Here is a 67646-nt window from a genome sequence, read left to right as displayed (position 1 = left end):
AAGTATAAAAAAAAAAAAAAAAGAGAACCAGCCTTTTGTTTCATATATCTTCGGTATTTTTTGTTTTGTTTTGTTTTAATTTCATTCAGTTCTGCTCTGATCTTTGTTATCTATTTTCTTCTGCTGGGTTTGGGTTTGGTTTGTTCTTATTTCTCTAGTTACTCGGGGTGTGACATTATATTGTCTATTTGTGCTTTTTTTGATGTAGGCATTTAAGGCTATAAGCTTTACTCTTAACACCTTTTAGAACTCCTTTTAGAACTCCTTTTAGTAGCTCTTGTTGTGTTGGCTTGGTAGTGGTGAATTCTCTCAGCATTTTTTTGTCTGAAAAAGACTGTATCTTTCCTTCATTTATGAAGTTTAGTTTTCCTGGATACAAAATTCTTGGCTGATAATTGTTTTGTTTGAGGAGGCTGAAGATAGGGCCCAATCCCCTTCTAACCTGTAAGGTTACTGCTGATAAATCCACTGTTAATCTGATAGGTTTTCCTTTATAAGTTACCTGGTGCTTTTGTCTCACAGCTCTTAAGATTCTTTTCTTCATCTTGACTTTAGATAACCTGACAACTATGTACCTAGGCAGTGATCTTTTTGCAATAATTTACCAGGTATTCTTTGAGCTTATTGTATTTGGATGTCTAGATCTCTATCCAAGCTGACAAACTTTTCCTTGATTATTCAAGGAAAATATGTTTTTCGAACTTTTTCATTTCTCTTCTTCCTCAGGAACACCAATTATTCTTAGGTCTGGTTGTTTTTTGGAGGCTTTGTTCATGTTTTAAAATTCTTTTTTATTTTGTCTTTGTTGGATTGGGTTAATTTGGAAACCTTGTCTTCGAGCTCTGCGTTCTTTATTCTGTTTGTTTGATTCTATTGCTGAGTGCTTCCAGTGCATTTTGCATTTCTCTAAGCATGCCCTTTATTTCCAGAAGTTGTGATTCCTTTTATTTATGCTCTCAATTTCACCGAAGATTTTTCCCTTCACATCTTGTATCCTTTCTTTGATTTCATTAGGTTGGACTTCACCTTTCTCTGGTGCCTTTTTGATTAGCTTAATACTCGCTCTTCTGAATTCTTTTTCTGACAATTCAGCGATTTCTTCTTGGTTTGGATCCAATGCTGATGAGCTAGTGTGATCTTTTGGGGGTGTTAAAGAACTTGTTTCATCATATTCCCAGAATTGTTTCTCTGGTTTCATCTCATTTGGGTAGACTACGTCAGAGGGCAGATCTGTAGCTCAAGAGCTACTGTTCAGATTTCTTTGTCCAACAGCGTGCTCCCTTTGTCTCTTTTTTTTTTTTTTTTTTTTTTTTGAGACAGAGTCTCGCTCCATTGCCCAGGCTGGAGTGCAGTGGTGTGATCTTGCTCACTGCAAGCTCCACCTCCCAGGTTCACACTATTCTCCTGCCTCAGCCTCCTGAGTAGCTGGGACTACAGGTGCCCCCCACCACACCTGGCTAATTTTTTGTATTTTTTTTTTTTTTTTTTTTTAGTAGAGACGGGGTTTCACTGTGTTAGCCAGGATGGTCTTGATCTCCTGACTTCATGATCCACCCAGCTCAGCCTCCCAAAGTGCTAGGATTACAGGCGTGAGCCGTCACGCCCGGCCAGGGTGCTCCCTTGATGTAGTGCTCTCCCCCTTTCTTAGGGATGTGGCTTCCTGCGTGTTGAACTGTAGTAATTTATATGACTCTTTTTGGTCTAACCACCCAGAGGAGCCACCGGGCTCTAGGCTGGCACTAGGGGGTGTCTGCACAGAGTCCTGTAATGTGAACTGTCTTCATGTCTCTCAGCTGGGAATAGCAGTGCCTGCTCTGGTGGAGGTGGCAGGGGAATGAAATGGACACTGTGAGTTGTAGTTTTGTTTACTGCACTATTTTTGTGCTGGTTGGCTTCCTGCCAGTAGGTGTTGCCTTCAAGAGAGCATCAGCTGTGATACTATAGGGAGGATCAGGCAATGGGTGGGGCCCTAGAGCTCCCAAGAGAATAAGTCTTTTGTCTTTGGTTACCAGGGCAGGTGGAGAAAGGCCAACAGGTGGGAGCAGGGTTAGGCCTGCCTGAGCTCAGACTGTCCTTGACCGGGGCTTGCTGTGGCTGCTGTGGTGGATGGGGGCGTGGTTCCTCAGGCCAATGGAGTTATGCTCCCTGGGGGATTCCGCCCGCCTCTTCTATGTCATGCAGGTTGTTGGGGAAGTGGGGAAAGTTGGCAATTACAGCCCTCACCCAGCTCCCCATGCAGCTCAAAAGGCTGGTCTCATTCCTACTGTGCTCCCCTCAGCAGCACGGAGTTTGTTTCCAGACAGCGGGTGAGCAGGGCTGAGAACTTGCCTCAGGCTACCAGCCTCCTGGCTGTGAAAGCAAGCAGGGCTTTCAGCTTCTGTGTCTCCCCACCTACCGCAGCTTCTGTGCTTTGTCTGCACTCCTGATTCACCCCCTTCCCTGAGTTCTGTCCAGGAAACTTTGCATTCCATCGAAATTGTTACAAAGTTCAGCTGGAAGTTTCCTTCTCCCTGTGGTCTTTTCCAGTTCTTCTTGCAGCCCTCCCCAAAGACCCCTGTGAGACAAAGTCAGAGATGGCTTCCCTGGGGACCGAGAGAGCCCACAGGGTGCTCTCTGCTGATTCTTCTACTTTTGTATTTCACTCAGCTCTCAAAATTGTCTCAGCTTTAGGAAAGGTCAAATCCTTCTTCCGTGATCTGGACCCTCAGGTTCCCCAGTGAGGGTGCGTGTTTGGGGATGGGCGGGCCCCCTTCTATACTTTCACACTTTGGGTACTCACAGTTTGGGGGCTGCCTCCTGGAGCCTGCAGGAGCAATCTGCTGCCTTCAAAGGGTCTGTGGATTCTCTCGGCTTTCTTGGTATTTTCCTGTGGTAGTTATTGGGGCAAAAGTTAGCGATGTGAGTCTCCACATGCTGCTTTTTCCATGTGACTGGGAGATGCAATTTAGTCCTGCCTCCTAGCCACCATTTTCCTCTAGAAAAAAACATGTCAAACTTATTACCCAAGAGAAAACACTAGCTGACAGTATAAAGAGCTTCAAAGAATTTAAGAATTAATGGATAGTAGATCCATAATAGATCACTAAATAAAACCATAGTGGTGGCTGCAAACTCCTGATATTCAAGGTTGACATTGGAAGCCAGGAAATAAATCCCTGGAGGTTGTAAGCAGAAGCAGAACTCCGGAGTGTATGCAGCAGGAACCCACACGGATGGATATATTGTTATGGGGCGATTTGTGCCCCCATCCGTATTTGAAGCTGTAAACCTCAATATGATAATATTAAAGAGGTAATTTAGGTTAAAGGTGATAAGATTGGGCACTAATCTAATAGGATTAATGTCGAGAAAGAGAGAGCAGAGACGCAGCACAGAGAAAAAGCCTTTTGTGGACACAGCAGGAGGACAGCAATCTGCAAGCCAAGGAGAGAGGTCTCAGAAAAAAACAAACCCTGGTGACTCCTTGCGTTCAGATATCTGGTTTCCAGAACCATGACAAAATAAGCCTCTGGCTGAGCATGGTGGCTCATACCTGTAATCCCAGTACTGTGGGAGGCTGAGGCAGGTATCACTTGAGGCTAAGAGTTTGAGACCAGGCTGGCCAACATGGTGAAACGCCGTCTCTACTAAAAATACGAAAATCAGCCAGGCGTGGTGGCAGGTGCCTATAATCCCAGCTACTCAGGAGGCTGAGGCATGAGAATTGCTTGAACCTGGGAGGTGGAGGTTGCCCTGAATCAAGATCTTGCCACTGCACTCCAGCCTGGGAAACAGAGACTCTGTTTCATGAAAAAGAAAAAAAAAGAAAAAGAAACTAGGTCTCTTTTAGTTAAGCCATCCAGTTTGTGGTATTTTGTTATGGCAGTATTAGCAGATGAATACATATACCATACAATACAGTATAAACACAACACACTCATTAGCTGATTTTACAAAGCAACTCACGACAATAAGGGCAATCAAGAAAACAAGGAGTGGCATTAAAGCAAGCATTTTTTCTTCCTATTTGAATTATTACGAATGTTATCATTGATGTAAAACATAGGTAATTCCCTATAATAGAGCTCACAAAGCCAGTTCACCAGCAAGCTGCCAATGAATGAATGTTTCTGCAGTTAAATGATCATCAGTTTCTGGCCCTAAATTTCTCCTAATTGGTGTGAATAATAATAGGAGGATAAAGACAGCAGGGTATGGCCTGCATTTCCAAAGAGGTGAGAGGAGAGGTGATGGACTTGAAGTGAGAAAGACTCAGTTCAAATTGCCTGGAAGTGGGGACCTCGTCTTCACCATCTTTGTATCCCCAACTCAAAAGCTTTACTGAACATGGCTATTCTAAAATTAATTTGATGAGTGGCTAAGGAATTAGATTAACTGGTACTAAGTGTTAAGCTTCAGAACACACTATGAAACTTGGCAGATCCAGTCAGGAGGCTCACCAAAGGCCGACACGCAGAGGCTGCCAATGCAGTGTCTTTGCTTTGTCTTCTTAGGTAAATACATCTTTGCTTCTCACCCTCCACCCCCTTGCTATAGCCCTATGTGGAAAATACTTCCTGTTTTAAATAACTCACAGCCACAGCAGAACAAAAATGATTAACAATCTCTGAGTGCCTAGAAGGGTTTCTTATAGTATAATATGTGAAAATGAAAAATTTAAAAGCACTTTTAGAATTGGGAGCTGTTTTCTTCCTTTGAGTATGTTATATAATCATTATTTCATATATTTAATTCATTTGTGAGAACAAATGTAAGAATTTATGTTTGCTTAGCATTTGACAGTTTTAAAACACTCTGCAGACACTGTTTTTGGATCTCTATGTAGTTCTGTAAGGAACAAAGATAGGAATTTCATTCAGATTTATGGATAAGAAAGCTCAGGGGGAAAAGAATAAGGGAAGAGCAGCCCAAGGCCACTTAGTGAGCTTTGCACCCAGAGCTTCAGCACAGACTCCTGGGCAAGACCAGGAAACTATTTAAGGAAAGCAAAGCTTATTTAGATGTCAATTTACATATTTGCTGTTTTTCTTCCTGTAAGAGAAATAATAGCTCTCAGGATGTAAATGTGCCACTTCAAGGCAAAATAGGGTAGCCATAAGTGATGAACTGTCTAATATATCAAATTCATGGTGATATGGAAGTGTCAACAATGATATTTGCTTACTGGAGTGTGTGTGTGTGTGTGTGTGTGTGTGTATTTGTGTAAGTATGAATATTTTCCTCCCAGAACCACTGCCAGAAACACAAAAATATTTTGGTGGGAAAAAAATGTAAGTAAATGTTGGCTGGTGAGACTCTGAGAGGGCAGGATATGGTGAAAAGCATATCCTGCAAAGCAAAAGGCCAGTGATTGCCTTGATACCCTGGAGACTATGGAGGCAATGGGAAAAGAAGAGAGATAAAGTGAGGAAAGAAGCCAGGGAGATGAGGGTCACAAGTCTGTAGAGGTGATTGTCATCTGGGAATGTCACGAACCCTCATGATCCTCTGAATTTTCAAAAAAAACAAAAAAACAAAAAAACAAGACATCACAAAATGCTTAAGAATGGTGGATTTGAAATATAACTTGATGAGTGAGATCAAGCCCTGCATCCAGGCTACAATAGGAGAAGGAGAGAGTGTTACGACAAGGAAAAATAGAAGCAAAAGGAAGCATGATGAGGAAGAGCACTGGGATGTTAGGGACCATGGAATTAGATTCTGGAAAAGCTATGCAATTTCTGAAAGGCAGGGAGGCTCCAGATGGCATACAGATGGATGGATTGGTTGGCGGACAGATGGAAAGATGAGTTGATGAGAGGCAGACAGATCAATAGTTAAATGGCTATCACTATATCAGACCTAGATGTATTGGAAATTAATATATACCTAAGAATAGTAAGAAGATTCTGAACATCATGAAAAGTTTCAGAATTTAAGCTAGGGAAGGCCTGAAAGAAGTCATTCAGTTTGATAGTTTGATATTAGAAGGTGTTGGTGATCTCAGCACATTTTGAGAAAGACTGGCTCCGTTGGTAAGGCACCCACATTGTCACCCATACAACTTTCCTTCTGTGGGTGTCCTTTGATTAAGCATACTACAGAACACTATTTCTCTCTCTGTGGAACATATCTAGGCCAAAGTGATTAAAATGAGGATAGTTGCACACTAGATCTCACTCCTGAAGTTTCATTTTCTCTTCCACAAAAGAAAAAGCTAAAATTCTTTTCTATGTGAAAGTTACAGCAGATTTTAAAATGTGATTCTTTGAGAAACCATCTCATTATTCACTGACAGTAAAAAATCATCTCCTATTGGTCTCAATCAAACATTTTTAAGGCTGTATCTGATTTTACAGTATTTAAAATCTGTTCTTAAGCATTTACTATGGCTAGCCCATGTCACTTCTTTTTCCTTGCATTTCTAAGTTAAGTATTAGTGTCCAGAGTAACACAAATGGAAAATAGACCAATATCAGGGGCTCATGATCATAATTGGTCCCAGCTGAGTATGAGAGGCCTGCGATGCAAAGCTAATGAGTGCTTAGGACAAGGGTGATGAAGCAGTAAGCTTAACAAACTGCACTCAGATTGCCTGGCTCTGCATTCTAGATACACTTCACACTAGTTTTTGAGACTTTGGGCAAGATATATAACTTCTCTATGGCACTATTTCCTCATCTGTAAAATACAGTTAATAATAGCATCTGCCCCAATGAATTGTTACAAAAATAAAATTAGATTTAAACAATAAAAAGTCATGGATGAGGAGAAAATGTCTGCAAAACTCGTATCTGACAAAGAACTTGCCTCCAAAATATACAAAGAATTATTAAAATGTAACAATAAGAAAACAACTCAATGAAAAAGTGGGTAAAAGATCTAAACTGGTATCTCACCAAAGAAGATATACCGATGGCAGAAAAGCATATGAAAGATGCTAACATCATATGTCATTAGAGAATTGCAAATTAAAACAACAATGAAACACTTCTCTTCACCTGTTAGAATGTCTTAAATCTGAAACACCAACATTAAAGGCCGGTGAACATGTGGAGCAATGGGAACTCTCATTCCTCGCTTGTGGGAATGCAAAATGATACAGCTACTTTAGAAGGCAAGTTGGCAGTTTATTGCAAAGCTAACCATAGTCTGGCCATCTGACCCAGCAGTCGTGCTACACAGTATGAGGTATTTGTCCAAATAAGTCAAAAACTTACATCCACACAAAATCCTACCTTTACAGCAGCTTTATTCATAATTGCTGAAAATTAGAAGCAACCAAGATGTCCTTCAACGGTGAATGGATAAACAAATTGTGGATTATCCACACAATGGAATACTACTTGGCAATAAAAAGAAATGAGATATCAAACCGTGAAAAGACATGGAGGAACACGAAGTGAAGATTGCTAAGTGAAAGAAGACAATCTGAAAAGGCTACATACGATTATTGCAACTGTATGACATCCTGAAAAAAGCAAAATGATGGAGGCGGTAACGTATCAGCGATTGCCATGGGTTTGAATGCGAGGAGAGAGGATGATGAGGTGGAACTCAGGGGCTATCTAGAACAGCGATAATATGCTGTATTACTGTAATGGTGGATGCAGAACTTTATGCACTTGTCAAATCTCATAGAACTGTACAACACAAAGTGATTCTTAATGCAAACTATGGACTTGAGTTAACACATCAATGTTTTTCAATGAACATAAAAATGTTCATCAATTACAGCAAATGTACCAAACTAATGCAAGAGTTCATCAATAGGGGAAATGGTGGGGTTAGGAAACAGGGAGTATGTGGGAACACTGTGCTTTCTGCTCAATTTTTCTATAAACCCCAAACTTCTCTAAAAAACTAAAGTTGACTAGTTTGAAGAAATTAAGTTTAAAAAATTAAATTAGATAATAGATGAAACTGTGTTAGAGCGGTGACTGACACATAAATAGCCTAAAAACATAAACAGAAGGAGACAAGTATGTGCTGTGTGTAGGTGTCAGGATATAGCAGTAAAAACAATAGTCAAAGGGCAGGTATGTATCTCATTGTACATCAGTCAAGGATGTACATATTTTGGGCTGAAGATAAAAAAGAGTTCACAATCTAGAAAAGGATTAGGAAGTCAAGACATTGAAGAACCAGAAAAAATTATGTCAGACCGAGGAAAAATCTCAGTAACCATTTCCTGGGAAATCCAGGCTAATGTGAGGAGGAGCTGTTTAAAGTCAAAAACGGTAAGAAATTCTTAGAAAGACTGAACCCATTTAGGGTAGACCTTGTCCTCTAACCTCCCTCTCTGCAGCCGCTATCTGCCATCATCCCTTCTCTTTGCCCCCAAGGTCTGGAGATTGTAACTGTGTCCAAGTCCTCAGGTACACAACTGATTTGGAACTGAACTGGAACCATGGATTCCAACAAATAGGAAAAAAGTAGAAGCTGCCAAGTCGTAAACTTTCATTAGGCACGGAATATGGTTTGAAGAAACACTAAAGGTATCTGTTTGGTCTCTTAATACTCCTTCAGTTTACGGTTTTATAAATTTTGGTGTTTGCCTATCATTGATTTAATTGCGTTTAAGAATAACCCACACTGTACACTTTAGTTGTTCAGGTGCTTCCCTCTAGTGGTGATACACATGTACATCAATGTGAAGGAAGGAATAGGCTACATTGTCTAACCAGAATATTTTGTGGGTTTGTTTCCAAATTAATGTAGCATGTACAGTTAAATAGTTCATGACTAAAGAAAAAAATCTGAATTTCAAAGTGATCTCTTGGGAATTTGGCAAATACTATCTGGCCAGGTGATGATGTATCCTGATTTGATGAAATATGTAAGTTATGATTTTCCAAAAGACATATAACCCCCTTCTAACCATAAGAAAAATATCAGATAAACCCAAACTGAGAGTGACTCAATAAAACACCCGGTACTCCTTAAGACTGTCAAGGTATGAAAAACAAGGAAAGACTAGAAACTGTCAGAGACCAGGGGATGTTAAGGAGATATGTCAGCTAATGCAATGAGGTACAGGTGACTAGACTCAGGACCAGAAAGAGAGCATAAGTGGAAAGGCTATTAAAATCCAAACAGAGTATGGGGTTTAGTTAATAAGAATGTATCATTGTTGGTTGCTTAGCTGTGACAAATATTTTGTGAGTAATGTATTAAAAATAGGAGAAACTGGGTGAGGAATTATAGGTACTGTCTGTACAGTTTTGTAAGTTTTTGTAAATCTAAATCTATTCTAAGATTGAAAAGATATTAAAATTGACATGTTCTCTCAAAGGGTGCGTCAAGACTTTTCTCAACCTTTCTTTCTTTCTTTTTCTTTCTTTCTTTTTCTTTCTTTCTTTTTCTTTCTTTCTTTCTTTTTTTCTTTCTTTCTCTTTCCTTTCTTTTCTTTCTCCCTCTCTCCCTCTCTTTCTCTTTCTTTTCTTTTTTCTTTCTCCCTCTCTCCCTCTCTTTCTTTCTTTCTCCCATTCTTCCTTTCTTTCTTTTGCATATTCCTTTAAGTCCTCTCTTCCCAGGATTCTAATATCAAGTTCCTAACATTTTTAACTAAATTCTGTAACTTCTTGCACGTCTTTGTAAACATATTAAAATCATTTAATTTTACATTTAAAATAGGAAAATTTTACAGTATGTGTATTGTATCTCAAGAAAGTCTTAAAATCTGTAAGTTCTATCAATTGATTCTAATTTCATCCTCTCATGTTGCTGCTCTTTAAATATCACAACTATTCCCCTCCATCTTTTTTCTCTTTTTTTGCATTCTTTGTTTGAGGGGGGATGTCCTTCTTTTTGTAGAGAAATTTTTAAGTCTTTTCATTTTATTATTTGAACAGTTTCTGTATTTTTCACTGTCAGGTCATTATCTCTTAGACACGTCCAAAAACATCTACATCTGTGACCCATTCTGAATGCAATATATCAATTGGTTCTAAAGTGATAGTCTTATTTTCAGTTTCAAATGTTATTTCTAACATAAGAGAAAAACATTGTCCCTCTTGATAATACAGTGCTAGAAATTGAAGGAGAAACATAATACAATAGGTTGAGCCTAACCTTTAGGCTCAAAGTCACAACATTTACTTGCTATATTATTTCAGAAAAAGTAAGAGTCTTGAAATGGTTTGGATCTGTGTCCTCACCAAATCTTAAGTCAAATTTGAACCTCTGATATTGGAAGTGGGGCATGGTAGGAGGTGACTGGATCAGGAGATGTTTCTCATAAATGTTTTAGCACCGTCCCCTTGATGCCGTGCTCATGATAGTAAGTGAGTTTTCAGAGGAGATCTGGTTGTTTAAAAGTGTGTAGCACCACCGCCCCTTCCCACCCCTTGCTTCTGCCGTGGAAGATGCCTGCTCCTTATTTACCTTCTGCTATGAATAAAAGTGCCCTGTGCCCCCACCCCCCACCCAGAAGCAGATGCCACCATGCTTCCTGTACAGCATGCAGAGCCATGAGCCAATTAAACCTCTTTTCTTTACGAATTACCCAGTATCACATATTTCTTTTTTTTTCTTTTTTTTTCCAAAGATGGAGTCACGCTCTGTCACCCAGGCTGGAGTTACAGTGGTACAATCCCGGCTCACTGCAAGCCCCGCCTCCCAGGTTCACACCATTCTCCTGCCTCAGCCTCCCCAGTAGCTAGGACTATAGGCGCCCGCCACCACGCCTAGCTAAGTTTTTGTATTTTTAGTAGAGATGGGGTTTCACCATGTTAGCCAGGATGGTCTCGATCTCCTGATCTCATGATCCACCCGCCTTGGCCTCCCAAAGTGCTGGCATTACAGGCATGAGCCACCGCGCCAAGCCTCATGTATTTCTCCACAGCGATGCAAGAATGGACTAACACAAGTTTAGATCAAGCTTACCTTTAAAAATAACTTAGAAAAAAAAAAAAAAAGCTGGGTTCTAGGTTTTGAAATCATGTGGTTTTTTTTTAATCAGGGTTTTATATACTACTATCTACTATTGGTCATGTCTTCTATTCATCTACCTTAAATGATTATTTACCTTTTCAGACAAATAAATGCTAAGGGAATTCATTACCACCAGATCTGCCTTACAAGTGGCCCTTGCAGGAGTGCTAACCATGGAAATAAAGACCAATAGGAGCCATCACAAAAACACACTTAAGTACATCGACACTATAAAGCAACTACACAATCAATTCTACATACCAACCAGCTGACAACACAATGACAGGATCAAATGCACACACACCAATATTAACTGTGAATGTAAACATGCTAAACACCTCATTTAAAAGGCACAGAGTGGCAATTGGATAAAGAAGCAAGACCTAACTGTATGCTGTCTTCCAGATGCCCATTCCACATGCAATGACACCCATAGGCTCAAAGTATGGGATGGGGAAAGATCTATCAAGCAAATGGAAAACAACAACAAAAAGAAGAGCAGGGGTTGCTATTCTTATTTCAGACCAAAAAGGCTTCAAACCAACAACTATCAAAAAGGACAAAGAGGGGCATTACATAATGATAAAGAGTTCAATTCAAGAAGACTTAACTATCCTAAACATATATGCATCCAACACTGGAGCACCTAGACTCACAAAACAATTCGTAGAGACCTATGAAGAAACTTAGATAACCACACAATAATCGTGGGAAACTTCAACACCCCACTGATAGTATTAGGTGGATATTCTAGGCAGAAAAGTAATAGAAATATTCAGGATCTAAACATTTGAGCAAATTGTCCTAGTAGACATCTACAGAACACTACACCCAACAAAACAGAATAACATTCTTCTTATCTGCACATGGCACATACTCTAAAATTGACCTCATGCTCTACCATAAAGCAATCCTCAACAAATTAAAAAAAAAAAACTCAAATCATACCGGCCACACTTTCAGACCGCAGTGCAGCATAAATAGATACTTCTCAAAAGAAGACTTATATGTGGCCAAAAGGCATATGAAAAAAAGCTGAACATCACTGATAGAGAAATACAAATCAAAACAACAATGGGATACCATCTCACACCAGTCAGAATGGCTAACATTAAAAAGTCAAGAAATAACAGATGCTGGTGAGGTTGTGGAGAAAAAAAGAAACACTTTTACACTGTTGGGGGTGTAAATTAGTTCAACTACTGTGGAAGACATGTGACAATTCCTCAAAGGCATAAAGACAGAGTTATCATTTGACCCAGCATATAGGGTATAACTAAAGGAATATAAATCATTCTCTTATAAAGACACATGCATGCATATGTTCCTTGCAGCACTATTCATAATAGCAAAGACATGGAATCAACCTAAATGCCCATCAATGATAGACTGGATAAAAAAAAAATGTGGTACATATACACCATGGAATACTATGCAGCCGTAAAAAGAATGAAACCATGTCCTTTGCAGAGAAATGAATGGGGCTAGAGGCCATTATCCTTAGCAAACTAACACAGGACCAGAACACCAAATACCACATGTTCTCCCGTATAAGTAGGAGCCAAATGATGAGAACACATGGACACATAGAGGGGAACAAGACACACCAGGACCTATTGAAAGGTAGAGGATGGGAGGAGGGAGAGGATCAAGAAAAATAACTAATGGATACTAGGCTTAATACCTGGGTGATGAAATAATCTGTACAACAAACCCCCAAGACATACATTCATTTATGTAACAAACATGCACATCCTGTATAGGTACCCCTAAACTTAAAAGTTAAATAAAGAAATTAATACCAAGAAGATAACTAAAAACCATGAAACTACATAGAAATTTAAACAATCTGCTTCTGAATGACTTTTGGGGAAACAATGAAATTAAGGTAGGAATCAAGAAATTCTTCAAAACTAGTGAAATCAAAGATACAATACACCAGAATCTCTGGGACACAGCTAAAGCCATGTTAAGAGGGAAGTTTGTAATGCTAAATGCCCACATCAGAAAGTTAGAAAGATTTCAAATTAACAATCTAACATCACACTTAGAGGAGCCAGAAAAACAAGAGTAAACCAACCCCAAACCTAGTAGAAGAGAAAAAAACAAAATCAGAGCTAAATTGAATGAAATGGGAACAAGAAAAACCATACAAAAGATCAACAAAATCAAAAGTTGGTTTCTTGAAAGAATAAAGAAGATTGATAGATGGCTAGCTAGACTACTAAAGAAAAAGAAGATCCAAATGAATATAATCAGAAATGACAAAAGAGACATTACCACCAACCTCCCAGAAATAAGAAAACTTTCACAGACTATTATGAACACCTCTATGCACACAAACTAGGAAACATATAAGACATGGATAAATTTCTGGAAACATGCGACCTCCCAAGATTCAACCAGGAAAAAATGGAAACCATAAACAGACCAACATGGGGCTCCAAAATTGAATAAGTTACAAAGAGCCCACCAACCGGAAAAAGCCCAGGACCACAGAGGGTCATACTCAAATTCCACCAGATGTATAAATAAAAACTGGTACCAATCTTACTGAAATTCTTCTAGAAAATCTAGGATGAGGGACCCCTCTCTAACTCATTCTTTTTTTTTTTTTTTTTACAAAGTCTCACTCTGTTGCCCAGGCTGGAGTGTGCAGTGGCACGATCTCGGCTCAATGCTTGCAGATTCTACAAAAAGAGTGTTTCAAAACAACCTTCGCCTCCCAGATTCAAGCAATTCTCTGCCTCAGCCTCCCAATTACTGGGACTACAGGTGGCCGCCACCACGCCCAGCTAATTTTTTTATTTTTAGTAGGGATGGAGTTTCACCATCTTGGCCAGGCTGATCTTGAACTCCTGACCTCATGATCCACCCGCCTCAGCCCCACAAAGTGCTGGGATTACAAGCGTGAACCACCGCGCCCAGCCTCTCTAACTCATACTTTGAGGCTAGCATTATGTTGATACCAAAACCTGGCAGAGATACAAAAAAAAAAAAAACTTCAGGCCAATATCCCTGATGCACATAGATGCAAAAATCCTCAACAAAATACTAGCAATCCATATCCAGCAGCACGTCGAAAAGCTAATCTACCACGATCAATTAGGCTTTATCCCTGGGATGCAAGGTTGGTTCAACACATGCAAATCAATAAATGTGATTCATCACATAGACAGAACTAAAAACAAAATCACATCATTATCTCAATAGAGGCAGAAAAGGCCTTTGATAGAATTCAACATCTCTTCACATTAAAAACCTTCAGCAAACTAGGCTTCAAAGGAACATACTGCAAAATTACAAGAGCCATCTATGATAAATCCACAGCCTATCTACAGGCAAAAGCTGGAAAGATTTTCCTTGTGAATTGGAACAAGAAAAGGATTCCCAGTCTCACCATTACTGTTCAATACAGTACTGCAAATTCTAGCCTGGGCAATCAGGCAAGAGGAAGAAATGAAAGGAATCCAAATAGGAAGAGAGGAAGTCACCTATTTCTCTTTGCAGATTTTACAGTTCTATACCTAGAAAACCCCATAGTCTCTGCCCAAAGGCTCCTAGATCTGATAAACAACCTCAGCAACGTTTCAGGATAAAAAATCAAAGTAAAAAATCAATAGCATTTCTATACACCAATAACATCCAAGCTAAGAGCCAAATCAAGAATGTCATTCTGCTCACAAGAGCCAGAGATAAACAAAACACTTAAGAGTACAGCTAACCAGGTAGGTGAAAGATCTCTATAATGAGAATTACAAAACACTGCTGAAAGAAATCAGAGATTACACAAACAAATTGAAAAACTTATGCTCACGGATAGGAATCATCAATACAGTTAAAATGCCATACTAACCAAAGAAATTTACAGATTCAATGCTATTCCTATCAAACTACCAACGACATTTTTCACAGAATTAGCAGGGACTATTATAGCATTCATGTGGAACCACAAAAAAAAGCCCAACTAGCCAAAGCAATCCTAGGCAAAAAGAAGAATTCTGGAGACATCACATTATCTGACTTCAAAATAAACTACAAGGCTACAATAACCAAAATAACATGATACTGGTACAAAAATGGACACATAGACCAAAGCAACAAATAAGAGAACCCAGAAATAAAGCCACACACCTTTAGCCATCTGATCTTCAACAAAGCTGACAATAACAAGCAATGGGAAAAGGAGTTCCTATTCAATAAATGGTGCTGTGAGCATGCGGAAGATTAAAACTGGGCTACTTTCTTTCACCATATACAAAAAGCAAATCCAGATGAATTAAAGACTTAAATATAAAGCCTAAAACTGTACAAATCCTAGAAGAAAAACTAAGGAATGTCATTCTGGACATGTCCCTGGCATAGATTTCCTGACAAATATTCCAAAAGCAATTGCACTGAAAACAAAAATTGGCAAGTAGGACCTAGTTAAACCATAGATCTTCTGCACAACAAAAGACGTCATCAACAGAGTAAACAGACAACCTACAGAATGCGAGAAAATATTTGCAAACTATGCATCTGACAGAGGTCTAATATCCAGAATCTACAAGGAACTTAAACAAGCCCACAATCAAAAAAACAAACAACCCCATTTAAAAGTGGGCAAAGACATAGACACTTCTCAAAAGAAGACATACGTGCACTCAACAAGCAAATGAAAAAATGTTCCTCATCACTAATTATTAGAGAAAAGCAAATCAAAACACAATGAGATACTAAGGCAGGAGACCACCCCTCATATTGTCTTATGCCCAATTTCTGCCTCCAAAGAAAGAAGTAAAAACTAAAAGGCAGAAATGAAATCCACAAGCAGACAGCCCGGCATCACACCCTGGGCCTGCTAGTTAAAGATCGACCCCTGACCTAATCGGTTATGTTATCTATAGATGACAGACATCGTATAGAAAAGCACTGTGAAAATCCCTGCCCCGTTCCATTCTGATCTGATTACTGGTGCATGCAGCTCACAGTCACGTACCCCCTGCTTTCTCAATTGATCAGGAGCCTCTCACGTGGATCCTGTTAGAGTTGTGAGCCCTTAAAAGAGACAGGAATTGCTCACTCGGGGAGCTCAGTTGTTGGAGTCTTGCCGACAGACGTGAGTTCTGGCTGAATAAAGCCCTTCCTTCTTTAACTAGGTGTCTGAGGGGTTTTGTCTGTGGCTTGTCCTGCTACAATACCATCTCACACCAGTCAGAATGGCTATTACTAAAAAGTCAAAAAACAATAGATGCTGGTGAGATTGAGGAGAAAAGGGATGCTTATACACTGCTAGTAAGAATGTAAATTAATTCAGCTACTGTGTAGAGCAGTTTGGAGATTTCTCAAAGAACTTAACACAGAACTACCATTCCACCCAGCAATTCCATCACTAGATATACACCCAAAGGAATATAAATCATTCTACCATAAAGACACATGCATACATATGGTCATTACAGCACCATTCACAATAGCAAAGAAATGAAATCAACCTAGACGACCATCCACAGCAGATTAAACAAAGAAAATATGGGGGCCGGGCATGGTAGCTCATGCATGTAATGCCAGCACTTTGGGAGGCTGAGACGGGTGCATCATGAGGTCAGGAGTTCGAGACCAGCCTGGCCAACATGGTGAAACCCCATCTCTATTAAAAATACAAAAAATTATCCAGGCATGGTGGCAGGCACCTGTAATCCCACCTACTCAGTAGGCTGAGGCAGGAGAATTGCTTGAACCCGGGAGGCAGAGGTTGTAGTGATCCAAGATCACACCACTGCACTGCAGCTCTGGCGACAGTGTGAGACTCCATTTCAAAAAAACAAAAAAATAGGAAAAGAAAAGAGAGAGAAAAAAAGAAAATATGGTATATATACACCATGGAATACTATACAGCCATAAAAAAATGAAATCATGTCCTTTGCAGCAACATAGATGAAGCTGGAGGCCATTGTCTTAAGGAAACTAATGCAAGAACAAAAAACTCTATATTACGTGTTCTCGCTTGTTTGTGGGAGCTAAACATTGAGTACACATGGACACAAAGAAGGGAACAATAGACATTAGGGTTTACTTGAGCGTGGAGGGAGGGAGGAGGGTAAGGATTGAAAAAATACCTATTGGGTACTATGCTCATTACTCAGGTGATGAAATAATCCATACCCCAAACCTGTGCGACATGAAATTTCCCCGTGCAATAAACCTGCATATGTAGCCACTGAACCTAAAAGTTGGAAAGAAAAAAACAGATAACTATTATCTGTAATATATTCAACAGAAGTGTCATAAATTTTTTAAAAGCTAATGATGTGAAAAAAAAACTTCTGAAAAATAGATTATTCTGTCATTCATTAAATTATTTAGATATTGCAGAATTTGTCATTGATTTGATGAAAATTTACAAATTTTTTTTAAAAAGACTATTTAACAGAAAGCCCGGGACCCTGATCTCAAACATGCAACCTGTTTTTCATTAATGTAATCAATAAACCACTCTGCTCATTGTCTTCTTATAAACTAAAATTTACTGCCTATCTATAAAGAATTATTTACAACATAGTGCCTTAATTTGTAGTTATAATTTGTGGACAAAATTAGCATGAACTATCAATATGTGAAGTCCTTTGCCTGCATTGTTTTTCTAATTCTTTAATTAGTAAAAATAACAAGAACAGTCTACTTTGGAAACACAAGTGGTGGCATTTGCTGAGGCACTTAGTAATGGGCATGAGATTATCTAGGATGGCTTGCAAACATGGCTTAACAAATGGGTGATGCAACTTTTTGAAGGCAAGAGCCTTCTTTTGTTTATCACTGCACCAACCGTGGTTATTGAAATAGAATGTGTTGGCAATGGAGCAGGTAATCAGCAGTGTTTGTTGACCCCTCTTCCTGCAGAAAAGTCATCAAGTGTAATTCATATTAAGAAGTGTAGGGTCCCTTTCACCACACTTCGCAGAGGTGAGCTATCAAGTACCTTCCTGGAGTTAACACTCAGGCAATCACTACAATTCCAATTAGACAGTGTCATAAATGAAAATGACTACAGCCTCTCAAACTCATGAGTGGTTGGAACTTATCTCTTTGTCTTGCATCCACTCAGATAATGTAGGTTAAATGGAACTTACTTTGAACTAGATTTCCTTTCCTAGAACGTGGTGAGATGGGGTTTTGAGTGTACAAACCACATTTTAGTTATGTACGTGAGACACAGATTTTAAACACGAAGATAGGTTGTCACCTCTGGCGATGTCCACTCTGAAACTGGGTGATGACATTCCAGAGGGGTAGAGGGGTTTCCTCATTAGGCGGTTTGTTGTTTGAGAAACGTCTTACTCACTTTCGCTGTGATTTTTGGACTCTTATCTAGAAGGATTGTCAATTCTGGGGCTTATGCTTGAGAAAAAATTAAAACAATTTATCTTAATTTCCAAGACAGTCAGATTGCCATGTATTATGCAATAGTCTTATCTAAAATGCAAATACAATCGTGGCAGTGTTTTTATTCTCACAAACTCTCTACACCATCCCTCCTTATGTGGTGCTTTCCATACAGCGTCTCCTGTTCCATGGGCAAGCGGGAGCCGCCACCATATACTCCCTCCCTTGGAAAAGCCCCTGTGAGGGTTCACCAGCTTCTTATCATTGTAAAGGGAGGCTGTGGGGTGGGGGTGTGAGTGGCCTGAGGGGTGAAGACCAAACAGCCCTGTCTTCCCTACTCATCCCCAGCTAACACCTCCAGGATGGTCCCATATGGACACGCCCAGACCCCAGAAATGATCTTCCTCCTGCAGATTTTCTTCCTCATCCATCTCCCTTTTATTCTGTTTTCTTGGTGCTCCCACCCAATTCCTGAATCCTGGCTCCCTTTCACTCCTGCAAGGTTAAATTTAGGGCAGCCTTCTGCTCTCATGCTGAAGTCTTTGCCCCAGTTGTCTACATCTTGGAAATATGTAGCCTGTGGGGTGGGATATAGTCAGAGCTGTTTTGTTTCTCATTCGCACTGCTGGGTGTCATTCTGGGAACTGATGGATGGAGCAGAGCGGTGTTCTAAATTCCAGGGTGCTGCTCTGGCTTCTCTCTCTTTCTCTTTCTCTCTCTCTCTCATTTTTTTTCCTGTCTACTCAAGATATCTTAAAACAAAACAATACAAGATAACAAAACCAGATATTCCTCAGTTTCCGGCCAATTTAGCTTTCAGATTGGTTTTCATTGCTTAAACGAAACCAGACAGTACACTTCTCTTTCCTTCTTTTGAATTCAAATTCAAAATCCTCTTGTTATGTCTGTGTATGTGGGTATACGCACGTGTATCTTTTAAGCAAAAGCATTTAGCACACAATATGCAAGGTACTATTCTGAGTGTTTTTACATGTGCTTTTTTTTCACAAATTCAGTGTTACTAATGTTATAAAATTAGGAAACAAATTAGGATTTGAATGCTAGGCCTTCGGCACAAGACATGAGGCTCTTAACTTATCCTCTACTCCTTCTCTCTACTATCTTCTAATAGAACTGCTACCTAATTTTCAGGGCCCAGCACTAAACGAAAGTGTAGGTGCCCGTATTAGTCTGTTTTCACACTTCTGATGAAGACATACCCGAGACTGGGCAATTTACAAAAGAAAGAAGTTTAATATACTCACAGTTCCGCGTGGCTGGGGAGGCCTCACAATCATGACAGAAGGTGAAAGGCATGTCTCACATGCGGCAGACAAGAGAAGAGAGCTCACGCGGGAAACTCCCCTTTTTAAAACCATCAGATCTCATGAGATTCATTCACTATCAGGAGAACAGCCCGGGAGATACCTGCAACCATAATTCAATCACCTCCCCCTGGGTTCCTCCCACAAAATGTGGGAATTGTGGAAGCTACATTTGAAGATGAAATTTGGGTGGGGACACAGCCAAGCCATGTCAGCACCCTTGCTCAAAAATGCTTAAGATTTCCAAGATGGCAACAGCGGAGCATTAAAGTAAGCACACAGCCTTTCTGAGTGTGGGTCCTTGGGCACAGGTGGCATGCCAAGAAACCAGCTGTGTCTTCAAACATTCCTTTCTAACTGTACATTTTGTTTGTATGTGTGTGGTGACAGTGGAAGTCAGGGAATTATTACACATAAGACAGGATGAGTTTTACTGTAATTTGGCTCATTCAGGCAGCAGGGCACGGGCAGATAAAGCTGTCCCTGAGGAGGAGGGGTATCGTCTGGCCAGGAGAACACAGTGCCCAAGGGCACTGAGAACAAAGCTCAGATCAGCAGTATCTGATATGGAAGATAACGTCAAGGTTGTCAAGGAAGAGCATGGCAATGGGCTATCTAAGGGGAAATTAATACATGGGCTCTATGCCCTGGCTGTGTTTGTTTTATGGGAGTCATAGGAGGTTGAATGAGTATGGCAGGATAAAATTAATTCTGGAAAGTATCGGTCAAGATGGGCTCAATTACACTGCAGAAGCAAACATGCCTGTAATGTCAGTGACTTTGGACAATAGAAATGTATTTGTTGTTCACATTGCCTTTCCATCATGAATCTCACAGAGCAAGTGGCAGGGGGAGAGAGTTCTCTGCTCAATATAGTTTCTGAGGGATCCAGGCTGAGGAAAAAACATACGCTGTTTTGAAATTTTTTGGTCATGGATCACAGAGAAAAAAGTATTCTATAGGGCTCAATTCACAACAGATTAGTCAGAAATAGTTACATGGCCACATTCAGTGACAAGGCTGTGCCATTCTACCATGTTCCCAGGAGTGATGAGAACTGGAATGAATTAAATATTCACACGAGGACACAAATACAAGAATGAATATAGGAGTATTCATTGTAAAAGGAAAAAAGAAACAATGCCTGTATCCCTGGCCAAATACTGTTTGCCCAACACTTCCATCAGATGGCTAACAGGCATCTCCAAATTAAACCTGCTAGAACAATCTATGTTTTTTTCTTCTCCAATTCTTACCCTCCCCATCTCAGTTAATAATGCCTTTTCGGTTGATGAGTCCAAAAACTTGAGAGTGAATCTCACATCTCATGTTAGAAGATAGCTTCCTTTACCTTCAAAATGCATACAGAACCTGACTACTTCTCACAACTTCTCTCTGTGGCCCTAGTGTAAGGCAGGTCTCCAGTGAGGTTGCACCCTCATCCTCAAGTGTATTAGTCTGTTCTCAAGCTGCCAATAAAGACACACATGAGACTGGGTAATTTATAAAGGAAAGAGGCTTAACGGATTCAGCATTCAGCATGGCTGAGAAGGCCTCAGGAAACTTATAATCATGGTGGAAGGGGAAGCAAATACGTCCTTCTTCACATGGCACCAGCAAGGAGAAGTGCCAAGCAAAAGGGGGAAAGCCCCTTTAAAAACCAACAGATCTCGTGAGAACTTACTCACTATCACGAGAACAGCACGAGGGTAACCAGCTCCATGATTCAATTACCTCCCACCAAGTCTTTCCCATGACACATGGGGATTGTGAGAACTACAGTTCAGGATGAGATTTGGGTGGGGACACAGCCAAATCATATAATCAAGTATTTGTATATAGGCCACTTTCCTATCTGGGTGTTTCCTGGTCTTATGCAAATTGCAGTCTGCTCCCCGACCATGCCCTCCCTGCCCTCTTTCATGCAATTTAACAGCACTAACAGGCTGAGTGAAACTTCCCTTATGATTTTTTCTTTTGACTTGGCTTCAGGACTCCTGGTTTTTACTTTCTTAATTGTAATTTCTTTTTAGTCTCCCTTGCTTGTTCCTCCTCATCTCATGGACTCCTGAATGTGGACATTCAGAATCCATTCTTTCACTGTCTTCTCTGCTCTTTGGACTTGCACCCCTGGTGATCTCATACAGGGTTTCTATTCCCAACTTCGTAGACAGCGCCTCGTTTCGATGTTCACCTTTCAACTAAAATTTAATATGTTCAAAATTGAACTCCCTTCCTGCCCACTCTGAAGCTGCTTCTTCTAGTCTTCCTCATTCTGTTAGAGGATATTCATCATTAATGTTACTTTGGCTAAAACATGGGAGTTATCCTTCATGCCTCTTTTTATCTTCCTGCTCCCATGTTTAGAGAATAAACAAATATTGTGGGCTACACTTTTAAAGATATACAGAATATGACCATTTTCAATATTCTCATTGTCAACACCTGTTTTAGATTATTAGACCTGCCATAACAAAGTGTCACAAACTGGGTGGTTGAAAACAATTACGTCTCACTGTTCTGGAAGCTGGAAGTCTGAGGTCAAGGTGTTGCGAGGTCTTTGCTTACTCAGAAAGATCTAGGTGAGAATCTTTCCTTGCCTCTTTTAGCATTTGGTGGTTGCTGGCAATCCTTGGTGTTTCTTGGCTGGTAAAAGCACCCCTCTCATCTCTGCCTTGATACTCACATGGCCTTCTCCCTGTGTCCATGTCTCTGTTTCTTCTCCTCCTGTTATGAAGACAACAGCCATTAGATTTAGGGGCCCACCCTACTCCAGTATGACTTCACTTAAGTTACATCTTAACTACGTCTGCAAAGGCCTTATTTCCAAATAAGGTCACCTTTACAGGTATCAGGAGTTGCGACTTGAGCAAATATTTGGGGGAAATGTAGAAGTGATAATAATCATCCAGTGATAAAATTATCTTTTCCTGGTTGCAAAGTTTATTAGATTTAAAAAGTTTTCTTTATTCCCGCTTTGTTGAAAGTGTTTACCATAAGTAAATATTGAATTGTACTTTTTGCCTCCTGGATCTACTGAAGTGATCATGTGATATTATCCTTGAATATTTTATTAAACACAGAACACAGAATTCAGCCACCCTAGTCAAAGCTACCATGATTCCTTGCCTGGATTATGGCTACAGACCCCTGTTAGTCTCCTGGTTTCACCCATTCTCCCATGCAGACTAAACAGTAGAGAATCCAAAGTGGTTCTTTTACAAGTAAGTCAGATCACATCACTTCTCTGCTCAGAACTTTCTAGGGTTTCTTTTCTCACTCAGACTAAAAGCAATTCCCTCCCAATGCACAGCAAGTTCTTGCAGGCTCAGTGCCCTCCCCTCCCTACCTCTCTAGCTTCATCTTCTACTTTCTCCATGGATCACTGTGGTCCAGGCATCCTGGGACCACTGTCCTAGACAAACACACTGAAGGGATTTTGCTTTCCATTTCCTCTCTCTCAAATACTCTTCCCCATAAGTCTTACTGTATTAGTCCGTTTTCACGCTGCTGATAAAGACATACCCAAGACTGGGCAATTTACAAAAGAAAGGGATTTAATTAGACTTACAGTTCCACATGGCTGAGGACGCCTCACAATCATGGCAGAAGGCAAAGAGGAGAAAGTTATGTCTTACATGGATGGCAGCAGGCAAAGAGAGAGAGAGCGTGTGCAGAGGAACTCCTGTTTTTAAAACAATCAAGTCTCGAGAGACTGATTCACTATCACAAGAACAGCATGGGAAAGACCCACCCCCATGATTCAATTATGTCTCATTCAATTATCTACCACAACACATGGGAATTCAAGATGAGATTTGGGTGGGGACACAGCAAAACCCTATCACTTACATTACCCTCTCCACGCCCTTCTTCAGTGAGGCCTTCCCTGAATGAAGGCTGTACGGCATAGTGCTGAGGTTGAAGGACTTACAAATAAGGAAGCTGAGTTCAGATCTTGCCTTGCCATTTACAGCAAACAGGCAGTCTATGTAGACTCTGAGTTTATGAAATGTTTATGAAATAACTCTCATCTATGAAATAAGGAAATTAATAGTGGCTTGATCTTTTGGAGTTGTTGGAAAATTGAAATAAATTAACACCCAGAAGAGTCTCTCACACAATATAAATACCTAATAAATATTCATGATTGTTATTAAAGTATGCACCACATCTTCTTCCAGTAATGCCTTATGTCTGCTACTTGATTGGACTCCATAGTATTTGTTACCATCTAGCAAACCATATGTCCTGCTTGTTTTTTTTTTTTTTTTGCCCCCTTCCCACTAAATAATTACCAGGAATATCACCTTGTAAATATTAGACATTCAATAAATATTATTTGAATAAATGCTATAATGTCTAGACCCTTCAGTATAATATACAAGTGGTAATAATAATCCAGGGATAATTATCTTGTTCTGGTTGCCAAGTTCACAAGATTTTTAAAGTTTTCTTTATTCTCACTTTGCTAAAAGTGTTTACCATAGATAAATATTGAATTGTTCTTTCTTTCTTGGATTTACTGAGGTGATCATATGACAGTCTCCTTTAATATTTTATTATAATCACTTACATCTGTTATTAATATAAATTTGCACATATGGATCAAATCCAACATGGTTATTATGCATGCTCTTTTAAAATATACTGCTGAGTTCAATTCGCTAATGTTTCAAGACATTTGCGTCTACATTCATGAGTAAGATTGGCTTGTAATTTTTACTTCTAATTCTGCCCTCAGAATGTTTTGGTATCAAAATTATAGAGGGAAATACAAGTTGAACTTGGGAGCATTCTCTTTTTCTTGTTCTCTAAAATAATTTACGTAATGTAGAAGTAGTCTGCCCCTTGAATATTTGAGAAAATTTTCCCATCTTGGCCTGACCATTTTTTGTGTGTGTAAATTGTAGACTACTTCAACATCTCTAATGGATTCATTTTTGTCTCTTTCATACTGATCAGTTTTGTCAGTTTATATCTATCTAGGAATTTGTCTCTCATCTAATTTGTTAAAGTTTATTGACAAAACGTTCCTAGTACTTTTTTTTCATTTTTCTGTTTGGCATCTATACTTTTGTCCCCATATTCAATTCTAATATTGCTTATGCTGGCTTGCTGTATTTTTGTTTGAAAATATTGATAATGAAATATTTCACAAGAAACTTTGAGGTTTAAATATGATAAAATAAAAATACTTTATTTTTATGATGAAAGTATCATTATATTTGTTTATCTCTATATTTATATTTACCTCTATATAAATTTTTTGGTCTTATTGACCTTTTTAATTACCTGCCTTTTCCAGTTTCTGAATTTCTGCTCTTATCTTTAATTGCTTTCTTCTATTCCTTTGGCTTAGGTTTTTTTGTTTATTTAGTTTTTACCTTGCTTTTGTTTTGTCTTGCTTTTGTTTTTTTCTTGCTGTTGGTGCTTAGTTCATAACTTTCAGTCATTTTTCTTATATAAGTATTTAAGTTTATAAACCCTATGTATGCACTGATTTTCCTACACCCCAGGGTTTCTTGTGAAGTATTTTGTCATCTAGTTGTAAACATTTTCTAATTTCCATATGCTTTCTGTTTAAGCCATAAGTTATTTAGAAGTAATTTCTCTCCACTTTAATTTCCACATGCATATTTTCCTTACTTTTTAATCACCGATTTCTTTTACTAATGACGCCGTAGAGGAACTGTAATTTTTATAAAGCCAACTATTTAAAATGTGCTGAATCTTGCTTTATAACTTAGCATGTGGTCAGTCTTCACAGGGTCTGTGCATTAGTTGCTGTCTTAATGTTAGTGTCTTGACTTTTACCCTCGTGCGGTAAGATGTTAACACTGGGAATATAAGTGAAGAATATAAGGGGTTTCATTGCACTTCTGTTTCCCACATTTTTAAAAGTCTGAAATTATTTCAAAACAAAAAGTCAGAAAGTTTTAAAAACATGTAAAGTGATTAACTCAATGGTAAAGAATTTCCTCCCTTCTATCTATAATCCCACCTGTTGTCTTCCTTTCATCACCATCATCAAACCTCAAATGGTGAGGATTATGAATTCTCTACTGCGCCTTTGATATGGTTTGGCTGTGGCCCCACCCAAATCTCATATTGAATTGTAGTTCCCATAATTCCCATGTGTTGTGGGAGGGACCTGGTGGGAAATAATTGAATCATGGGGGCGGTTCCCCCATATTGTCCTGTGGTAGTGATAAGTCTCACGAGATCTGATGGTTTTATAAGGGGTTTCCTCCTCCATTTAGCTCTCATTCACTCTTTGCCTGCCACCATGTAAGATGTGCCTTTTGCCTTCTACCATGATTGTGAGGCCTCCCCAGCTATGTGGATCTGTGAGTCCATTAAACCTTTTTTCTTTATAAATTACCCAATCTTGAGTAAGCCTTTATCAGCAGTGTGAAAACAGACTAATACAACCTTCTAATTACAGCAGAGTGGGGGTCGGGCCCAAGATGTAATAAGAGGTTGCTGCCAACGAGATTGCCCTCAATGATACCTTTCATGATCCCTACAAGATGCTTGTCCTGGTGGAATTTTACCACCCCATAGTCAGCTCCTTAGGAGAAGAATGCTTGGCCTGCTATTAGCTTTTCTCAGTTACACATCTACTTAATATTATAAGTAATATATAAATACTTGATATTATACTAATTATATATACTTAATATTGTACTAAAAATCTCACAAAATATACTGTACTGTTGGATAAATTCAACTCTAAAGGTAATAACATAACTGATGTCTGCTTCTAAATAGTTTAAAATTAGGTAGTTAGACAGATACAGATGTGAACAGATCCTTTTTCAGACATAGAAAATAGTCACATTTCCAAACTATCATATCCTAACACAAATTAATTTATCATGTTTCACCTGATTTTAAAAATAACATTTAATTACACAGCGAGAATTCAAAAGGTGGGTGTTGCTAGACAAACTCAGTCAGACAATGAGGCAAAAGGCAATGAATGTTTTTATTTGTTAATCCACATTAGCAGCAACAACAGAAAAATCATTAATCACCCCGCCTAGCGTTAAAACTCTGACTCCACTTATCGCTTCTTCTTTTAAAATGATAATGTAAAAACAAAATGAATTGCAAAATATATTTTATTTGAACTTACTGAAGTCGAAATCATAGGAACCAGATATTTAAATAAAGTTTAAATCTAAAGTTTAGATTTTAAACATAAAATTTAAATCGTTTGTTTTGAAAAGTATATCCTTGTAAAGTATTTTGATATAGATGGGAACATTTTCATAGACTGGCAACTATTTTTCCACCTACTGTTTAATGAAGTAAACTGTTGAATGATGTAAACTGTTAAATGAAGTAAACAGTTAAAACCAATGACATAAAAGACAAGCAAAGCAAAGGAAACATTTTATAAAAGATAAGTATTACAGCATTCTTAAGTATGGTACTTTATAAAATGAAAACTGGGATGATGTCTTCTGAGATATCAACATATTTATAAGGAGCACATGGTATGTGACATACTTCAGGATGCCAAGAATTTTAATTAAAACTCAACCTCTATAAAGTGAATATAAAGCTAATAAGAGGAATATTTTTAAAGGTTGGGATATGTAAACTACAACAGCAGCAGTTTGAAACAGAAGAGCAAGAAATAAAGGGAAATTACATTACATTAGTATGAATGTATTCAGTAACTTCTGTTGGAGATTATGTTGTTATATATGCACAATTACAGTTACTTTTCAATCAATGCTTTATATGCATAAATTGAAATTACCTGATAATTAAAGTTTCTGAAATTTACTATAGAAAATACACACGAGCATAAACAAATGAGGATATTCTCTCCTGTGAAAAAAATGTGTGGGTAATATATTACATTATAGATAGAAATTGCGTACTTGAAATAACCATACAACACTTAAATAGTACATGGATACTATTTTCAGCCAAATTGTTTCATATTTAAATTTAAACTTTTATTTTTTTCATGTATCTAATGCAAGATTTCTAAAATTTTTATTTTTTACTTTTTATAATGTTAACTGAAAAGGAGGGAGTGCATTTAACATAAAAACAGAAGATGACTCTTGAGATTTCTCATAAATGTCTTAATGTCCTAGAGATGTGGGCACTTGTTCCATAGTAAATTATGGATACCACATTTTACAAAATCCTTACTGCCCCTTTGAATTGTGCCCTTCCTCCAAGATAAGAAGCTATGACTCAATTGTTCAACATGGAATTATAATGAAAAGCCTTTCTAGTTCTATCTTTCCGTAAATGGGCTCTATTTCTTGTAATTCACATGACACTCTTTGGCTGTGGCTGTCTGTTAAATTTCCTGTTTTGGACTAGTTTCCGCAAACCAAAACAAATAGCTCACAGAAAAGGCAATGGCAACTACTTTCTTTCTTCTTTTTTTTTTTTTTTTTTTTTTGGTATTTTCAGTTAGATTCTTTCTTCTTAGAGGTACAGAGAAAGGGAGGAAAATAGCTACAGACATGGTGTAAGTAGGTCACAGCAGTTTCAATGCACCAAAAAATGTGACATCTCCATCCAGTGATATTTGTGCATTTTCTCTTGGTATTGCAAGTTGGAGTTCATCTCCTTCTTCCAGTTTTGCAATGCCTGGGCAAAAATGATTTACAAGAACTGTAAGTGGTTATACAACAGAAAAGAAAAGAACCTTAAATAAAACTATTTTGTTCTGTAAAAAAAAAAATGTTAACATAGGCATTCACACTTCAAAATACACCAATGGACTTCTAAACCATTACAATTATCTTAGCCTAAAAAAATTTAGAAGAAATAAGCAAAAGGAGTTACAACAGATATATATGCATTTATCACCCACTCTTTAAAAAATGGAGTTCCCCAAAAGAAGCCCAATATATAACTTTTTAAACAGTTAGGTAAATCATGGAACATCCCTTGATAGAATATTAAATGATTAGTGATGAGTTTTGTTTAATTTTGTTGACAAGGAAAGTTTTTATAATAATGTTAAATAAAAATGTGAAAAATTACACACACATATACATACTAGATATTCCTAATTATAGTTTTAAGCATACAAATGAAAAGTATAAATATTAAAAACTGAAGAAAACACCGTTTCTTAACATACCACATTCATTAATATGTTTTTCTTGAGAGTCCAGACTATGGATTTAAGCATTATCTGGATTACTTTTCACAACCTCTTATATTTTGTTTTCTTAGATGACCACGTTTGTCTTTATAATCAAAAACAACAATGTAATTAACTCTTCAAAAATGAAGAGTGCAACTAATTTACAAGGAAAAATGCATCTGTGAATTAGTAATACAAAATACATTCAGGGACTACACTCAATGTATCAGGTAATTCTTTACCCCACCTCAAAGGAAAAATATGAAGGAGAAGAAAGAAGAGGAACAGGGGGAAGAGAAGAAATAAAGAAACTAACAAACAATAAAACTGTCATCTGAATTGTCAATACTTGTGGCTATTTTTAGAGTAGTTGCATTGTTTCATTAGCATAGTGAAAATGTACCTACATAAACACATGTATGTTCATGTCTATTCTAACCTAAAGCCCAAAGCATACAAATTTGCTCAGGCAGCAGCCAGGGGGAGTTTATTTATTGAACATTTACTATGTACCGGGCACCCTTCTAGACAAACATGCAGTAGTGATCGAGGATGACAAAATTTCCATCCCCATTGGGTATGCTTTTTTGTAATGGGCAAAGACAGAATACGAACAAAAGAAAGTTTTTTAGGACTTATTAAAGGTTATGTGTACACTTTCTAGAATTGACAAAGCATTTGAGGACTACCTTAAGTAGTAAGAATAAAAAGATTGAGATTTATTTGTTGAACAGACTTGTCATTTTCATAGAGGTTGGAAATGACCTAACATTTTGACAAAGACCATAGCTCACAAAGCATTAAGTAATGTTAACTCTAAAGATGAGGTGGGTGTGAATAACGATAGAATCTATTTAACATTTTAACACTAAGTTATTGGCTACTTCAATTCTTCCAGATTACAGCAATGAGGTATAATTTTTCTAATAAACATTTTATTAATACAATAAATAATAAGATTCAGCTTTAGGTATATAAGTGGTTCTTTGGTATTATGTTGGGTTTCTTAAGTTGGCCATTTACATCTTTTCAGGTTACTATGGAAACATTTTATGTACTTATACTCTAATGTGTGGTTTTAAATGGCTTTAAATAAATTTGCCCTAAAACAGATTAAAATTGCAAACCTGAAACTTCCTAGAGGATGGTATTCATATGCAACAGTAAGCTACTAGTAATGAAAAATATTTTTGAAGTCCGGTGAATTATTCTTAAAAAGTAAGACACCTTAAGAAATCTAGCAGAGACCTCTAAGAGCAAGTAAGTGTAAGAGGAGCAGATGACTAGAAAAACATTTTAAAGAGTTACTTGTAAAATTTTTAGTGCTAATAAATATAAATAAATAACAGATTGGAGTAGTCTTACCGTTTATAAATATTTTGCAGCTCCAAACTACTAGTCAGCACTGGGTGAAAGGAAACATCTCTTTATGAAAATTAGGGAATTCTAATTTTATAAACTTCCTCATCTCCCCACCAATGCTATCTGTGGCTGCAGATCCAGAATGACGTCATTTCTATTATTAGAAACTATTTTCCTTAGTTTCTAACTGACTTATTGGGCATTTGTTTGTAAATGCCTTTGAAATACAGTTTTTCAAAATGCATAGCCAGCCTCCATTCCTGTGTGTCACACGGTCATTCATGGTAACCATCTGGAACTGAAGCCGTTCCTCAGGGTTCTGGATTTTTACAAAATCAACAGAGAAAATAAATGTGTTTAAGGTAAATATTTTTCTTCAAAACCAGCCTGGATTAATTTTAAATCACCCTTGAAAAAGAAAATGAAGGAAATGTTGGCAACTACAGCTGAAACGGACCTAAGGTGTACAAAACCTGCCGTGCTCTCTGCCTCTCACTGCTCCTGGGTGCAAAGGTAGGTTTGCGCCTACACTTTCACATTCCTAAGTCACCTGTCTGGTGTCCATTGACACAAGATGTCACCTGTATGAGAAAGAAGCCATTGTACAACTTTCCCTTCCCCTCAAACCCGGCCAGGGGCATTTCTTCCACAGCATGCAAGAAGAGTTTTGGTTGCTCCCAGTGTGGAGCCAGACTGGCTGGTTTAAACCAAGTCTAAAAATTAGTAGCTGTGTAACCTGGGACAAGTTATGTTACTTCTCTGTGCCTAGATCCTAACTCCCTTAAATGGGAAGATTAAATAAGCAAGCATATATAAAATGCAGAAAAGAGTGCCTGGCAAGTGGTAATCAGTCTATCCCTGTCAGATATTATTATTGTTGTAATTAAGTGTTGAAAAAATACATTAGAATTTTTCTCAGTGTAGAAGTTACTATGTAGAAGTACTATGTACCATGTACTATGTACAATGTAGAAGTTGCTATGAAATTACTACCTTTTCTAAATGCATATAAAAATGGTAAAACTATTAGTAATAATTCCATCTTTCTCAATTAAAACAGACTAGCTTATCATTCAAGATTTAAAAAACACAATATATCGAGGAATGTCTTTCTATTTGTATGTTAGGGCACCATCCTTTCATTTTCACATTTTGCAGCTCAGATTTTTCATCAAACTCTCTTCATTTCACAATTAGCAGGGTGTGAGAACTATTATTTACCAGCTGAATAGCAGGAATTATTGGGTAGTGTTTCAGGCATATTTTGAATACATCGAAACAAAGTCACCAGACTCAATTCATCCCCAAAGACATGGACCTTTTTCCTCTGAATTAGGTGTCCCATGGCGTAGGTCTTATCAGTGTATAAAACCTGAGAAACAAACCAAAAAACTTGGTCAGAAATGAACACAAAATGGGAGGCTTTGAACAGTCAAACCAGAATTAGGGTTTGAACCTACCTGACCATATATAAAAAAGTAACCAGTTTCTTTGACCAATATTTTGTTATCTTTTTCTTCTAGGGCACTTCCCCTTTTAAAGCTGAGAAGCCATGGAACAAATGTGTAAGATCCTGCAATGAAGAGAATCATTTATAAGGAAAGAAACCAACAAAAGCAGTTTTCACCTCCATTTAGTTGTTAAGCTACCTCTGAAACATAGAAGATAATCCATCCTAAAAAAAAAAAAAGAAAGAAAAAAAGAAGGAAAAAGGAATACAAGTCACATTACTGCACTGGATTCTTTGCCATCACTTATATGTCAACCTGGGTTAATATATCGGATACAAGAACCTGAGAGCTAACCCTTTATATGAATGCCTGGTTTTCCCTTTATTGGTCTATATTTCAGCTAATCTGGATAAGAGAGTTTGAAGCAAAGAGTGGACAAAATTTCTCTGAATAACACACTAGTAGAGATTTTCCTTTGATTCCCAGAGAGGAAAGAGTATCTGAAGAGTTTGGCAAAAGCTTTCCAGAGGAAGAAATCTCTCCATTCCTTGGCCCAAATGTGGCAACAGAAGGGAGCCTACGGAAGAAAGAAGAAAGTGACTAAGACACAACCTTTACTAAGAACGGTCAAGGAGCTTTGTAACAACGATCTATGATATTTGAGTTTCAATGGCTTCTGTTCAGTTCAGTGATCATTCTCCTCCATTACCCATCAAAAGTCACTTGGGGAGTGACAAGGAGGCCACTGTGCTCAAGGGTGAGGTGAAAGGGACAGAGAGAAGACAGTAGCTATCAGTGAGTAGGCACATGGGGGACTACGTTGCTGAGCCAGAATCTGTAGGTGCGTTCGGACATCAGAACCCATTAAGAGAGCAGAGACACTCCTTTCCTGTGACTTCATACTTTACATGCCCTGGATTTCTCATGGGTGTATCAAGTAAAGGGTGAGCCCTAAGGCTGGAGATTGGGAAATTTGGGGAGTATAAATTAAATGATGTAAAATGAATAAAAAGAAGATTAGGGGGACTGTAATATAAGGATAAAATGGTAAAATAGAGCTATGGAAGTTAGTCTAAAATCATACTTTAAATGTCCCTATATAATTGGTAATGGTGGACCATACCTGTGTCCAAATTTCATCCTGATCATAGCAAAAATGAAAACAAAATCGATAATAAAATTCAGAGTCCACAACAGACAATAGGTTAGAAGCCCAAGAAGATAACAATCTTTCTAGAATTGAGATTAAAGAACATTTTTTTTCTGTGGGTCTTCATGAGGGGCACAGGATGATATGGTAGCTAACAATGTGTTCACATTCTGTAAATACAACTGCCAACTGTACGTGCCTTCTTCACATAGTGTTTCCAAGGCAAACCAAATATATTTAAACTTTTTCCAAATAAAATTTTTTTGATCTTATGTTTTAATTGACAGATAAAATTGTACATATTTGTCATGTACAACATGATGTCTTGAAATATATAGGCATTGTGCAATGACTGAGTTGAGCAAATTAAAATATATGTTACCTCATATAGTTGTCATTTTTGTGGTGAGAACACAATATCTGCTCATTTAGCATTTTTCAAAAATACATTTTCATTAACTGTAGTCACCATGTTGTACACGAGATCTCTTGAACGTATTCCTCCAGTCCAACTGAGATTTTGTAACCTTTGATCAACGTCTTTTCACCCCCACTCCCACCACCCCAGGCACTGGTCAACACCATTCTACTCTCTACTTCTTTGAATTTGACTTTTTTTATATTCCACATCTATGTCAGATCATGTAGTATTTGTCTTTCTGTGCTTATTTCACTTGTTATTATAATGTCCTCCAAGTTCATCCATGTTACTGCAAACAACAGGGTTTCCTTCTTTTTATGCTGAATAGTATTCCACTGTGTATATATCGCACATTTTCTTCATCCATTCATCTGCAGATGGACACTTAGGTTGATTTAATATCTTGCTATTGTGAATAATTCTGCAATAAACATTGAAGTACAGATATCTCTTCTATGGTCACACCACTCTGAATGCACCCTATCTTGTCTGACCTCAGGAGCTAAGCAGGGTTGGGCATGGTTAGTACTTGGATGAGAGATATCTCTTTGACACACTGATTTCATTTTCTTTGGATATATACTTGGTAGTGGGATTGCTGGATCATATGGTATTTTATTTTTAATTTTTAAAGAAACTTTTATACTAATTTTCATAATGGCTACACTAATTTATATTCCCATTCCAAATAAGATTCTTGAGGGAAGAATATAAAATAACACATTTCTGATTGTTTCTAAGGAGTAAGAATCCTAGGTGATAACAAAGCAAATTACATTGCAAATTCAAGTTGAAATAAATAACATTTCCTTAGTCAGATCTTTGAGTTCCTATTACCATGGACAGAGGGAGGAAAGATGTCAGGGAGAGTGGGGAGGAAGGATGGAGGATCTATGGGTGGATCAAGAAACTTCCCAGGTCTTCTTCAGACATGCTTTTGTCGGCCTGTGCTTCTTGCTCACTCCTGGGAGCCACCTCTGTCACTGTCTCTCACCAAGGGTGAATGTGCCTTGACATAGGCGGTCTAATTGGCTTTTCCCAAAGAAGGGAACATTTTCCTTAAAAGAAAAGCCCTCTTGTATAGTAATAGTTAACACAAGATCACCTCAGTGACAAATTACAAATGCAAAATCATCATCACCTCTTTTACGATATAATTTCAGTGAAAAGATTATAATAAAATAGTTTTTAATTTTTTTAAATGACATAATGTATGCAAAGCACTTTTTGGAGTGCTGAAAAATGAGGAAGAGTTAATACAGTTACTGTCATTATTGTAAAACACAAACCGATGACTTCACCAAGGCAGTTGCTTTCATAGTTTAATGATATTCATTTGATGCTTGGAGTGAAGAGAGCTTTTAAAAAAATAATACACTTGAGAGATACTAAATTTTCTGAGCTAAAGGGCCATTTATGTTTGGTTCCCTGTCATTTTCCCAGGGCTTAACATCATGACTGACCCACAGTAGACATGCAGCAAATATTTATTAAATTAATGAATTCAAATTTAAACATAATATAATTCAAAATAGCAATGTACTGTAAAAATTAATCACAGGTATTCAACTTTTTTTTTAAAGCATTTTGCTACCAAGTTACTGAAATTCTTGGTAATGAAATGCCCTCCATCATAGAGCTAGTATATTCTCTTAAATTGAAGTAAAATACAAATTTCTAAAACGACTTGTCTACATTCCAGCTAGAGATATTTGTTTACTAAAATTTTATAATAATTTAGATTGATTTGTTAGATTTTTTACATTAAATTTATATCTATAAAATTAAAGACCCACTTCTTAGTAAATGTCACTGGTGTATTGTCAGCATAGAAAATAAAACAAGTATGTAGTAGGTCTCTATTCTTACTGTCTCTTAATATTTTATTTAGGCATTTTATCATCTCTTTCTGGCAATAATCTTATTAAAGTGATAGAGAACATATTTACCTATTTTTATTTATTGTCTTTATTCCTTCCACATCCACACACACACACATGCACATCCACATACCTACCCAGGCTCTCTGCAAACAGGAGGTAAAGACTAAGTTTAATTGCAGACAGCCTAGTGAAAGGTTGAAGAAATACCCCGGTTCAGAGGCTGTTTGTAAACACCAAGAGAGATTTTTATTTTTATTTTTTTGACTTCTAATGTTTAACAAAATCTCTGTCAGGATGAGGATTAGCGATAAAATCATCTCTATCAGGCCAATAAAAGAGATAATAGAAGGACTCCTGTGTCCACACAGGACAAGGAATAGAATCTAGGCAAAAAAAAAAAAAAAAGTATTTTGGAAAAATTACTAAAGAAGTGAACAACTGCAGTCCACATCCATTAACAACAGAAAACCCTGAGGATGGGAGTAATTTTGATTTTCAGATTTGCTACATTGTAACATCCTAACTGTTCAATTTTCAAGAAGAAACTTCAAGGCATACAAAGAAAGAGAAAATTATGAACTATTCAGTGGACCAAAAGAATAAAGTCATTATTACAAGATTAATACTCAATAGCGAATCACTTTTCTACCAGTGATCTAACACTTTTCTACCAGTAATAAACAAGTGGAATTTGAAATTAAAAACATAATGGCATTTAGACGATTACCTCAAAAAATGAAATACTTAGGAATAATCCAACAAAATATGTAAAGATTTAAAGAACTAAATAAATGGAGAGCTATTCTATGTTTATGAATAGGAAGAATCAATATTGTCAAGATGTCAGTTCTTCCTGTAGATTCAATGCAATGTTTTTTGTTGTTGTTTGTTTCTTTGTTTCTTTGTTTTCCCCAAGTCTTGCTCTGTCGCCCAGGCTGGAGACAGGGGCGCCATCTTGGCTTACTGCAACCTCTGCCTCCTGGGTTCAAGCAATTCTCCTGCCTCAGCCTCCCGAGTAGCTGGGACTACAGGCACGCGCCACCACACTGGGCTAATTTTTGTATTTTTAGTAGAGAGGGGTTTCACCATATTGGCCAGGTTGGTCTCGAACTCCTGACCTCGTGATCCCACCTTGGCCTCCCAAAGTGCTGGGATTACAGGCATGAGCCACCGTGCCCAGGTGACTCAATGTAATCTTAATCAAAATCAAAGCAAGTTGAATATCAACAAACTGAGTCTAAAGAATATATAGAGAAGCAAAAGACACAGAAATGCCAACATAATATTAAAGGATAAGAACAAAGTGGGAGAACTAACACTACTCTACTTCAAGACTTACTATAATTGATTTTAATAAGATTTGGAATCTTTTTGTCTTTACCCTCCTTGAAGTTTACTGAACTTTTCAGATGTGTAAATTTATGACTTTCTTCAACATTGGAAAGAGTTTGGCCATTATTTCTCCAAATATTCTTTTTTCAAATTTTAACTCTCTTCTCCTTCTGTGACTCTCATAATGCATATGTTCATCTGTTTAATGTATCCTGGGTGTTCTCTTATAATCTGTTCACTTTTCGTTATTCTTTTTTAATTTCATTTTTAGAGCCATTTTAGATTCACAGAAAAATTGAGAGGAAGGTACAGCGATATCTCATAGACCTCATACTCCCTACAGATGCATATCCTCCCCCATTATCAAAATCCCCCAGCAGTGATACATTTGTTACAACTGATAAACCTACAGTGATATATCATGGAGGAAACTTAAATTGCTATTACTAAAAAAAAGAAGTGAAAATAAAAATGTTACATACTGTGCAATTCCAACTACATGGCACTCTGGAACAAAGTTAAAACTATAGAGACATTTAAAAAATGCCATTTCCAGGGCATAAGCAGCAGAAAGGGAAAGGTAGTTGGAGTGAAGCACAGAGAATTTTTTGGACAGTGAAAATACTCTAATATTACAATGGTGGATACATGCATTATACATTTGTGCTAACCTATAGAAAGTAAAACACTAATGTGAACCCTAATGTAAACCGTGGACTCTGGATGATAATGATATATTAGTGTAGGTTTCTCAGTTGTAACAAATGTATCACTCTGGTGGGGGATTTTGATAATGGGGGAAGATATGCATCAGTAGGGAATATGAGGTCAATGAGATATCTCTGTACCTTTCTCTCAATTTTTCTGTGAATCTAAAATGGCTCTAAAAATAAAGTTAAAAGAAAAAAGAAAAGTGAACAGATTATAAGAGACCCCCAGGAGACATTAAGCAGATGAACATATGCATTATGAGAGTTACAGAAGGAGAAGAGAGAGAAAATTTGAAAAAAGAATATTTGGAGAAATAATGGCCAAATTCTTTCCAATGTTGAAGAAAGTCATAAATGTACACATCTAAAAAAATTCAGTAAACTCCAAGAAGGGTAAACACAAAAGATTCCTATCAAGACTTATTAAAATCAAGCTATTAAAAGATAATGACAAAGAGGAGACCTTGAAAGCAGAAAGAGAGGCAATTCATCAAATACAAAATATGCTCAATAAGATTAATAGCTGATTTGTCATCAAAAACCATACAGGCCAGAAGGCAGGGGAATTACATATTTAAAGTACTGAATGAGAAACACCGTCTACCATGTATTCTATATGTGGGAAAATATCCTTAAAATGTGAAGAAAAATTAAGGTGTTCTCAAATAAAGAAAAACTGAGGGAGTTCATTGGTAGCAGACTTACCCTGTGAGAAATACTAAAGGACATAGAAATAAAAAAAAAATGCTAAGTGAGAACTGAAAGACATATGAAGAAATAAAGAATACAAGTAAAGGTACATACATAGGTAAATATAAAAGCCATTGTAAGTGTATTTTTAGTTTTTAACTTCTCTTTTTGTTTCCTGTACTATTTAAAAGACAAATACACAACATAATAATTACTAATTTATGTTAAGGGCTTACAATGTATAAGTATATATTTTGTGACAATAACAACATAAGAGAGAAGCTAAGTTGTCATCAGTTCAAACCACATTGTTATAAATTTAGGATGTTTACTGTAATCACCAGAATCACAACTATGATAATAACTTTTAAAAATGCACAAAAAGAAATTAAGAGAAAAACAAAATGGTGTACCTATAAAAGTCTATTAAAAACAAAATAAAGAGGTAATAAAAGAAATGAGGAACAAAACCTATAAAAGAACAAACAGCAACGTAAGTAATTCTTTCCTTATCAGTAATCACTTTAAATATGAATGAGCTAAATTTAAATTTGGCAACTAAAATACAGAGATTGGCAAAATAAATTTTTTAAAATCCCAAACTCATGATCTAATTATATTCTACCTACTAGAGACTCACTTCAGATTCAAAAACACAAGCAGGTTTTTGTGTTTCAAGGTTTCAAGATCAATGGATGACAAATATGCCTCCTTGCAGATAGCAGCCAAAGAGAACAGGGATGGCTAATACTGATATCAGAATAAATACATGTTAAGCCAAAAATTTTTATGAGACAAAGATAGTATTAAATATTGATAATAGGGTCAATTTATCAACAATACCTAATAATTATAAACATCACTCAACAGAACCTCAAGATATAAGCAGATATTGGCTGAATTAAAAGGAGAAATAGACATTTCTACAGTAACAGCTGAAGATTTCAGTATCTCACCTGAAATAATAGCTAGACCATCTAGGTAAGAGATCAGTAAGGCAATAGTGAACTTGAACAACACTGTAAACTAACTGAACCTAACAGACATATAGAAAACACTCCACCTAAAATCAGCAGAATACATATTTTCAAATGCACATGAACATTCACCAAGATAGACCATGTTATGTAACAAAATAATTCTCATTAAATTTAAAAATATTTGAATTCTACAAATATCTTGTATTTTAAAAAGATATGTTTTTCATCCTTTGACCTTAAAACCTGTTTATGTTTTTCAATCTGAAATGAATCTCTAGTAAGCATTGATTCTAGCTACCTACAACAACATAAGGAAAATTGGAAAACTCACAAATAAGTGAAAATTGAACAAATTCTTAAACAACAAATTGATCTATGAATAAATCCTAGAAGAAAATAGAAAATACTTTGAGATGATTGAAAATAAAAACACAACATAGCAATATTCATAGGAAGCAGTGAAAGTAGCACTCAGAAAGAAATGTACAACTGTAAATGCCTATGTTAAAAAAGATCTCAACTCAATATTCTAAGTTCAGCTTAAGGAAATAGAAATAGAACAAGAAACTAAGCCCAAAATTGACAGACGGAAGAAAATAATAAAGATCAGATAATATAATAAAGAAGGTAATAATAAGGAAGGTAGGTGGAATAAAGAATAGAAAAAGGGCTGGGTGTGGTGGCTCACACCTGTAATCCCAGCACTTTGAGAGGCCAAGGTGGGTGAATCATTTGAGGTAAGGAGTTAGAGATCAGTCTGACCAACATGGTGAAATCCAGTCTCTACTAAAAATACAGAAAAAAATAAAAAATAAAAATAGCTAGGCATGGTGGCACATGCCTGTAGTCCCAGCTACTTGGGAGGCTGAGGCAGGAGAATCGCCTGAACCTGGGAGGCAAAGGTTGCAGTGAGCCGAGATTGCACCATTGCACTCCAGGCTGGGTGACAGGGACTCCATCTCAAAAAAAGAAAAAATAATAATAATAATAATAATAGAACAGATAAAGACGAAACAATAACACTGAAAATTGGTTTTTTGAAAAATATGAACAAAAATGACAATCATTGAGCTACATTGACCAATAAAAGAAAAAATACTCCAATTAATAAAATCATTAAAGAAAATGGAGGTATTATTAATGGCCTATTAGAAATAAAATGTTTATACCTTTTTATTATTTAAAATAATTATATTCCAACAAATTAGATAATGTAGATGAAAGGGACAAATACCTAGAAACACACAAACTACCAAAACTGACTCAAAAATAAATAAAAGACCTAAACAGACCTATAACCAGTATAGAGTTTGAATTAATCCAAGTCTTCCCTCAGAATTCATAACTAGATGGCTTTATTAGTGAATTTTACTAGACATTTAAAGAAAAATTAACATCAATCTTCTCAAACTCTTCCAAAAAACAGTAAAAGAGAAGGGAACAATTCCTAACTTGTTCTGTATGTCTAGAATTACACTGATACCAGTGCCACACAAAGACACTACAAAAAACTACAGGCCAGAATCAACCATGAATATAAATGTAATAATCCTCAAGATTACCCTAACATCAGAAACAAGACTATACCTGCATTTACCACTGCTATTCAACATATACTGGAAATTTAAAAACAAATCCAAATGCAAGGAGAGTAGTAAAATGATCTCTATTTGCAGATATCATAATTCTATATATAGAGAATTTCCAGCCAGGTGTGGTGGTTCACGCCTGTAATACCAACACTTTGGGAGGCTGAGGCAGGCAGATCTCTTGAGGTCAGAAGTTTGAGATCAGTCTGGCCAACATGGTGAAACCCTGTTTCTACTGAAAATACAAAAATTAGCTGGGTGTGGTGGGAGGCGCCTGTAATCCCAGTTACTCCGGAGGCTGAGGTGCTAGAATCACTTGAACCCGGGAGGCAGATGTTGCTGTGAGTCGAGATCGTGCCAATACACTCCAGCCTGGGCAACAGAGCGAAATTCCATCTCAAAAAAAAAAAAAAAAAAATTCCATGAATTTACAAAAAAATCTACTAAAACTAACCAATGATTTCAGTTAAGTTGCAGGGTACAAGATCTACACTCAAAAATCTGTTGTGCTTCAATATACCAGGAATGGATAATCCAAAAATGAAATATTAAAAAAGAATCCCATTTACAGTAGCATCTGTTATGGACTGAATATTTCTGTCACCCAAAATTAACATATTGAAATTCTAACTTCCAATGTGATGGTATTAGGGGGTGGTGCCTTTGGGAAATAACTAGGTCGTGGTGGCACAGCCTTCATGATGGGTTAATGTCCTTATAGGAAAAGACACAAGAACTTGCTTTTGTGTCTGTTCTCAGCCATGTGAAAACACAATGAAAAGACCACCATTCACAAACCAGATATGTTGGCACCTTAATCTTGAATTTTCCAGCTTCCAGAAGTGTGAGAAATACATTTCTATTGTTTAAGCCACTCAGTCTACTGTAATTTGTTATAGCAAACTGAACTGACTAAACAGCGTTCAAAAGAATATAACACCTAGAAGTAAATTTACCCAAGGACATAAAACACTTTAACACTGAACACTACAAAAGATTGCTATAAGAAATGACAGGACATATAAATAAAAGAGAAGATATCTTGTGTTCATGGATTGATAGATTTAGTTTAAGATAGCAGTAATACCTAGTATTATGTACAGATTCAGTCTAATCCATATACAAATTTCAGTGACCTTTTGTTCTCCAAAATGAAAAAGACAGCCTTACAATTCATTTGTTATTGCAAAAGAGTATCAAATAGCCAAAACAATCTTAAATAACAAAATTGAAGGATTCACTATTCTAAATTTCAAAATTTACTATAACATTAACAGTAATCCAAATAGTATGGTGGTCCAGCATAAGGCAGGGTGTATAAACAAACAAAATAAAATTGAGAGTACAGAAACAAACCCATACATCTATGTCCAACTCATTTTTTTTTTTTTTTTTTTTTTTTTGAGACGGAGTCTCGCTCTGTCACCCAGGCCGGAGTGCGGTGGCGCGATCTCGGCTCACTGCAAGCTCCGCCTCCCGGGTTCACGCCATTCTCCTGCCTCAGCCTCTCCGAGTAGCTGGGACTACAGGCGCCCGCCACCACGCCCGGCTAATTTTTTGTATTTTTAGTAGAGACGGGGTTTCACTGTGGTCTCGATCTCCTGACCTCGTGATCCGCCCGCCTCGGCCTCCCAAAGTGCTGGGATTACAAGCGTGAGCCACCGCGCCCGGCCCAACTCATTTTTAATAAGTGTCCCAAGACCATTCAATATGGAAGAAATCATCTTCTTCAACAAATGATGTTGGGACAACTAGATATCCTGATGCTGAAAGATGACTTTGGACCTCTGCTTCATACCATATACAAAAATGAATTAAAATAGATCGATTACCTAAATATAAGACATAACACTACAAGACTCTTAGAAGAAAACATATGGGTGAATCATGATGCTGAATTTGGCAATGAGTTCTTCAATGATGACACTAAAATCACAAGAAACAAATAAAAAGATAAATTTTACTTCATTTATCTGAGGCACAATACTCTTGTGCCTCAAATGACATTCTCAAGAAAGTAAGAAGATAATCCACAAAATAGGAGAAAATACTTGCAAATCAGATACTTGATAAGGGTCTTGTATCCATAATATATAAGGAAGTTTTAGAACTCAACAACAAAAAGACAAACAACCCAATTAAAAAAATGGACAGGGTACTTGAATAGACATTTTTCCAAAGAAGACACCAAAAAGGACATGAAAAGATGCTCAACATCATCAGTCATAAGGAAAATGCAAATAAATAACAAACTGAGATATGGCTTCACACCCAATAGGAAGGCAATAATAAGAGCATTGAAAATAAGATGTGTCAGTGAGGATGTGGAAAAATTAGAACACTCGTACGTTGCTGGGGGAATGCAAAATTGTGCAGTACTGTAGTGAACAGGCTGACATTTTCTCAGCAATTCTACTCATCGATTCATCGATGTATACTCCAAATAATTGAAAAGAGGCACTCAGGAAGTACTTTATGCAAATGTTCACAGGATCACTACTCACAATAGCCAAAAGGTGGAAACAAACCAAATGCCCATTAATGAAATTCTGGCTTACATATAATAGAATGATATACATTCATACAGACGAATGAAGTATGAATACATGCTAGAATGTGGGTGAACCTCAAAACATTATGCTAAGTGAAAGAAGCCAGGCACTAAAAGTCACGTATTGTGTGACTGCATTTATATAAACCATCTAAAATAGATGAATCCACAGAGACACAAAGCAGATTGCTGGTACAGGGGCGTGGGGAAACAGAGAAATGGTGACTGATTGCTTAATGGATACAGGATTTTCTCTGGGGCTGAAGAAAATATTTTGGAGCTAAAGAGAGTTGGTGGTTATAAAATATTGTGAATACTACGTGACAATGAATTGTGCATTTAATTTTATGTTATATGAATTTAATTTCAATAAAAAGATATAACTGAAAAGGTAGCTACCCCTAGTATTTAGCATTTAGAAGTCTACGCTAACAGAAAAAGCAAAGCAAATAGGCTGCATAGTAAGCAACCTCTTTAAAACTGTAAAATAGAAACTCTTTTGTTAATGTAAAAAACAATACACAGTATAGCACAATATGATGAATAAAAGCCAAATACATTTCTGAAATAAGTAAATGGAAATTGATTTATATCACCCAATAAATGAAAATGATTTTAAGATGAGATCAAAAAACAAAGAGCAACTCTGTTTTGCACACATGGGAAACACAGAAAAATTATTTCAGAGAAGTTAAAAGTAAAATTCTGGGCAAAGTCATGCTAGGGAAATGCAATCCAAAAATAAAAGAAAACATTTCAACCTTAATATTGAAAAGATATATCATGGAATTCAAGGCTTTTATACACAAAAAGAACAACCAGCTGGAAAATATAATAAAAGAAAATGTTTCTATTTATCATAGCATTTGAAAAGGTAAAACACCTTGTAATGATATTAATAGGAAATATGCAAGAATTTCTTGAAGAAAATTGTAACACATACTAAAAGAAACGAAAGGAGACTAAACAAATATAAATATATATCATGTTCTTGGATTGGATTGGATTTGTACATCTGTCATCATGAGGGTATTTTTCTTAATTTATAAATATGAGATCCAACAAAAATATCAGCAGGCATTTTTCTTTTTCTTTTTAACTAAGAAAGCTGATTCTACAGTTCCTATATTTAATAAAAAACAGAAAAATTCTAGAAGTAAAAAGAAAAAATGAGTGAATTAAATTTACCAGAAAATAATACAAAGCTCTAATAGCCAAAATGTCATTTTATTGGGGTGCATAAATAGACATTAAGTCAATATAACAGAAAAGTATTTAAAAACAGGAAAAAACATAGACTAAACACGGGAACTTAATAAAAGTTAAAGTTAATGTCTTCAAGCAGTGTGGAAAAGACGGGCGATTAAAAAAACTGTGATGCCCTCAAGGGGAAAATTAAGTTGGTTTCATACCTCACATACTAGGATACGTTGCAAATAGATAAATTATTTAAAGGTAGAAAATAACTATAAAGGTTTCAGAAGGAACATGAGATCTTTCCTTAATACATTTAAGTGTAAAAGGCCTTTCTAATCACAACCCCAAATCCAGAATCCTTTAAAAAAATTGATAAAATTGACAGAAAAAAAAGTATGCAAAATTAAGACAAATGACAGCATGGGAGGAAATGCTTACGATTAGTAATATAAAGAATTAATCTGCTTGAGATATAAGGTGCTCACAGAAATCAGTTTAAAAATGACCAAGTCCAATGAAAAAATGGAAAAAAATATGAACAGATGGCTCACAGAAAAAAATAAAAATAGAAATGAAAAATTGGAAGAATGTAAAGACAGAAATACAAATGGTTCTTAAAACACACAAAAGAATGGCTTGAAAGAAAGCAAATTAAGAGATGCTATTTTTCACCTGATGTTCTTCTGCTGCCAGTGATAGCATAACATTTTACAACCCCTATAGGACCACTTAGCAATAACTGTCAAAATTCAAAATCTGTCCCACACATAGGCTGACATATGAGAAGTTACAGATGCACACAATTATTTTTTGAAGCACCTGCATTGCAAAAGATCGACACCAAGAAGTCTATTGGTAGGAGACTGGTTAAATACATTCAATTCATACAATGGAATACTATACTGCTTTTTTTTTAATACGAGGAACTCTGTACACAGGCATGAAAATGTCTGCAATATACATTGTTAGGTAAAAAATGCAGGTTGCAATCTCATTTTCAAATCATACCTATTGCAAATATGGTTTTTAAGTGTTTACTATAAGAAAGGAGGAAAGCAGAGCTACATTTGCATTTGTTTGTGTTAACATAGAGGGAGTCTGAAGTCTACATAGGAAACTAAAAGTGAGGTGAGTGTGGGCAGGAACAGATGGGAAAAGGAGCAATCCACACTTGTTGTGCTGCTTTATTTTTTGCAAGATGTGAATGCATTACCTATTCAAAATCTAGATTAAAACTCAAAAAAACAAATGAACAGAAAAGACATGAGACTACAGTCTGATAAACCCCTCTTGTCTTTTTCTCTTTTGTGGAGTTTAACTCTGCCCTCACTGTCTGGACAGAAGTATGGGGCAGAGCAAGCATAGGAACTCAAAATATCAGATGGACGTAGCCCCGCTCCTTTGAACCTCCATGTCTCCGGAATACATAACATGATTTCATCTCAAGACCTGATGTTATGTATAATATAATAAGATAATATATATACAATATGCTAATAATATTATATGTAATTATATGTAATATATAATATATATCATATGATATATAGATATATATGATCTGATATATATCATATCATATTATAATATATTATATATTATGTTATGTGTAATATATGTATTATATGTAATTATTTATATATGTGTGTATTATATGTAATATATTTATATATGTATGTAATATATGCATATATGTAATATATGTATCGTATAATGTATGTAATATGTGATATATTATATATAATATATGCGATATATTACATATAATATATGTGATATATTACATATAATATATGTGATATATTACATGTAATACATGCGATATATTATATGTAATATATGTGATATATTACATATTATCATATGATAGATAATATATTACATATTATAATATGATATATGTAATATATGTAATATATCATATTATGATATATGTAATATATTATCTATCATATTATAATATATGTGATATATATCACATATATTACATATAATATATATCATGTGTTATATGATATATAATATATATCATGTTATATATATTTTCTTTCCCCAGAAGATAATAAATTATTATATATAATTATTATAATAGATTATATATTATATAGTATATAATTATATCTAATATGCTAATAATATTAATAATATATTATTATCTTTTCCCAGAAGTCTTCTTATGGACCTGCGCAAGTAAAATGCTTCATTGAGTACAACGTTTTTTAACAAAATGCAACCTACCTCTATCTGCCTGCTAAATGCCCATGCACACTAACATTTATATACTGGTCAAGGGTTTGCTGACATCACAAGGGCAACCTGTTTGTCCTAAAGTTTGGAGCACTGCAAGCAACCATCCCAGGTAAGCATCCCAGTTCAGCACCCCTGGATCTGTGAGAAGCAGTCACCACTCCAGGAAGATCACAGCATACTCTCCAGTTCACACACACATTGGAGTATAGCAGCTGCATAATTTGGTGCAATTTATAGCATGTTGGGGGGTGAGGGGGAGATGTGTAAAGTAAACCTTTTCCAAGGAATTTTTAAAAACTATAACTTTGGCCCTTAAGATCTTCTTCTGGCTTTCTTTTACTTCTTAGGAAACAGTGTGCTGCTTATTAAAAGTTGCAAACATGATTTAGGAAGATGTTGAGCAATAAATAATAGATTTACAAGTAGTTTAGTACTTGTGTTGCACTTAGGACAATTAAAGTCACACAGAAAAAAACAAAGATGAAAAGAGCATGCCAGGGAATCATTACCAGTGCCAACTCACATTCATCATCTGTGCTAGTTTTGTTTTGCTCATTCCTCATTGCCTAGCTTAACCTCCAGATACTCCTGAACTCGTAGTTGGGTCACAACACAAAACTTCCTCCTGCCCCCGCCTGCTTTGCTGCCCTCCACAGCATTTCGTCTCATTTACATTTTACTTGTTCATTTGTGGGTTGTTGGATCTTTCCTTTGTTTTCTCCTCATCAAGAGGTAAGCTCTTTCAAAGTAGAAAACCACGCACATGGACTTGGGATGGTTTGGCTTAGACTCTTCAACTTTACAAAGGTGTGAAAGCCACATACATTCAGGAGAAATCACACTTCAATCCAGTATTCAAAACATAATATGAGCTACTCAATACTTTATTATAAAATGGGCTTCATGTTAGATGATTTTGCCCAATTGTAGACTAATGTAAGTGTTCTGAGCACATTTATGGTAGGCTAGACTAAGCTATATTTGGTAAGTTAGATGTCCTAACTGCTTTTTTCAATGTACATTATTTTCACCATAAACATACAGTAATTAAAATATTGTGTGTATATATATATATATATATATATATATATATATATTTTTTTTTTTTTTTTGAGTGGCGGACTGCAGTGGCACTATCTCGGCTCACTGCAAGCTCTGCCTCCCGGGTTCATGCCATTCTCCTGCCTCAGCCTCTCCGAGTAGCTGGGACTACAGGCACCCGCCACTGCGCCTGGCTAATTTTTTGTATTTTTAGTAGAGACGGGGTTTCACCATGTTAGCCAAGATGGTCTCGATCTCCTGACCTCGTGATCCACCCGCCTCGGCCTCCCAAAGTGCTGGGATTACAGGCGTGAGCCACCGCACCCGGCCTGTATATTCTTAATAAATGTAAAATAAATGAATCAATGAATGTGTGAGTGAACGAATGGTTCTTTTTTAGTACATTTTTGTTCACTAGTTATCTTATATAAACAAACGCTACTATAGAGCAGCAATTCCCATTTGCTTTCAGAGAGAGGTCGATACATGATAAAGCAGCATAGTCACAAAAATTTGTGAAAAGCTGGATGAAACAAAGTTAAACAAATAGTTTTTAAAGTAGGACTACTTAGATTCAACAACTTGCTAATGTGCCTTGTGACTCAAAGAAAACTGTATAAGATGTTGTGTTTCCAAACTTATTCGACACTGAGACTCTTATTTCAAGGACCATTTCTCTGGATTAATATTTGGGGGATACATATTGGGAAATGACATTAAAAGTTGTTTGTGAACCTGGTTTCAGGCCACTATTATGGAAAACACTTACTTGTCTAAAATTAAAACTAAAAAAAGCTTCAAATAACTGAAAAATGTAAACATTCTACCTCTGTGAGAAAATGGTAAATTATCAAGCAATAATTTGACATTGGAAATTTATTTTAAAAATACAGTTTTTAAACAATCTGTTCAGTTTTATTTTCCTCTTTCTATGATTTTTACAAGTGAATATAACAGGAGAATTCATATTTGTGAAGATGGTCTTGAGTCATTCTAAAAGATAAAATGCTGTCTAAATAATAAAAATGAAATTCGATTTAGTATTGATTTTTATTTTACTGTAGTTTAATTATCTAACATTTCTAAGTATTAGTGCCTCTAAGGTCATTCTACTTATTAGATTATTACTTTAGCCTTAATTATTATTTATTCTCAAGTCATTTTGAATAAATGCAAGTTTATTATTTTTTACCTGATTATAAGAAGTTTTGAGATGGATGATTGATTTTAGATGCAATTCAAATAGTCTTTAGACCTGAAACTTACAAATATTTGGAGTGGGACTGAATTCTAAGTGGAAAAGTACTGGGGATATTTTATTTTTTTTATTATACTTTAAGTTTTAGGGTACATGTGCACAACGTGCAGGTTACATATGTATACATGTGCCATGTTGGTGTGCTGCACCCATTAACTCATCATTTAACAGTAGGTATATCTCTTAATGCTATCCTTCCCCCCTCCCCCCACCCCACAACAGTCCCCGGTGTGTGATGCTCCCCTTCCTGTGTCCATGTGTTCTCATTGTTCAGTTCCCACCTATGAGTGAGAACATGCGGTGTTTGGTTTTTTGTCCTTGCGATAGTTTGCTGAGAATGATGGTTTCCAGCTTCATCCATGTCCCTACAAAGGACATGAACTCATCATTTTTTATGGCTGCATAGTATTCCATGGTGTATATGTGCCATATTTTCTTAATCCAGTGTATCATTGATGGACATTTGGCTTGGTTCCAAGTCTTTGCTATATTTTATTACCTTTTTGTATAGTTGGTGTTTCACTGTCTGCAATCAGTTGCAAGCAGTCTTGAGTGACTAAAAAGCAAAAATTTATCATTTTAGTTACTTGAGTAGAAATAATAAAAAAACTGAGAACACAAAGCTAGAAACCCACTCTTCCAGAAAACATCAATTATACTTTTTACATTGATTACATATTATTCTTAATGTTATTTTATATTTACCCATTGATTTATATATATGATATATATACGAAATTTATGACATTTCAGAAAAGCTCTATGTGCTGTTAAAATATGATAAGTATATTACCCATACGGTTTAATCTAATTTGCTCTGAGAAATGGCTGAAGAGAAAACAAGTTTAATCATTTGTTTTGCAAGTCTACCAAATACATGAAACAGTTAACCTTATAAGATCATTCTAAACAATCTTTGGTTTTAAAAAAATCTAACATTAAATAATGACTTACTACTACAGAACATACTGTTTCTGACACTTCTGAAAGTAAAAAAAAAAAAAAAATGCTAATATGTATTGAACAGATTTAAGTGCAGACAGTGTACCAAGACAGTATATATCACTTCCTTTTATCCTCACAAGAATCCTAAAAATTAGATATTGGAAACTAAGGCTTGGAAAGTGTAAACAGCTTGTTCAGGAATCAGAGACAGAAAGTGATGGGACCAGAATTTCAACTCCACGTGTTTCACTCTGGATTCAAAGTCAAGCTTTCGGTAAAATATATTGGACCAAAGAGAGAAAGAGAGATAGAAAATCTTTTACAAATAAAATGGAAGACTTCCATGAGAGTGCATATAATCAGTAAAGCTTCTTGAAATCATCAGTTCACATCACATATTACATGTAGAATATTCCAGTCAATATTTAAGAAACTAAATGACATTGCGTTAAATAAGGAGAAATGCCTTTAGGCAAAAGCAAATTAAGTACACCTGCTGGATCTGTAGGGAAGATACAATAAAGCAGTAAATGTCTGTGAAAAATATGAAACACAAATCTAAGTTTGCATGTTTTAGATTAAGAAAATATTAGTTTCGTTTTTTATCTACCAAATATTTTACTCAGAGTTAAAGTAATACTTTTAAAGATGCTTCTCAATGTACACATTTTATGAACTTGACACAGTAGGGAACTTCTATTGTGATTAGTTGGTGATTGTATGGAGATTAGCTGAAAAATTTCTAATACAGTCACGCACTGCATAATATTTAGGTCAATGAGAAACTGCATATCTGATGGTGGTTCCATAGGATTATTTATAATACCAAATTTTTACTGTACCTTTTCTATGTTTAGATACACAAATACTTACCATTGCATTATTATACAATTGCCTACAATATTCAATACAGTAACATGCTGTACAAGTTGGTAGCCTAGGAGCAATGGTCAGTACTGCAGAACCTGGTTGTGTAGAAGGCTACCCCACCTAGGTTTGTGTAAGTATGCTCTGATGTTTGCACAATGATGAAATTGCCCAAGGATGCAGAATGTATCCCTGAGACTGTATCCCTGTTATTAAGCAACACATGAATGTATTTAAAACTTGACATAACATAGTAGTAACTAAATAAGTTTGAGTTTGTATAAATATATACTATTAAAGGGTGTGGTAACGTAAGAAAATCTGTTAAGAAATTCCCCTTGGTATTTAAAGATGAAAATATATTGTTAAAAACTATAATTCCTTTATAACTATAAAGCTTTTCTAACACATGTTTATGTTAATTTTCAGACATTTTGATAGGAACAGAGCATTTTGGTCCACTCTGAGGATTCTTTTATTGATCTTACACAAGAAAGGTAGCCATGCCTGTGCCCCAGGAAAAACATGATTCGTTAGTCACTATGGCAGACTCTCTTCTGCTGGAAGTATGGAAGAGCATCCTAACAGGAAGAATGGTAGTGAATGAGGACAGCATGAAAGAAAGGAATAACAAAGCCTCGGGGGCAACTAAAGCCCAAGCGCGCAGTCTCTATAGTAGTACAGTAGTAGCCACATTCAACCCATTTTAAAAGAGTTTTTATTTTTCCAACAAATCCTTCTTAAGTAATTGTTATTCACAAGGCACCCTGACAGGTTTCTGTGACTGGCACTAGGTTCAATCAGAGCATACAAAGCTCTCATCCTTCCTCCACATCAAAAACAAGGGAGGATGTTGATGAAAGTCAAAGTCAGATTTTCAAACTTTGCATCTTCCCCTTGTTATACATATGCTGTAAAGAGTAAATGACATAATGCATGGGAAGCACTTTGCACTGTACTCAGTGCATAACACCTGCAAAATAAATACATCTTGGCTATTTGTATCAGTAGTGGTTTTAGCATTATCGTTCTTAATAATATCAAGGCAAATAACTCAGAAAACATCATGGAAGGACACCGTGGAAACATGCCGCCCAACTGCAGCTGATAAAAGCTAAAGAAATACCAGAATGTATGACTTTCTATTTCTTTTTTCTTTTTTTTTTTTTTTTTTTTGAGGCGGAGTCTTGCTCTGTCCCCCAGGCTGGAGTGCAGTGGCGCGATCTCGGTTCACTGCAAGCTCCGCCTCCCGGGTTCACGCCATTCTCCAGCCTCAGCCCCCGAGTAGCTGGGACTGCAGGCGCCCGTCACCATGCCTGGCTAATTCTTTGTATTTTTAGTAGAGACGGGCTTTCATCATGTTAGCCAGGATGGTCTGGATCTCCTGACATCGTGATCCGCCCGCCTTGGCCTCCCAAAGTGCTGGGATTACAGGCGTGAGCCACCGCGCCCGGCCATGACAGGAAACCCTTTCTCTGTTTCCCAAAAACTTCAGTAGGAGAAGGCTATGGTCTGAATGTCTGTGTTGCCCCCAAATTCCTATGTTGAAACCTAACTGCTGAGGTGATGGTATTAGGAAGTAAGGCTCTGGGGAGGTGATTATGCCATGAGGGCAGAGCACTCATGAAAGGAATTAGTATCCTTATAAAAGAGATCCCAGAGAGCTAGCTTGCCCTATTTTCCCCCAAGTGAGAACCCAGTGAGGAAGCATCATCTACAAGCCAGGAAGCAAGTCCTCATCAGATACCGAAATCTTCAGGCATCTTGGTCTTGGACTTCCGGCCCCCTGAACTGGGAGAAATAAATCTCTATTGTTTATAAGCCACTCAGTCTATGGTATTTTGTTATAACAGCCTTGAATGAACTAAGGCAGATTTAGATGCTCTATGTAGTCAGAGAGAAGTTTACCTAATAAGTAATGACTTGACACTATGAATATGTCTCCATTTGAGTCTCCACAGCCCAATTAAAACTTCGTCACAACCTACACGTTGAAAAACAGTGGTCGATTCTCTCATGTAGTAGCAGAAATCTAACATTTAGCAGAAAATGTGCTTTAAAGAGAAAAGTTTCTTTCAAGAACTGTTCTTCAGAAGAGAAAATAAGACATAAAATTGACGTTTCAATAATGAGGTTTAAATTACAGCCACTGAAGTTGTGTAAGTAGGCTCTGATGTTTGCACAATGGTGAAATTGCCTAGGGATGCAGAATGTATGCAGAATGAACAATTGTCCTTGTTCCAGACAAAGTTACTCGGCTTTTCCAAGACAATTTGCTTTAGGAAATTTGATAGCTATTATCGAATTTCAACTATTTCAGCTATTATCAACTTATCTCCTATTCAGTCTTTTAAGACTTTCTTTCTCATTCAACATAGATCTGGTCTTAGGCTGGAGATTAGTGCTCAGCTAAAGATCTGCCTCACAAAGAGAGGAGCAAAAAAGCCAATATTATTTTTAATATCTTCCAGTAACCTAGATATCTAACCACGAGAGTTTTGAAAATGCGTAGTCTAATATAAGAAACACAATTTGATAGCAATTATCATATTAATTGATTATTGTTTGGTTCTCAAATGCCTTTCACACATCTCTCCCTCTACTACAATTGAAAGGAATTACACAAGAGGTTAAGAATATTTTTTTTTTATGTTTGCTATTGTTTTTTTCTTTTAACTAAGCAAGGCAATAATATACATTAAAACCTTTCCGAGCCTATGGAGACACATTTCTGAATATACATTTCTGGGGATTATGACGTAATAATGTGAAAAATACATAATCTTATAAAACGCCATTTTACAGCATAAGAAAATTATTCATCATAATAAACTTCACATAAAATAGTTCTAAAAACAAAATATTATAATGATGACAAAAATGTTTACAAAATAAAATTACCAAAATAAGAACCTTAAGGACAAAAATAATTTGCTATTGATCAATATTTGACACAATAAAATTCAATACTTCACAATTAAAGGGTAATTTAAATACTAACTATATGGGAAACACTTTTATAGTTTGAAAGGCCACCTTTTGAAGTATAATGTCTAAATACCATTTAATCAGAAAAAGTGATTTGAAAGTTTAGAGAATTGTTAATATCTGTTATACTATTTTCTGTACTGGAACTGAATCCATTAAAACTTGAAACTGGTTTATTATACATTATTTTCAACAAAGCTAAATCTAATATGAACTACCATAAATAATGCAATTATTGCAGATTACGTGTGTCTCCCATGAAAAACATTACACACAGAGCGTTCCCATTACGTTTATCCCATCCATACCACCTGTACCCACGGATTCTTCATAGTGCTTCTCATCTCATTCAAGAAGCCTCCTCCAGCTTTCACTCTGGATGAGATGTGTGTCCTGTGTCTTCCCTTATGTCTTTGTGCGGTTTTTTTTTCCTATCATCTTATTTATTGCACCATATGTTTTTAAAGAAGGATGATCTTGGACAGCAATACCTCACTTTCATTTCTGCATCACTTATCATTTGGTAGACATAAGTTATGACAAACGTAGCCATTTAATTTTTCTTGAACTAGCTTTGAATAAATAATCAGTGGCAGAAAAATGTTAACTAGAAAAAAAACACTTAAAGATCTCAATATTGACCTAATATTTGACATAGACTTATGAAGAAAATGGGGAAATCATGGTATTGAATTAACATTTTCACTGAAATTAAAATACATGAATTTAGAGGAGGGAAGCTAGTTTATAAGGTGTTATTTGACCAACGATAAGCAGTTTGCTTTGGTTGCTTACTTAAAAAAGTAATAAAAGTTGAGAACTTTGAATTTTGAGAGAACTAGATTGAGAAGTACATATTTGCCTACTAGAAATTCTTGTAAGTAGAGTTCTCAATCTTGTGAGGGGTCTGCCTGACAGACCTTGTGCTTGAGGAAAATAGTGTTCGTGTCTGTGTGTGAAGCGAGCTCCTGTGAAGGGAGGGTGGCAGCAAAGGTCTCAGTGATCTACTGGGAAAAGACATAGGGTGAGGATGATTTGGTCTCAAATGCAGTTATGTAAATGCAGCATCTAAGATACATCGTGAAGAAAAATTGAAGTCGTGACCAATAGTTATGTGTGTTTGAAAGAGAATTAAAAATTTATAATAAAAATAAGTTTTTAATTTTGGAGAATTCAGAAAGGTAATAGCACTATAGCGTTCCTGAGAAAGTAAGAAATGGGTGCTGGGTATTTTTTGGAAGGGGGTGTTGGAAAGGAGTTGATAGAATAGAAATAACCATAGCTGATGGAATAATGACAAATACTTCAAATGATAATTTTCTTTTCTTTTTTTTTTTTTTTTTTTTTTTTTTTTTTTTTGAGACAGTTCTGCTCTTGTTGCCCAGGCACAATCTTGGCTCATTGCAAACTCCACCTCCCAGGTTCACACGATTCTCCTGCCTCAGCCTTCTGAGTAGCTGGGATTACAGGCATGTGCCACCACACCTGGCTAATTTTGTATTTTTAGTAGAGACAGGGTTTCTCTGTGTTGGTCAGGCTGGTCTGGAACTCCTGACCTCAGGTGATCCACCTACTTCAGCCTCCTGAAGTCCTGGCATTAGAGGTGTGAGCTACCACGCCCAGCCTGAAATGATAATTTTCTATAACTTGCGTGTGTGTGTGTGTGTGTGTGTGTGTGTATAGACAGAATCTTAAGCACTAATTGATCATTGTCACGTATCCACTCATATTTTAACTGTTTTGTGCTTAAAGCAATATAGGAGATGTAAAATAGCAAGCCTTTTGCATTGCCTCATAGGCACTAAGAGTAAAAAAAAAAGCATTATCATCACTTAATGCTGCTTCAATTTACTATTCATCTAATATTTTAATTTTAAATTGATAATTTTATTCTTGAATCATTTGCGTTTCTCCATGACTTCACTGAATTCTGTTAGAATATTTCAATTTGTTAATAATGTATTCTCGGAATGCACTGAATTTCAGGAGCTTGCCAGTGAAGAGCAGTAGCTTCATGATATTACATGTAAACCAACCTGATGTCAAGGAAGATAAAGCCAAAAATAGAAATACAGTTGAATGTCTGTATAAAGTTACTAATGAATTGCACAATCAGCAATTAAATCTTCACCTTCCCCTTGGACCTTTCCATTTGGATGCCTTAGCGATACTTCAAATTCAACATGTCTCAAATATAATGCTTTATCTTTCTCATGCATACTTATTTTCTCTCTGAGTGGATATATAACTATCCTCTGAGTTGCCCAAGCTACAAACTTTATAAACGTGCCTGATTTCTCCCTTCTCAATCTTGGAGTTCAACTAATAATCAAGTTTGAATGGTTTAAATTTTTAACTTTTGTTCAATTTAGATTCCGTCTCTCATCCATTTCATTTTAACAAATTTACTAAGGACTTAATCTATGTCAGGTGTTGTGCTAAGAACAGCAAAAAAAAAAAAGCGGACGCCATCACTGCCCCCAGGGAGTTTACAATCCAGTGGAAGAAATGGGTATTACTCAACATCACACAGACAGAATTAAAGTTTCAACTTTAATCCTTGGTGCCCGCGCCGGGCATTTGACCCAATCAGGAAGGCTTCTCTGGGAAGTGACACTTCAATTAAAATCGGAAAAAAAGAGGAGCAATAGGAGCATCACGGACAAAATTAACAGTTCATGAATCTATGCAGAGGGTGATGTTGGGAGGGACACAGAGGGAGAGAGGGAGGAAGATGAGGAGCATAACAGCCTAAATTCGGATCCCTACCTCAACATGCTCGACAATTCCATCAGTCTACCAAGTTGTGTCTCTCTTTCCCACAATTCCTAGTCCATCATTTGCATTTCCTCCTGAATTATCTTTATAAGTGCAAATTTGTTCTTCTCATTCTAATGCTTATAATTCACTCACTGCATCTCCCTGGAATACAAACCAGTTCCTCCATGCCCCGGCCCAGCCAACATTCACAGTCTCATGCGTGTCACCCACCCACACCCAGTTGTACTTAAACACACCTCAGAATGACAGGTCATCTTCCATGCTTCCACGACTGTATGCCTGCTGTTCCTTCCTACTAAATATACTTTACCTTCTATCCAGTGGAACTCCATTCATCCTTCAGTACTCAAATCAAATACAAACTTTTTCTACAATCCTTCTAGCTAGATATTTGACCCCACTATACTTTGCATATCATCTATTGAAATATATGTTAGTATACACACAATTGTTTCTGTAACTGTTTCTCTCCCTAGATTGTGAATCACTTGATATTAAGGACAATCATTCACAAACTTTCAGTGTCTGAGTTACAGCAGACTTAAAAAAAATCCGTGGAATAATATATGAAACAAAATTTACATAAAAAATAGCACTCAACTTTTCCAAACAATTCTTAAAAACCAGTCACTAAATCCAGCCTTATGAAACATGTTAAATCAAATTAAGTCAATGCTTGAGGGAAAAGGGGTTCCATAAAACAAAACAATTTCCATGAATTGTGGACCCTCTTGTAATAGGCTTTGAACCCTTAGTTATATAGGAAACACTTTCCACAAGAGAAAACCTTAATAATACATTTTTGAATCTCTATCCACAGAAGTGTAGCACTCTATAATATTTTTAAAGTAAGTAGTTGTGCACCATTTTCCTAAAATGTCTTAATTTGTAATTTCCAGAGGCTCCAATGGGGCAGATAGAAGAGAAAAAGGCCTGAAAGTGAGACTTCATAGCTGCTGTCAGGGGCTGTCACAGCAGAGTTCTTCCCCTTTCTCTTACCGTCCCCTGTCTCAAATAACCTGATCAGGAGGAGGAGGAGGAGGAAAAGAAGGGGAGGAGAAGAGAAGGGGAGGAAGAAGAACAGAAGGGGAGGAGGAGGAAGAGGAGGGAAGGAGGAGGAGAAAGGAGGGGAGGAAGGAAGGGGAGGAGGAGGAAGAGAAGACAAAGAGGAGGAAGAGAAGGGAAGGAGGAGGAAGAGGAGGAGGAGAGGCGAGGAGGAGGAAGAGGAGGAGGAGAGGTGAGCAGGAGAGGCGGGCAGGAGGAGGAAGAGAAGGAGGAAAAGAAGGGGAGAAGGAAGAAGAGGAGGAGAGGAGCAGAGGAGAAGAGGAGGAGGAGAGGAGGGGGAGGAAGAAAGTTTGCATTTGCAAAATACTTCAACAGATCAGCACTTGCGAAAATTTACAAATTTAGAAGAGGAAAGGGATAATATAAAGATGTTTGCATGAGATAAGCCTCTATGCCTACTAAAACAAGGCCTTTTCTTGAATTATTTCTGTTTCCTATTTCTACCTTGTCCTCATAACCTCAGATTTTCTGTTCTCTTACCCAAGTCGGCTCCATCTTCAAACCCACTTCAGCTCTCCTGACCACGGTCTAGATAGTCTCGCAGTCTGTGATCTCTGCCACTAACAACATTCTCTCATTCCTTAACTTGATGTCTGTCTCACTGGCAATAATCATAATATCCTGGGCCTTGTCAGAACCAATATTTTTTCTCAAATCTGGTGTCACACTTGAAAATTAAGCATGTACAGCTATTATCATTGAAAAAAATCAGAACTTATAGTCAATAGATAATGAATTCAAACCTTACCTCTCCTATCAATTAGTTGTCAAACCATGAGTTTGACACTTAATTTTGAAGCATTTTAAATCTGTATAATGATGTCAGAGGCATGTGAACCAGAGCAACTCCTTGAATAGGAACTAGGTAAAATAACTGAGACCTGCTGGGCTGCATTTCCAGATGGTTAAGGCATTCTAAGTCACAGGATGAGATAGGAGATCAGCACAAAATACAGGTCACAAAGGTGTTGCTGACAAAACAGACTGCAGTAAAGAAGCCAACCAAAACCCACCAAAACCAAGATGGCGAGGAGTGATCTCTGGTGGTTCTCACTGCTACACTACCACCAGCGTCATGACCGTTTACAGATGCCATGGCAACATCAGGAAGTTACCCTATATGGTCTAAAAAGGGAAGGCATGAATAATACACCCCTTGTTTAGCATATCATCAAGAAATAGCCATAAAAATGGGCAACTAGCAGCCCTCGGGCAACTAGCTGCCCTGTCTATGGTTTAGGCATTCTTTTAGTCCTTTACTTGCCTAATAAACTTGCTTTCACTTTAATCTGTGGATTCGCCCTGAATTTTTTTTCTGGCGTGAGATCCAAGAACCCTCTCTGGGGGTCTGGATTGGGACTCCTTTCCTGTAACATTTCTCTGGTGACCACAGAAGGGAATATAGTACAGAAACCCCTGACCCAAAGGTTAACTTTGGGTAAATGTTGGGTCCTGTAACAACGGGAATAGCAATATCCATTTCATATGGTTGCAAAAATAGATTGAAGTCATAATTTAGATGTGTTTTATGAATTGTAAATAACTTATCCATTTTATTGTTCTTTTAAATTTTGCATCAATTTGGCTTAACTTCTCCAACTATTAAATAATTAGCTTGCTGAGAGAGGCAATTGATTCTCTGGGTTGCAGTTTTCTCATCTAAAATGAAAACAATAATGCCCAGCTAACAGAGTTGTTGAGAAAGTAAATGACATACATTCCCAGAGCCCAACGCAGTGTATGCACACGAAACACGCCTAATAATTGTTAGCTCTGCTCTCCTCTTCTCTGTATATTATGGAGTGCCTACCTCAGATATTTGCAGAAACAGTGGGTGATAAATCTATTTGAAGAGAAACCTTCTCTTTCTCTAACTCTTCAGAAATGGGAATGTCTTTTAAAGGAAAATATCACCACAACAAAAATGCAGCTGCTCAATGCAGTTCTTTTAAGTAGGAGTTGATCTATAAAAAGAATAAGCATTAAAACTAACATTTTCTATTCATATGGAATTACTGATAAAAACAACACAGGCATAAACATTTTGAATTTATTTAAAAATCACCTACCCATGCCTGCAATGTAAAAAAAAAAGGTCAAAAGTATAAAGAATTATTGAGCTTTCAAGAAAAGATAGAAGGGCTTAATGAACCTGGCCTCTCCATTCAAAATGAAAACACATTTCCTTCCCTTCCTCACCCTTCACATTCCTGATACTCATTCCTCTTCCCTAACCTTTTCACTTTTTCAACATATTTACCTTTTTTTTGTATTTTAATTTGCTAATTAACTACATGTACTATCATTTTTCTATTTCTCTTCAACTCACAATAATGTAAGATTGTGTAAAAGAGACACAATATCACATTTGGCTGTGTTGACTGATTTGTTTCCTAGCTCTTCCATTTCCCAAAATCTCAAGCTTAACAAGAACAGGTCAAAGATTTGATTGGAAGGTCAACGTTTTCAATTTTAAATACTTTTCCAGAAGTTGAACAGAAGTCAGTTCTTGCAACACTGAAAAAAAGTCTCACTATCGAAGCAGGGAGAAAGAAAAAAATAACTCTCAGGGAAAGCTCTGGTCAAAGATCGCCTAAGCAGCAGCCAGCTGGTTCTGCTCCACGAAGGAACACACCCTTGCTGGGTAAGAGGCTCAAGTCAGTCTAATTTTGATAAGGCCTGGATGGTCAAGTTCTACATTGCAGGCTTCCAACACTCATGTTACAGCCTGGAACTCACAGCTAAGCCAGAAATACCAACCGGGCAAAGACTGGACAGTACAGACTTGTCAAACATCTCATCTTTCCTTGCAAAGGAGTTGGACTTTGGATTTCAAAAAAGACTCAAAAATAGTATTGATATCTTTACTTTTAGCAATTAGAAAGGTTTATCCTATAGAAAACTTAAGGTATAATATTAGGTGTTTATATATGCTACATTCAAAATTTTAATTTAAAAAATGTTAAATACAATGTGATATCCTGATGGATCCTAAAACATAAAATCATTAGTAGAAAAACTCGTGAAATTCAAATTAAGTCTAGAATTCAGCTAATAGTTAAGTCTCAATGTTGGTTTCCTTTTTGTAATGAAATACCATGGTCATATAAGATGTTAGGATTAGGGAAGCTGGATAGGGGTACATGCCAACACACTGTATTCTTTGCAAGCTGTGTGTAATTCTTAAACAATCCCAAGCTCACTTAAAAATGAAGAAAAATATAACTTAAAGTAGATTGACCAAAAACGTCACGATAATTATTTGGAAGGTGAAATATGGACAATTTTTTTCTATTCTTGCTTTACATTACTTTGAATTGTTCATATTTTTACCATTATTTTATTATTACAATTGAGATAATTATAATAAACATTATCAATAAAAATAATTTTGTCTTTCTGTAACCTAAAACACATAAATTTCTAATAGTTATTAATTAACAGGAAAGAAAATACAAAGGTTACCTAATTTTAACAATGAACCTTTTTAGGTCAGTGATAACTCATTTGAAAGAATTCACTTTCTTGATAGACTCTAAAGACATTTATCTTTAGGTTCTTAACATTAATAAAATCATAGTTAAGTGATGTTCAAAATGTGGATCTTCATGATTCCATTTGTAAATAAATTTTATTATGTAATATTTTCAAAGCCATATTGTTTTAGTTAATTTTTAAATTGGGAATATCTCCAAACACAGTTATGGGCTTAAAAGTGAATTTTTGGCTAATATGAGCTATTTGGCAATTTTTTAATCCTGGATTTCCCCACATTTCTGTTTATTATACTACAGTCAAAAATGATATTATGAAATACATTAAGCTTAATGAGATTTTGGTTTGAAACACAAAGTAATCAAGAAAAACAAAACTAAAGCCAAAGTACTAAATTCTAAAATTAAAAAATTAAGTAAAACCACTGTTTACCCATGGGATGCCTGGAAGAGAGTATCATCGGGACATGTTGGCTGATGGTAATTCCCCTCCCTTCATCTACAGTTTGTGTGAAGTTCCAATAAAAATACTTGGTTCCAAAACATGTAGACAATTAATAAATATGAACATAAATAAACACTTTAAAAGTAAAAAGGACAACTTAAGGTTTTGAGTCCTACTGAAAATAAATCAGAACTTGAATGAAAACAAAAATCAAAGAAAGCTGCATAGAATTTTCTCAATGCCGAAAAATTCCTACTAAAAAAAGTCCTTGTGTTACAGACAAATTTTTTGGGAATATAAACATTAATTTTGGAGTATGCTAAATAAAATAAACTTTCCCTCCACCAAAGAATAGTATCTAGAACAACATTTGAATAAATTTCCTAATTTTATTAACAAGGAATAGTAGACATCACCTGTTATTAAGATTCTTATCTTCAAACCTTCCACCTTGGATTTATGAATGTTATAAGTGTGTATACTATGTCCTATTTGAGTATATACATGTAACATATATGCACACTATATATATATATTTGTATATATATATGTATAAATATATATATTTGTTCATATATATATATGAACAAATACAGTTGATCCTTGAACAACACAAGAATTAGGGTCACTGATCCTATGCATTCAAAAATTTGTGCTTAACTTTTGACTCCCAAATCTTAATTACTAACAGCCCACTGCTGACCAGAAGCCTTTCTGATAACACAAACTCAATCAATACGTATTTCATAAATTATATGTATTATGTAGTGTATTCTTACAATACAGTAAGCTAGAGAAAAGAAGATGTTACTTAAAAAAATCATAAGGAAGAGAAAATGCATTTACTATTCATTAAGTGGAAGTGGATCATTATAGAGTTCTTCGTTCTTCACTTTGAGTAAGCTAAGGGGGAGGAGGGAAAGGAGGCGTTGGTCTTGCTGTCTCAAGGGTGGAAAGTGGAAGAAAATCCACATAAAAGTGGACCCTTGCGGTTCAAACCTGTGTTGTTCAAGGGTCAACTATAATGTCATGACTCTTCTTTGCTTCTTGGGAGCATTTCCAGCATCATTAGTCACACTTTCTATAGGTTTCATGGTGTTACTCAAGGTTTATGATATTGCATTAAACAAGATGAAAAATACACACAAATCATGAGAAATCATTTTTACTGCAATACCCAATTGATCAGAGATACAACTGGCTCACGCAGAGATGACTAGCATCACATGGTGTTTTAAGCAGATACTCACAGCACTTGAGCTCACTGCAGTAGCAACAGGAGGTGGCTATGAAATTATTACAGTAGTACAGTATGTACCACGGTTAGTTTTATGCAGTGATGACTTAATACTGCATGTTTATGTTTGTTTCCATTTCTCTAGACTACAAATGGTGCTATGTACAGTCTGTTTGTATGCATATGCTTTGAGAATTTTTAACTTTTGTATATATTTTATGATAGTAATAAGAAAATAGACTAGTATCTACATATATTTTATACATTCATGACATGGCTAATTAATCTTAATTTTTTCAACATTTCAAGGATACACAGTTCTTCCATGAGTTTTTGCAAATTATCACAAATCTACAAACAATTTTCCAATAGGTTTATTGAAAAAAAAATCCACCTGTAAGTGTGCCCATGCTGTTAAAACTTGTGTTGTTCAAGGCTCAACTGTGTGCAATATATACCTATATGCACACTGTATTAAGGTTTATTAAAATGTCTAGGACAAACCATGAAATAGTAATAGTAGCTACTTCTGGGCTGTGGAAATCTGGGCAAATCTTTTTTTTCACTTTATTAGAATCTACAAATTGCAAATTATTTGATGAAAGTGTACTATTCCTGGACGCCATTAAAACACAAATACATAGAAGTATTAATAGGAGAATTTTGGGAAAACGTGACCCAAGAAGTTATTTCTTTCCTACTCTATTATTCTTTTCTTCTTAAATCTGCTGAAATGAGTCTACATCTTTTTTTTAATTGTAAAGTTAATTTTTAAAAGCAATATTTAGAAACAGGGATACTAGCAGTGAAGGTTAAGGAGATTGAAGGATCCTGACCCTACTAGTCATTGAAGCCTCTTATAATACAAATTACCTTAAAAATATTCTTTAAAGCATATAAATAGAATAATTAATCAACGAAAAAAAAGAGTCTCAAATAGATTCAACTCTTATGAGGAACCTAATAAAACACAGTAAGCTTTTCAACACCAAGGAGTTAAAAAGAACTATTTAATACATTTGGTTGAGATAGCAGTTTGAAAGGAAAAAAGAGAGAGGGGGAAGTTAAAGCCAATGTGAGATGATTCATCAAAATAAACAACAGAGGGACTAATAAGTTAAAACAAAACACTCAACTATGAAAAAGTCAAAGTGGCAGGGGGTCAACTACTTAAGAAATCATGAACAAATGTATTTTTAGCTTTAATATTAGGGAAAATTTTTTAAAGATTATCGCTTTACTATAGAGAAATGCAAAATGTTCAAGTAAAAAAAGCAGCAAAACCGTTAAAATATTTACATCAAACTTTTGATCAATAATCAATATGTCTAATTAGGAAGAGCTTATCCAAAATTATAAAAACATGGGACAGACAAGTGGAGACAGTTATAAATAAAAATTAGCAAAAGATAAAATTATAAATAATCAAAATATGCAGAAAGTATATTCATATTAGGAAACAAGGAACACATCAAAATAAATGTGAGATATTGTTTTACAACTACTAAACTAGTCAAAAGACACTTTAAAAATAACATGTAAGCCAGAATGTGGAGAACCGGAACGCCACATTTTTGACTGCATGTATAACTCATTTTGAAAACAATACGGCAGTCGGAAACAAGGGTGATGAAGATGTTTCTTCTCCCTAGCTCAGATATTCACTAGATGAATTTTATATTGAATATATAATTTCACAGAAATAAAAGAGTTCTGTGCAAAAGTTTTGCATGTTGTATTATAGCAAAGAGAATGGAAATAACCATTTAAAACAATTGTTAGATAAATTAATAGACACATGAAAAATACTTAGAAATAGGAAAAATCCTTATTGCATAAGTCAAAACAAAAAATATGTCATAGTATATATTCCGTATTATTTTCAAGTATGTAGGAAATACAGACCATAAAATGCAAATGATAAAAATAATTGATGTGTTAAAATAATAAAAATGCCCATGTTTCCTAATTTAAAAATGTTTAAGCCCAGTTATTTCTGATAACTGGTACAAAGATATAATAACCAGATACCAAAAATTACAGTTTTATAAAATAAGAAATAATTATTTATGAATAAAGCATATAGTCAAAAAATAAGTTTATAGTCAGGGTACCTCATGCGTGTGTGCGTGTGTGTGTGTGTGTGTGTGTGTGTGATAGAAGAGTCCCTGGTCTCTCACTACGTTTCTTATGCAATTCTCTTCAGAAGTGAAAATATACATAAATTATTGCACGTATTCTGTGGGCTTCATAGAGTCACTGTGAAGGTTAAACGAAATAGTATGTTTGAAAATGCCTATTCTGGTCTATAGCTGTACGATACGTTCCAGGTGCTCAAAAAATATTCAATATATTTAATAAAAGGACAATAATATTAAGAATCTGTTATAACTTTAATAAATATATACAAAGATTTTTTTTTTCACCTTCAAATGAAAGAACTAGAATTGATCATGTTTGTAGGCCCCACCAACTCTGTAAAGTTCCGTGGAATGAGCAGAACATGAAGAAAGTCAGAAATCACTAAAGGACGATTATAAGAAGATGATAAATGCATGGATCTCCTGGAAAATCATACCTTAAAGAAAAGCTTTAAAATCTGTGCGTGTGTGTGTGTGTAAAATAACCTTTTTAACAAATAAACAAAATTAAAGCACAACATACAGGACCTTTCATTACAACCTTTACCTGGTTTCACAACATGTAATGCACATTCAGAAAGTAGATGTCTTTAGCTTTCTATGACCCAGGTAGTAAGCTAAGTCTAATTCTAACATGTAATGCTTTTTTTGATTTTTCTGGAGCCATGAATAATGCTTCTCACATGGGAGGGCATTATCTACTTGAGGAAACACATATGGCCCTCTTATCTCCTCTGTGCTTAATGCACAGATAAATACTTACACATGCACAGAGAAATGCGTCCACTCACACGATCTGCTCATTGGAGGAAAAAGCACACCCATGCAGCCTATTACATTTGCCAGCGCTGGGGCTTTGCTCTAAAGCAATGTCTGCTTTGGATGGCAAATTTCATAGACTCTATTTAATAGGTTCATAGAGGGGATACTCACCTCTAGGTCCCCCAGACTGGATGTTATTCTCTAATCCCTGACTCCTAAAAGTGTCTGTGCCCAAAACATACCTGTTTCTTCTGGACCCTGAATGGCACGCTTATTTCTGCTGCTCTGACTGGAGTTGCCTTCTCCTGGAGCTGGTGGTTCAAAGATCTATGAACAGAAAAACTCCAAGTTATTAGAAAGACAGCTGAGGCGAGGGAGAGGCAGCAGTGTAGGCAGGATCTTGCCTGTGTCTTGCAGCTGCTGCAAACTCACTTTCAGTCCCGCGGTGAGAGCTGGAGCTTCCTCCAGGCCGGCCTTGGGGGCTCCTGCTCCTGCTGGCAGCTTCTCCGCGTGGTGGCCCTGCAGCTCTGCCCGGAGGCTGGCCAGGTCCCCTTGCAGGGCGGCCACCTGGTAGAAAGACACCACCGTGAGGCAGCAAGACAGCAGTGCCAGCAGCAAGGTTGCAGCCAGCAGCTTTCCGTCTTTGGAGGATCGGACAGAGGGGCTTTCCTTCTGTGGGAGGATGGAAACACACTCCTTCAGTTTCATTTCTTCTCTTTTCTTAAGGCAAGAAGTAAGGCGTGACTGCTCCCTTTCTGTGGAGTCATCCATATCACTACTTGAACTTTGAAGGTTGGGGCCTTTAGAATAAGTGACCACAGGGAATGGATCATTTCCTGTTATCTGTGTTTGTTGATGTCCTGCATGCACTACATGGCAGGGCTTGGCTCACCGCTCAGGAGAGTTCTCCTGAATTTTCTTCTTTCTGCCTTTCTGCATCTCTACCCCTACTGTACAGTAGGTTTGCTGGCATTTACCCTCCGATTGGATTGCTCAATCTGTCTTCCTCATTTCACTTTCAGTTTTTGTAAGAATTTCAAAGTCATCTCATAACACTCATGTTCAAGTAGATTTAAAGCCCCTTAAATCTGCTGAGGAAACTTGGAGTTTGGATTGACACATTCAAGGGAAAGCTTTTAAGATATGCACAGGTCTAAGAAGCCCACCCTTAAGCGTAGTAAGGGAACTGTGTCTGCTTGGGGCCACATGGCTTCACAAGGAAGGGGGAAAAGCAGCTGAAAGTTCCTGCTGCTGTCATAAAAATAATTAATGTGAAGGTCAGATAAGCTAAGTGCTTTAGCATTGAATTGTTCTTAGCTAGAGAGTGATTTATTAACAGTCTTCAAGTATGAAATAAAATGGAGAATCCTTGAAGGAAGTGTGGAAGTAAGTCCACTGGGAATTATTCATATTATTATTATAATAATAATGTCATAAAAAGAATGAGACTAAATTGTACAGACATATTTAGGTTAGATATCTGAAGGATTCTCTAAATATAAGTGAATATATTTTTAAGGAAAACATGCATAAACTTTTTCCTTCTGAGACTCATCACTGAAACGCAATCATGCATATCAACAGCCCGTCCCAAGGAGCCTGGTCTCAGCTTTTCTGCTCAGACTTCTGAAGCTTTAAGGCCCCGCTCAATATAATACTAGCTGAGGAGAATCAGCCTTGTCTCCAGCTCCAAATGCCTGACTGCTACCATTAACCACTCTCAAGTAGCTTGTCTACAACTCCCATGTTGACCGTGCCACAGCCTAACAGGTCGGTGTACTAGAGGTCCTTGATCAAACAAGAGCCATCTTAGCTTTGGATTTTTCTGTTGTTGACTTGGTGGATCAGTGAGGACTGTTGCATTCATTCTAGTCCTGCCTTATCCTGATGGCTGGTTCCTGGACATTCCCCAGTTTCTCACTGCTTTGCCCCAGCATTGAAATATTGATTCATCTTTCAACAAACGTTACTGAGCACTTACCAAGCCCTGGGTAGTCACTACTCCCCTATGGACTAAGACTAGTGAGCTTTAGTTCTGTCTCACTCTGCATTTCCATAGAGTCTTAAGTAAGAAGTTTACAGAAATGATATAGTGCAAAGTGGCGAACTCCAGACCCAGGCTTCTAGACTGCAAATCCTGCCTCACCCTCACTCTCCTTACGCAAAGTGCATAAACTCTCTGTGATTCCATTTCCTCACCTGTGAATTGGTATGACGTTATTAACTGTCCCTGAGATATGTAATGAGGCTTACAAGAATGTGGAAACAAATTACATTTTGGATGCTTCCATTTAAAAAAAAAAATTATTTCCACAGGTT

General features: G+C 36.4%; 1 protein-coding gene across 1 annotated transcript; it reads right to left on the bottom strand.

Annotated features, from left to right (window-relative positions):
• Positions 1 to 26576: 26576 nt before the first annotated feature.
• Positions 26577 to 66422, bottom strand: TNFSF13B (TNF superfamily member 13b). Its single transcript, XM_032151310.2, has 6 exons — positions 65760 to 66422; positions 65570 to 65654; positions 49102 to 49158; positions 31560 to 31672; positions 31321 to 31471; positions 26577 to 28232 (listed from the first exon to the last, which is right to left on the bottom strand). Exons 1-6 carry the CDS (start codon positions 66096 to 66098, stop codon positions 28120 to 28122), a joined length of 858 nt encoding a protein of 285 aa, XP_032007201.1. The 5' UTR covers positions 66099 to 66422; the 3' UTR covers positions 26577 to 28119.
• Between the last annotated feature and the right edge of the window lie 1224 nt (positions 66423 to 67646).

The sequence above is a fragment of the Hylobates moloch genome, unplaced genomic scaffold (assembly GCF_009828535.3).
Source record: "Hylobates moloch isolate HMO894 unplaced genomic scaffold, HMol_V3 SCAFFOLD_4, whole genome shotgun sequence".
Lineage (NCBI taxonomy): Eukaryota > Metazoa > Chordata > Mammalia > Primates > Hylobatidae > Hylobates > Hylobates moloch.
Note: the sequence above shows the minus strand (reverse complement) of the source record. Positions and strands in the feature narration are given on the sequence as shown.

What these genes read in the sequence shown, in the direction of transcription:
- TNFSF13B (XM_032151310.2), bottom strand. Translation starts at nt 66,098, where the DNA reads ATGGATGACTCCACAGAAAGGGAGCAGTCACGCCTTACTTCTTGCCTT. An exon ending in CTCTCACCGCGGGACTGAAA is followed by an intron (nt 65,655 to 65,759) that starts GTGAGTTTGCAG and finishes TTCTGTTCATAG; the next exon opens with ATCTTTGAACCACCAGCTCC. An exon ending in TAATTCCTGCTATTCAGCTG is followed by an intron (nt 28,233 to 31,320) that starts GTAAATAATAGT and finishes ATTTTTGCCCAG; the next exon opens with GCATTGCAAAACTGGAAGAA.